General features: G+C 52.4%; 2 protein-coding genes and 3 pseudogenes across 5 annotated transcripts; 3 read left to right on the top strand and 2 right to left on the bottom strand.

Moving 5' to 3' along the window:
• The first annotated feature begins 17,017 nt into the window (after positions 1-17,017).
• On the top strand, positions 17,018-17,948 carry LOC309601313 (olfactory receptor 14C36-like; annotated as a pseudogene). The gene has a single exon. The product of its transcript is annotated as an olfactory receptor 14C36-like (transcript).
• An 8,326-nt stretch (positions 17,949-26,274) lies between these two features.
• LOC309601311 (olfactory receptor 14A16-like) lies at positions 26,275-27,266 on the bottom strand (annotated as a pseudogene). Its single transcript has one exon. The product of its transcript is annotated as an olfactory receptor 14A16-like (transcript).
• A 9,859-nt stretch (positions 27,267-37,125) lies between these two features.
• LOC309601310 (olfactory receptor 14C36-like) lies at positions 37,126-38,082 on the top strand (the record flags this gene model as incomplete). The annotated part of the gene is made up of 1 exon (XM_082334255.1): positions 37,126-38,082. One exon carries the CDS (start codon positions 37,126-37,128, stop codon positions 38,080-38,082), a length of 957 nt encoding a protein of 318 aa, XP_082190381.1.
• A 6,586-nt stretch (positions 38,083-44,668) lies between these two features.
• Positions 44,669-45,598, bottom strand: LOC309601309 (olfactory receptor 14C36-like; the record flags this gene model as incomplete). Its single annotated transcript, XM_082334254.1, has 1 exon — positions 44,669-45,598. The coding sequence occupies one exon, from the start codon at positions 45,596-45,598 to the stop codon at positions 44,669-44,671; it is 930 nt and encodes a 309-aa protein (XP_082190380.1).
• An 11,508-nt stretch (positions 45,599-57,106) lies between these two features.
• LOC309601308 (olfactory receptor 14A16-like) lies at positions 57,107-58,095 on the top strand (annotated as a pseudogene). Its single transcript has one exon. The product of its transcript is annotated as an olfactory receptor 14A16-like (transcript).
• Positions 58,096-70,463: the final 12,368 nt, after the last annotated feature.

Below are 70,463 nucleotides of genomic sequence, written 5' to 3'. Positions count from 1 at the left end.
CGCCGCAAGCGAGCTGTTGAGGTGAACATAGGTGGAACACAAAAATGGGGGGAAAATGAGTGGCCTCCTGAAAAAATAATCCAACATTACGGGCCTGCCACCTGGAACCCCAGTGAACCGATATCAGGGGCAAGGGAACCAATCTATAATTTGAACCGTATAATCCGATTACAAGCGGTTTTAGAAATTGTTACCAATAAAACCGCCAATGCTATAGATCTTTTAACTCAACAGTCTCAACAAATGCGCACGGCAATCCTTCAACACTGTATGGTTTTAGATTATTTACTGGCTGAAGAAGGAGGGGTATGTGGGAAATTAAATGTCTCTAACTGTTCAGAAATAGACGATGTAGGCAAAGTAGTCCTCCAATTAACCAAAGACGACAGAAAAATAGCCCACGTCCCCGTCCAGACCTGGAACGGTTGGAATGGTAATTTATGGTCCTGGCTGCCGGGGGCGCCCTGGGTGAAGCAGTTGCTGTTATATTTGCTATTTGCGTTTGCCACTTTAATGTTTTTACCCTGTATAATACCCTGTTTTGTTCAGCTAATACGACATGTGGTATCTAATATGCAGTTCGTACCTACCACCTCACCCGAGGGCATAAAACAAATCCGTGCCGTTCACCGGGTAGAACCCACCACAATAACCATTGTTTAGACCTCAAAAAAAAAAAAAAAAAAAAAAAAAAATTGCATATTCCTACCCATGTCATACTCACCAGTTCTTCTGTACTTCTTATAATGGTGAACTACCTTGCGCAATGGATTTCTCAGGCTTGTTCTATAAAGTTGAACATTGTTAAACTTAGAAAGATTAAGGAAAAAGAATGTTTACATTGGACAATGTTCCTGTTTGTTTGCAATTGAACACTCTCTTACCATGTCCCATGTCACCTTTCTCCTCTACACCTCCCCGTTTTCTCTGCTTCTGTCTCCACCTCTGCTCTGTCCTCTCTCTCTCTCTCTGTCTCTCCCTTCCCACGTCTCCTACCACTGTGAAGACCGCAATGTCGAGCCACAGGGTGGTGTCGAGGACTGTTATGGAACCAGAATTGTCTCGACATTGCCGTTCTACCGCCATCTTCTGGGTTCAACATCCAGCCCCCCGACAAAACCACCACAGGATGGATGCCCATGCAGAGACCAGGACAGGAAAGGCGGGACCATGAACTTGCACGCACGCCTGCGCAGAGACCAGGGCGCAAAAGGCAGAGGCTGGGACGCGAAAGGCGGGGCCATGGACTGCATGCACGCTTGCGCAGACACCAGGGCGCGAAAAGCGGAGGCCAGGACGTGGAAGGCGGGGCCATGGACTGCACGCACGCCTGCGCAGAGACCAGGGCGCGAAAAGCAGAAGCGTAAACTGCACGTACGCAGACCTGTTCTGCACATGTGCGTGGCTCTATAAAAGGACCACGTGCGCCTTTTGAGGTTCTCTCTCTTTTTCTCTTCTCATCCTTCCCCGCGCACCTCCTTGGAAGCTGCTCCTGCGGACACAGAGACTGGACCGACTGGACCTTTGATCGACGGGACAACGCCGGACTCGGAGTGGCGGTAGCTAGCTCCCCTATGTGGCTCTTTTCTCACCCGCCTGAGCACGCTCTTTCTCTTTTTCTCTCTTTTTCTCTCTCTCTTTTTTTCTTCTTTTTCTTTCCCCCCCTCCCCCCATCTCCCTACCCGGTCCTCACCTCTTCGTTCACCAAAATGAAGTCAAAAGGTTGTATGGCATTTGACCTCGTTTGCGTCTTAATCTCGTCCTTGGGATCGTATTGAAACCTCTCCCGACATTGGATCGGGACAAAGGGGATCCTCAGCACAGCCCTGAAGATCTGCACATAGGACAGCACAATGAAAACAAAACAAGCAAAGTCCACACAAAAACTAACCACAAGAAGTCCTGCTTCCCTGAGGTAGGAGTGTGAGCAGGAGAGCTTGAGGATGTGGGGGATTTCACAGAAGAACTGGTCCACAGCATTGCCATGGCAGATGGGTATGGAAAAGCCCTTCGGCTGGGGCTGCACGGCTAGAAGGCGCGTCCCCTGGGTGGTGGATAGGGGATTCCTCTCTGGAGGGTGCACCGGATAAAATTGAAGAAGGTGCCGTGAACCAACGCAGTCTAAGGGAAGACCACCCTGACAGAAAAACCACTGGCCCTCCAAGTCATGGCGGTTGGGCAGGAGGCCAACTACCTCCTCCTGGAAAAAAAAAAAATAAAAAGTTGCAGAAACGACGAGCATCCAGAGGGAAGAAGAAAGCGGGGTCGACCAAAAACGACCTGACGTCGGATGGTGGAGGTTGAGAGGAATGGTGCAAGCTGGAACTCTTGGGAAGCGGCACGGCAAGCAGCTGCAGACCAATCGAAGTGGAAGAACAATGTTCGCGCCTTGTGTGCCTCCTGGCACTGAGAGAATTCAGATCAGACTGCTCCACAGCATTGCCTTGGCAGAGGGGGAGTGAAAATGTACTGGCCGTGTGCAGCACAGCATTGAGAAAAGCATAGCCCCAGGCAGCTGCTGCCATGTGGACACAAGCTCTGCTGCCCAGGAGGGTCCCGTAGTGCAGGGGTCTGCGGATGGCAATGTAGCGGTCATAGGCCATGATGATAAGGAGACAATACTCTGCTGACATCAAAAAGACAAACAAAGGGCTGTGCAACACATCCTGCATAGGAAATAGCCCTGGTGTCCCAGAGGGAATTGGCCATGGATTTGGGGAGAGTGGTGGAGATGGAACCCAGGTCGAGAAGGGAGAGGTTGAGGAGGAAGAAGTACATGGGAGTTTGGAGGCGGAGGTCACAGGCTACGGTGGTGATGATGAGGCTGTTGCGCTGGAGGGCAGCCAGGTAGATGCCCAGGAAGAGCCAGAAGTGCAAGAGCTGCAGCTCCCACATGTCTGCAAACACCAGGAGGAGGAACTGGGTGATGGAGCTGCTGTTGGACATTTGCTGTCTATGGGCATGGGGCACTGTGCAAAGGAAAAGACAGTGACAAATTAGGGGAGATTTCTCTGAGCAAAATCAAAGCCATTTCTCATACACCGTGCCCTGTACCCACAGACATGCTTTTCAAGTTCTAGGAGACCTTCCTTCAGCTCTGTGGCTGCAGCCCTGGTTGGTGCTGGCTGAACGTGCCATGAGGAGCAGGGGCTCTGCCCGCTGGCTGCCGAGAGGTCAGCCCTGCTCTGCAGCAGTGGGTTCATGGGAACAGTGGGTTCAGGGGCCAGTCCTGGTGTTTGACCTTGTCTCATGAAACTGCTCCTAGTGCAGAAGGGGCTGTCAGCATCTGCAGTCCCAGTGATAAGGAACTGAGGTGGCAGAAGGCAGGTTGAGAGGTTTGGGTTTTTGACAGCTCCTGCTCCCCTCCCACCCTGGGGAGTGTTCTTGGATGTCAGAAAGCCTCAGCATTTGTGCTGCACTCAGGGAGAGCAGAGGGAGTCCTGCGAGGCAAGAGGAGTGCCTGTGACTCAGTGCAGAGTGAGGGGAGCTGGTCTGTCCCTCCGTCTGGCTCCCAGCTGCCCTGGGCTTGCACCTTTCTGAGCTGGAGGGTGATCACACTCCCATATTACCCTGAAAAGCCACCAAGCACTGCTGTGAACAGAGGGATCCACTCCAGACCACTAAATGTCGCACCCATTCCTAAGGTCACAGCACCCCACTTCTAGCCCAGGACACACATGGCTCATGTCACAAACCCATCAGCATGTTCTCTGTCGTAGCATCTCTGATCTTCTCCATGGTGCCTTCAGATAACACAAAAGTTCTATACAGCAGGTTTGCATGCTGGAGGGAAGCTCACACCTTGGAAGGAATCCTCAAGGCAATAGCCAAGTGTCCTAATGATGGCATTTGAGTGAGGGAGATTGAGCTCATTCCCCAGCCCCACAGACTGCATTGCCCACAGCCCCACAGTTGAGATGAAAGCTGGGACACTTGTTCCCATGGACACAAATGCATGAAAGGACCCACAAGATCCACCTGTGACTTTGCAGCTAAAAATTCCCATCCCCGGAAAGCTTGGCAGCAAGAAGATAACAATAGCAAGAACACAGACCAGTGGAGAAACAAGGCAAAACACAATGGCCAAGAGAGGCCAGGGCAGAGGCATGGGGGCACTCGGACAGTGTTCCCCTTCCCCAGCTGTGCACGCCACCTCCCAGACACCACCATTGCCGGGCAGCTGCTCTCAGCCTCTGCGCTCTGCAGAGGGAACTGGGCCCGTGGCTGGAGAGCTGCACCACGGCTCTGCTGGAGCTCTGGCTGCAGAGGAGGTGGTTCATGCCTTGGAGCCCCCGGCCCAGAGGGCAGAGGCTTTGGTGGGTGGGAGAGGAGGCAAGGGGGCTTGCTCAGAGGAAAGGGTCTGCATTGGAGGGGATCATACGGAGGTTTCTGAATTCTCCCTCCCACAACATTTCTGGTTTTAGTTTCCTCTGATTCCCTGATCACATCTCTGCTGCCTGAAGATCCTCACCCTGGGAGGTGTTTCCCTGTCCCATGGCTTTTCCCTGTCAGCAATCACAGACCCCATCCCAACCTCTGTGCACTCCCCTTGGCCCTCCAGAAACCTGCCTGTTTGCAGGGCACTGGCTGGGCACATGTTCCTGTTTGCAGGTGGAAAAGGGCAGGTGAGAAGAACCCTGATGGGTCCAGCAGAGGTGATGCTGGTGCTGTCCATAGCCAGAGCAGTGGCTGAGGGCACTTTAGGAGTCTCCTATCAAGCTTACTGATAACTCGGTCAGCAGTCTCAGCGGCTTCTTCAAAGCTGACTGCTCCTTTTCCATTTATTCTTTTCCACTACACCACCACCCAAAATAGGAAACTGAAAACAGAAATTCAGGAAATCTTCATTATCTTTATGGCAATCCCTGCCAGGACCTTCTCCTTGAGACATCCCTTAGGAAATATTCTGGGGGGGAACTGGAGCTGTGAGCAGCCCTGACCCATGCAGCAGTCTCTTGACAGCAGCAGGACCCTGCCCTACCAGGGGTCCCTTCTTCCACCCACAGATGCTCCCCACAGCGCCGTTGGGAGCTCCCCGGGCAGGCTGAGCACTGACCCTCGCACACAGACCGCTGGGGCACAGGGACCCTGCTCTGAAGGACAGCCCTGGGCATCCCTGGCTGTGCCTCTGGCTTTAACACCCTTGCAGTCATCCCCGGAGGAAGGCAGCCATCATGCCCTGTTCCCCTGATGGTGCAGCAGGGAAAACCTGCTCTGGAATGTGCCTTCCTCCTCTGCAGTAGAGAAGCTGTGAGAATCCTCCTTGAAGATCCCACAGACTGTGGGATGTAGCAGCTTTTGGAGATCCCTCCAGCAACTGCAGCTTCACTGCCCTGCTTCTAGGGACTTCCTTTGTCAAAGGCTGTGGAGATTTCTCCCACAATGAGCTCTCAGCATTCCAATGCTTACTGCCTTTACCCTCTCTCTTCCTGACTTCTCTCCCCTCGGTGCCTGCAGGCAGTGCCCTCAGCCCTGCTGCCCTTTGCAGAGGAGCTGCTCCTGGGCAGAGCTGTCTCTCTGCAGTGCTGCTCACTTGCCATCAGCTCCCTCCATCCCAGGAGCCCAGCCCAGCTCAGCAGCAGAGGCCCAGCCAAGGCAGCACTTTCTCTGCCCCTCTGGGCTCCCTCCAGGTGTCCCTGGGGCTCCAGGGGAACCTGCTGTGAAACAGGCTGAAGGCATCACTGATCTTCCCTCCCTCAGCTGTGGGCAGAGAGAGTTGATCTCCAGCAGAGTCATTACTCCTATTAGAAAAATAGTTGGGCATGAGAATCCCTTTTTTGTCCCATCATTTTGTTTAACATTTTTGTCGGCGACTTGGACAGTGGGATTGAGTGCACCCTCAGCAAGTTTGCACCCAGAGAAGTTGTGGATGCCCCCTCCCTGGCAGTGTTCAAGGACAGCTTGGATGGGGCTTTGAGCAACCTGGTCTAGTGGAAGGTGTCCCTGCCCATGGCAAGGGGGTTGGAACCAGATCATCTTTAAGGTCCTTTCCAACCCAAACCATTCTGTGAATCTATGATGGTTCTATTTACCAACATGAAAGTAATTCCCATTCAGGGTGGGTGTGTGACAGACACCCCAGAAGGCATTGCAAGCAGTGCGATTTGGTGCCTGTGTGCCATTGACTGATGCCATCAGTCAGAGGCATCAGTCATCAGATGCCATCAGAGAGGCAAGGTCTGTCCCTTCTCTTCCCAAGAGCTGCAGGCGTTGCCTGAACACAAAGCACATCACACTGGGGTCTTTACTCACACCCTGGATGGTACAGCCAAGGAACAGACGAACCATTTTCACTGTGTGCCTGGATACACCTTGTCTTCAAAGAAAGTATCCCCCAAGCACAGCAATGGGTCCTACCAAAACTCAACTGAAACTGAAAAGGGCATGCAAGGGCACCAAGATGAGCTGTTTCTACTTCAGGAACAGAAGCTACAGAAGAATCAGAAATACTGTGGGACCACTGCTAAAGGTAGTAAGAGTAGGTGTAGGTAGGCTGAGATACTCTACGTCCTCTTTGCCTCAGTTGCCACTAGCAAGGTTTCCCAGGCCTTTGTGCTCTGAGGCAGAACTCTGGAGGAGAACAACGAGCAGTGGATGAGGACCAAGGCAGGGGTTACTTGAGCAAACTACACCCTTACCAGTCCATGGGACCAGAGGGGCTGCACACAAGGGTGCAGAGAGAGTGTTTCTCACCAGGAGGCACTGGTTCCTTCTAATTCCAGTAAGAAAGGCACCTGGACGCTGTGAGGGATCTTTTAAAATGCTGTTCATTAGCACTAACCCTGTAAGGAGAGAATCATGCAGATAGGCTTAGGCGTCTTTAGATGGTGGGACCCCCAAGTGGTGTAGCATTGAACAGGCCTCTGACCCCCACACAGCATGCCATGCAGACCCTGCCCATAGAAGACAATCTCCTGGTTTGGTCATTCAAGCTGCTCTTTGCCTTGTTTGCAAGAAACCACCTCTTTTCCTCATCTCTACAGTCAAAGAGCAAGGATGTTCTCATGAGAACTCCTTGCTGCACTGTTAGGTACAGGCAAGGCCATGCAGGAGGCGTAAGGGCTGGTCCTGAGTGGGAGCTGCCTGCAGGCCCCTTGGGACAACGAGCTGCTGAGGTTGTCCTGCGGCCAAGGGATCTGTGCAGCACAGCACAGGCGTGAAGGCCAGGCTGTACGTGCAGCGCAGCCCAGCTGGCTGTACCGTGGTCTTCTGGTCAGGATCACTGCTCAGGTTTCCCTGTGAGAAGTCTGCGCTCCACCCTGGTGCAACAGCTGAGCTGCTGTGGCCAAACCGTGCACAGCCAGGAGGAGGTGGATCGCAGGCAGGAGGAGCTGGAGCCCTGTGGTTTGTCACGCAACTGTGGTGGTTTAGGATGAAATGAGATGTGGGTTCTGCAGTGGAGGAAAACAGGCTCTGCTGGAGAGACTGGCAGAGAGGATGAGTCTGGGTGAGGCCCTCTGTTTTGAGCAGATGCCCCCTGTGTTCTCCTCCTGTCCAGGAGGACAGCCAGCAGTGGATGGGGATTGACTCAAGGGTTCCTTGAGCAAACTCGAGCACCGTTACAGACATGGAGATGGGTCATGTGATCAGATCCCTGAACACAAGTATTGGTATGCCATGTCCCCTGAGATTCCACTTTTTGGTCCAGAAGAGTATGATGCCCCTTGGGTTGTCCTGGAATATCTCCTGACCCATGTGGTGTTTTAGCCTCTGAGGAGAATCCAAACAGCACCTCTGACTGGAGTAATTTCACCTTCAATTCTGACGCACAGGGCAGATGGAGGGACTTCAGACCTTCCAGGCACTCTGTAGAAGGGTTAGGTCTTCAGAGATCCAAAATGAAGATAATGGTGTTGTGTCAGTGTCCATCACAGAAAAATTTGGCCCACCTTGTGCTTTTCACCTGTTTAGGATCTGTCCTGTGACAATTTTTTGTAAAACAATGAATTCCTTGCACACACACACACACACACACTTGAAATAAGAATGAAAGATAGAAAGCAGAAATGAATTAGGGGCAACATTGTCTGGGAGATGGTACTGTGAAATGGTAAGAAAGGGTTAGCAATGAGAGAAAAAGCACTGTTCTAAAATCTTCATGCCAGAATCTAAATACTCTTAGGTTACAACTATCTTCTCAATTAAGAAGGAACAAGAAGAATAAACTTCAAGAAATTAAATTTATCATCAAGAAGAAGAAGAAATTTTAGAGCATGGTACTGTTACTGCTTTTAGTTTAAAGAGAAATAAGTCCATAATGCAGCTGCTAAGACCCCACCCAAGCGCTCGTTCACTCTCCTCTCCTGAGGGATGGGGAGACAATCAGAATGGCAAAGTGAGGAAGAACTCATGGGTCAAGATGAGGACACCAGAATAGGTAAAACCAAAGCTGTGCCCACCAGCGAAGCAAAATCAGGAAGACATTCGCTACTTCCCATCGGCAGGCAGGTGTTTAGTCACTTCCAGGAAAGCAGGGCTCCATCATGAGTAACAATTACCTGGGAAGAGAAATGCCAAAACTCCAAACATCTTCCTCCTTCTTCCCCCAGCTTTTATTGCTGAGCATGATGTCATATGGCGTGGGACATCCCTTTGATCAGTTGGAGTCAGCTGTCCTGGCTGATTCCCCTCCCAGCTTCTTGCCCACCCCCAGCCTATTCGTTGGCGGTGCAGCAGGAGAAACAGCAAAAGCCTTGGCACGGTGCAGCTACTGTTCACCAATAGCTAAACCATCAGTGGTTTATCAACACTGGTTTGGTCACAAACCCAAAACATAGCACCGTAGGGGCTGCTATGGAGAAAATTAACTCCACTCCAGCCCCACCCAGGACACTGAGTCTCCCCTCCCACGACATTCCTGACACCAGTTCTGTCTCATTCCTGGTGCATTGCAGACCAACCATTTGCAATACAAATGTGGGCACCAGATAAACTCGTCCTGAGGACTTGCACAAGCATTTAGACCTCAAAGAGTTCCGAGGTGCCTCAGGGAGGCCCTCCCCTCACACATCTTGATGTGCTTCCTCAACTGGTGTTTCCAGGATCCATGAATGGTGACTGGAGAAGCATGGCCATCCCCAGAGAACAAGATGGGAAGCTTTGAGAGCTCCTTAACTTTCCGGTTGGCAATTAGGCAGTGACTGGCAGTGTGTAGGGATGGCAGAGAGGGTGGAGGGAAGTCAGCAAGAAGCAAGGTGATGGTTCAGGGCTTTAGCAAATCCTTCCAACCATGTATGAGCCCAGAAATGGAAAGCCATTGATGTCTGTGGGTGGAGGAGGAGTAGGTGTGCCCTGGGAGTGTGGCTGAAGGTCCCTGCACAAAGCAGGGGTTACACGAGAAGTTTCCATCATGGGAGCATGCCTCAACCTGGCAGATGGGGAGTGCGCGTTGCTGGGGGTGGCTGAACACTGCTCATCATGCCCCACGAGCCGACCTTTCTGTCTTCCTCTCCTTCACTACCCAAACTTGCCTGGAATTCAGGAAACATCCATGAGCCTGGAGAATGCGTGAACCTCCTGGAGTGAGGTCCCATTACTGCAGGGGAGGTGGGAAGGCTTTGTGAGACAAATGGGACTGGAGGGAGAGAGTGGTGTGTGCGTAGAAGAAAGTGTGTGACAGGCCAGAAGAAGACGTGAAAGAGCAAGGGGAAGTCATGCTAATGTGGAATCGTTCAGTGTTTGATTTGAGGGCAGCAGAATAAGGAGGGTGTGCAGTGCAGTGCTGGGATATGGATCCAAATTGAGGAGGCAAGCAAGTCTGGGGCAGGGACAGCTTAGGCGATTGAGGGCCATTAGCAGGCCTATGAAGCCAGATGGTTTTTGTGGAACTCACATGCGTTGGCACATCCCCAGAAAACCACAGCTTTGTCATTAAAGGAACAGAATCTGCCACCAACCTGCCTCCTGCCCATGCCACAACCCCCCATTCACACTGACCCTAGGCAGAGTCCTGAGCAAGGCATGAAGGACCTCCTTTACCAGGTCCTGGGGGTCAGGGCGTGGCCACTCTGATCATAAACAAACACCAAGGGCTTACATGGCATCAGAGCCACCAGCACATGGCCTTTGCCACCTGCAACCAGTGTCTCCCAGTTTTTGCTTAATGAGCCCCCAGGGATGGACACATTGACTGGTCATTGTCTTTATGGCCCTGTCAGTGTTGGCCCTCAGTGGGGACTCCAAGGCCCTCAGAAACTTGGTGCTTGCTTGTGCCTTCCACTTCTTTAGAGGCTTGTTCATCCTTTCAGTCTTTGCAGTTCAGGAACTTGGCACCAGAGGGCTCATTAACATGCAAAACACCCTAACAAGCCACATCTCTCTGCATCTTTTTCCCAAATTCTTCAAGTCTTCTGTGTCTACTTTGAAAACTTTCAGGAGAGTAGCCAAGGAGAGAAGATTTAAATAAGAAGGAACAATAAATCAGTTTTTCTTCTTTTTTCCAGTTTTCTTTATTTTTTTGTTTACAGAACAAGTGAGACCAGCCTTCTCCAATTCAGATTGACCCAGAGCATCTCCTGATGAAGTCTGCAGATGTAGGAAAGCTAGGATCATTTCTGTCAGACACTGTACAGGCCATCTTTGTCCTGTGTCCCATCGTCATCCTTGGTCCCCCTGTGACCCCCTCTACTGGTCATTTCTCTCAGTGGCCACCTGGGACTTGCATCAGGATTTCTCAACTCTAAGCTCTTTCCACTAAAGACTGTAGCTCAATGCTTCAGCTCATCTACACACATTCTCACCTGCTTTCTTTGGAGAACCAGCTGCACACACTCACAGAAGAATGTTTCTTACCTCCCAATTTCAAAAAAAAAAAAAAAAAAAAAAAAAAAAAAAGAAAAGAATAGCTCAGTAAAAAATAATAGATGCCGTACAAGTTTCCTCCACTGAAGTTCACTTCCCACTGTTGGTAACCTTAGTGGAACGCTTTCAGTGAGATACATGGAAAAACAGGTAGAAACACAAGTGAGGAGATGGCTCAAGAGGCCATCAGGCAGCCTGTTGAAAGACAAGGCAAGCTTCAAACTGCCTGAAGCTCAGGGCAGCACCTGGGGAGCTGAGAGGTGTGGGAATGGGTAGAGACCAATGGGAGGAGGAAAGCTGGATGGACAGTGGGAAATGAGTACGCCCAGGCAGCCTGCTGAAAAGATGCCTTTAGAAGTGGTCAGTTCAAGCAGGATGTGTGGAAAGATGTGAAAGAGTGAGGAGAGGCAATACACAGTACACTGGGCAGAGCAGGGTCAGGGGTGTAACAGGGCAGATGAGTATTTCTTCTCCCGAGTGTAGTACATGGGCTGGAAATGTCCATGTTGGCATCATGGGAAAGCATTGTCTATGGATGAAAACTGTTCAAGGCATTTCAGCTGATAGAAAATGTGCTCACAGTTTCTTTAAATGTTAATGATCATTCCTCATCTGTCCAGGGAGCGGTGCTCAGAAGGTGCTCTGCAATAGAAATATCGGCACCAAAGGAGCTCCACCCCGAGCCTTGCACAAGCCCACAGAACTCAAGGACAGATGTGCCTCAGGGAGGTCTCCCTCTTAACAAAATGTGCTTTCTCAACTAGTAGGTAGGAGTCCACGAATGTTGGAGACACATGGTCATTTCTAGAAGTGGAAATGGAAAGCCCTGCTGAGAAACCCGGCTGCTGCGTGGTGCAGGTCCAGAGAATCAGCCTCCAGGGAAGCTGTCCGAACTGCGTACCTTACCCCCAGAGCATGGGGTAGCTTTCACCCAGACCCAGCCTTCCTTTTAGCTCTTTCCAGCAAGCTCTTGATTTAGTTCTTCATTGGCTTACCTCACTGCTCTCCAATAGCATTTAATTTTCTTCATTGACAGCAACAGCCAGCCTGACAGATGCCTCATTTAGGTGGCCTCACTCATCCTGTGTCATGTGGATCTATGCCATCCATACCAGCATGTAGGTGCCTCCCAACTTCTTGCCCAACCCCAGCACACTCATTGGAAGGGCAGTGTGAGAAACAGCATGAGAAGGCTTTCCTGTTGTTTAAGCACTGTTCAACAATAGCTAAAAGAGTTTTGGTCACAAATCCAAAACTTGGATCCTTATGGATTGCTATGAAGACAATGAACTCCATCCCAGCAAAATTATTTCCACAGTCAGAGGGAACCTGAGGGCTTTCCCTAATGTTGAGGACACAGAGCTGTGAGGAATGAGAGTGTCATTCAGGCTGGAAGGGACCTTGCTAGATATCTGTAGAAAACATCCTGCTCAAAGCAGGGTCACACTAAGTTGCTCATGGTTTTATCCAGATGGGTCCGAGAAACTTCCAGGAATGGAGGCAGCGCACATGCTCTGGGAAGCAGCTTCCCATGTCTGGCTGTCCTCACCTTGCAAAACCTTCTCCCTATATTGAGCCTGCCCCCCTCGTGTTTCAGCTCATTGCCTCCTGTGCTCCTGCCTTGCACCACAGTGTCTTCTTGGGAACCTCACCATAGGCAATGCAAGTGTCTTCCATCCTCCCCACAAAGCCCTCCATTCTCCAGGGTGAACAAGCCCAGCTCCCTCAGCCTCTCCTAACAGGACCTGTGATCCAACCTTGACCATCTCTGTGGCCCTCCACTGAAATTTGCGGATCCTCCAGCTTGCCAATGTCTCTCTGCCATTGCGGGGAAAGAAAACCTGGGCAAGTATTCTGGATGTGGTGCCACAAGTGCTGATCAGAGGGAGAGAATCACTTGCCCTGGCTGTGCTCCTGCTCACACAGCCCAGGATGTTGTTGGCCATCTTTGCTGATGGCTCATCTTTTGCCTAATGGAACCCAAAGACCAGCAGATCCTTTCCTGTGGAGCTGCTACCCGCCTAGACACTCCCTGTCCTAGGACATTTCACAGCCTACATCCTTTTCAGGAGCAGGACTTTGGTGGAATCTTTACTGGATACCATGAGGTTTCTATGTCCTTTGGGCAGCCCTGCCCTCCAGCCCTGCCCTGCTCTCCTCAATGGGATGTCTTCTACAAATGTTATGAAAAAGTCCTCTCTCCAATCCTCCAGGTCTACTCAAAAGATGTGAAACAGGGCAGGTTGCAAGCTACACCCCTGCAGGACCCTACTACCTAGATGGCTCCAGGCAGAGCACCATGCATGTACCACACTCCTCCAAGCCCAGCTACTCTCCAGCTGGTTTTTCACTCAACGACTTATCCACCCATGCAGCCCATACTGTCCTAACATGGACACCAGAACTTTCTGGAGGGATGATGCTGAAAGCCTTGATGACTTCCAGGTAAAAGACCATCTCTGCTCTCCCCGCATTTCCTGTCCAGAAAGCAAAGAGGATGGCCAGGAACAAGCTCCCCTGGGTAAATCCAGTCGCCTTCTCTTTCAGACGCCCAGAAAGGGGATCTGAGTGGACATGCACTAGTGCACAGCCTTTCATTCCCCTGCTCATCATTTGGGCATTTTTGGAAGGTGCATGCAATGTGTGGGTGCTGCCAGTGATCAGGGAGTCCCCAGAGTCTCCATGACCTTTCAAAGATAATGATGGAGAGTGGCCTCCCTGTGCCATTGGCCTGCTCACTCAGCTCCCTGCAATGCTGCCCCTCCTGTCCCATACACTGGGAAGGCTGGAGTTTGCTCAAGTGATTCCTGACTTGATCCCCATTCACCGCTGGCTGTTCATCTCCAGAGTCCTGCTCTGAGTCACAGAGGCCTGGGAGACCTTGCTGGGGAAGACTGAGGCAAAGAGGACACAGAGAATCTCACATCTATCTACACCTGCTCTTCCTAAATTCAGCAGTGGCCACACAGGATCTTTGTTTCTTCTTTAATTGTTCCTGAAGCAGTAAACCCTCCTTATGGTGCCCTTCAATTGCCTTTCAGGTTTAGACTGAGTTTCAATTTGGACTATTGCTAGTCTTTTAGGATGCTGTCCTTGAAGACCAGCTGTCCTGAGCTCTGCCACCATGCCTTGGCAGCTCATTCCATCAGTGTCACAGGTCTCTCTACGACATTAACTGCTCCCACTCATCCTGTCTGTGCCACTGGCTGAGGACATTGCTTCACATTTGGGTTGAAGCAAGACAGCTGTGGAACCAGGCCAGCTCATATTTGCCATAAGGAATCCAGCTACCAAGTTTGCAATTTAACGAGGCCTGTAGTGATCCTGTGTGTACAAAGGCAGAGACAAGACATGGACAAAATAGAGCCGCATGTCTTTCTAGCCCCAGGTCTAAGGACCCAGGATGAAATGCATAAATTCACTCAACAAAACATGTCCTCCCAGCTTGGAGAAATTAGATCATTTCACCTTCCTGGGTGTACTCCTTAATGATGAGACAAAAAAAAAGGAGGATTCTCATGCCCAAGTCTTTTTCTGATAAGAGAAATGACACTGCAGGAAGTAAGTGTCTCCCCCCAGCTGAGGGAGGGAGCATCAGTGATGCCTTCAGGCTGTTTCACAGCAGGTTCCCCTGGAGCCCCAGGGACACCTGGAGGGAGCCCAGAGGGGCAGAGAAAGTGCTGCCTTGGGCTGGGCCTCTGCTGCTGAGCTGGGCTGGGCTCCTGGGATGGAGGGAGCTGATGGCAAGTGGGCAGCACTGCAGAGAGACAGCTCTGCCCAGGAGCAGCTCCTCTGCAAAGCGCAGCAGGGCTAAGGGCACTGCCTGAAGGCAGCGAGGGGAGATAAGAGAAGTAAGAGTGATCTTAAGGGCTGTGTGGATTGGGAGGATGCTGAGAGCTCACTGGAGGAGGAATCTTCACAGCCTTGAACACAGTAAGTCTCTAGCAGCAGGGCAATGCACACGAGAGCCTTTGAGATGTCTCATAGACATGGAACATCATGCTGCAGATAGGAAACAGCAGGATGGCGCTCAGGTTCTCTTTACTGTGGAGAAGGACGTGCTCTATCCTGCCACACTGTCAGAGAACAGGACATCATGGCTGTCTTCTCCAAAGGATTGCTGCAGGTGTGTGCAGCCAGGGCTGTCCTTCAGAGCAGGATCCCTGCGCCACAGGGGGCTGAGTGCTGACCCTGGCAGACGGCAGACTCCCTGCCCCAGCACTCAGCCATCCCAGGCAGACCCCCACAGCTCTACGAGAAGAAGCTGTGGGTGGAAGGCGGGACCGCTGACAGGGCAGTGCAGGGTCCTTATGATCCTGAGAGGTTGCTGCATGGGACAATGCGGCTCACAGATTGAGCTCGTGCCCAAGTCATTTCCGAGGGCACTTTTCATGAGTCCATTCAGGGCAGGGCTTTCCTGCTTCTGTCTGTGCTTTCCTCAATTTGTGCTTCCACTTCTCCCTGGCTCGGCTTGGTAGGAATGGAAACACAGTTGTGTGCGTTAGAGAAAGGGCTGAGACTCCTAAGCCATCACACTGAGGTTTACTGGGAACTTCAGCAAGTGCCTTCACCCCCACCAGCCCGCACATAACACCAGCATCACCTTTCCAGGTTCATCAGGGTTTGCGTGACCTGTTCTTTAGCACCTGCACACACAGAGCAGTGCAGTGCAGCGCTGCGCACAGGGGCTGGGCTGGGGTCTGTGAGCACTGGCAGGGAAGAGACGCGGGGCCAGAGAAACAGCTCCCGGCTGGGACAGCTCCAGGCAGTAGAGACAAGGGCACGGAGGGAGGGAAATGCTAAGGGAAACCCTGTTGCAGGGGAGATAGGGGCACCTCCCAGCCACCCCTGCAGTGCCAATGCCTTCCCTGAGCAACACCCCTCTTGTCTCCTCTCCCGCCTAGCAAAGCCCCCAGCCAGCGCGTGGGCTCTAGGGTGTTAGTCACCTCCTCGTCCGTCTGCCAGCAGGAGAGACAAAGTGCATCTCTCCTGCCATGTGCCCCTTTCCCGCTGACCAGGGGCTGAGGGTGACTGCCCTGCACTGTCACCGTCCGGGAGGTGGTGTGCAGTGCTGGGTAAGCGAAAGGCTTTCCTGAGTGCCCCCTGTCTCTCTCCTTGCCTCCCTCCGCTGCTCTTGGTGTTGATGTCAGGCTCTCTGGGAATGGGAGTTTCAGCTGCAGAGTCAGGCACTGATCTTGTGGGTCCTCCCATTCAGGTCTGTTTATGGCAATGAGGTGTCCCAGCTTTCCTCTAACCTGTGACGCTCTGGGCAATGCAGTCTGTGAGGCTCGGGAATGAGCTGACCCTCCCTTAACCAGGTGCCATCATTAGCACAGCTGGCTACCTCCTTGGGGTGTCCTTCCAAGCTGTGAGCTGCCTTCCAGGATGCAAACCTGCCCTATAGCACCTTTATGCTATCTGAAGGCACCATGGAGAAGTGCAGAGATGCTACAACAGAGAAAATGCTGATGGGTTTGTGAAATGAGCCATGTGTGTCCTAGGCTAAATGTGGGATGCTGAGACCTTGAGAAAGGGTGAGACATTTAGTGGTCTGCAGTGGATCCCTCTGCTCTCAGCAGTGTCTGGTGGCTTTTCAGGGTAAAGTGGGAGTGCGATCACCCTCCATCTCAGAAAGATGCAAGCCCAGGGTAGCTGGGAACAAGATGGATAAAAAGACTGGCTCTCCTCACTCTACACTAAGCCACAGGCAACCCTCTTGCCTTTCAGGACTGCCTGTGTTCTCCCTGAGTGCAGCAGAAATGCTGAGGCTTTCTGACATCCAAACACACTCCCCATTGGAGATGGAGGGAAGCTGTAAAACTAACCTCTCAAACTGCCTTCTGCCATCCCCGTTCCTTAGCACTGGGAGCTGCAGATGCTGACAGGCCCTTCTGGGGTGGGAGCAGTTTCATTTGACAAAGTCAAACACCAGCACTGGACCCTGCACCCACTGTCCTCATGAACTCTGCTGTAGAGCAGGGCTGACACCTCGGCAGCCAGCAGGCAGAGCCCCTGCTCCTCATGGCACACTCAGCCAGCACCAACCAGAGCTCCAGGCACAGAGCTGAAGGAAGTTCTCTTAGAAAAGGAAGAGGGTGGGTGCGTGTGTCAGGGAGAGGGTCCAGGGAATATCGCTTTGATTTTGCTCAGAGAAGTTCATCCTAACTTGTTGCTGCCTTTTCCCCCTTGGACAGTGTCCCATGCCCAGAGGAAGGACATGTGCAACAGCAGCTCCATCACCCAGTTCCTCCTCCTGGCATTCGCAGACACACGGGAGCTGCAGCTCTTGCACTTCTGGCTCTTCCTGGGCATCTACCTGGCTGCCCTCCTGGGCAACAGCCTCATCATCACTGCCATAGCCTGCAACCACCACCTCCATACCCCCATGTACTTCTTTCTCCTCAACATCTCTCTCCTTGACCTGGGCTCCATCTCCACCACTGTCCCCAAATCCATGGCCAATTCCCTCTGGGACACCAGGGACATCTCCTACGCAGGATGTGCTGTCCAGATCTTTGTGTTTGCATTTTTTATTTCAGCAGAATTGTGTCTCCTCACCATCATGGCCTATGACCGCTACGTGGCCATCTGCAAACCCCTGCACTACGGGACCCTCCTGGGCAGCGGAGCTTGTGTCCACATGGCAGCAGCTGCCTGGGGCGGTTGCTTCTTCTATGCTGTGCTGCACACTGCCAATACATTGTCACTCCCCCTCTGCCAAGGCAATGGTGTGGACCAGTTCTTCTGTGAAATCCCCCACATCCTCAAGCTCTCCTGCTCAGATGCCTGCCTCAGGGAGGTTGCGCTTATTGTGGTTAGTCTTTTAGTAGTATTCAGCTGTTTTGTTTTCATTGTGCTGTCTTATGTGCAGATCTTCAGGGCCATGCTGAGGATCCCCTCTGAGCAGGGACGCCACAAAGCCTTTTCCACGTGCCTCCCTCACCTGGCCGTGGTCTCCCTGTTCATCAGTCAGCACCGCCATGTTTGCCTACCTGAAGCCCCCCTCCATCTCTTCCCCATCCCTGGACTTTGTGATGGCAGTTCTGTACTCGGTGGTGCCTCCAGCAGTGAACCCCCTCATCTACAGCCTGAGGAACCAGCAGCTCAAGGGTGCAGTGTGGAAAACGATAACTGAATGTTTTTTCTGAAGCAATAAAGTGTCCATTTTCTTATGCATATCACTTATAATGTATCTCATTACAGGGTCAGCCTGTCTTCTGGAGGTTTGGTGGTCATGGTGGCTGTCTTTTTGCTCGGTTTTACTTGTGATAATGTTGTGCACAAAGAACTGTCATTATTCATACCATGTCTAATTCACTATCTGCCTTTCCAGTGTTACTCAGAGGCTTGAAAGGAGAGCCATGTTCTCTGTGCATTTAAAAAAATAAAGGACCTTGCAGGGACTTTGTATCTGAGACTTTCCCTTTCCTGAGACTTTCTCTGGAGCTTCACGGCAGTGCCTGTGTGCGGAGGTGGAGGGGGAAAGAGTCTCAGCACAGCAGCACGGCCAGGCAGCACCAGCGCTTGGTCTTTCCCGAGCTGCTCTCTTTTAAATTCCACACTCTCTTTCTGAGCCCCTCTCTTGGTGTAAGGAAGGATTGCTCTGGCAGCTTGGTCACAGTCCTTTTGTGTGGCAGTCCTGTGACTGCAGGCAGGGACAGGCAACGGGCACTTCTGTGACAGAGCTGACCTCCAGAACAGAGTTTCCATCATACAAGGGGATCTCCTGATGGCAGTGCCTGAAAGCTAAGGTCTTCTATCTTTTCTCTCAAGAGCAAGCCCATGAAAGTGCCCTCAAGGGGAAAACACAGCTAAACTGTTTGAGTATTCAGTGTGGGAGCACGTGGCAGCGTCCTCGCACAGCCAGGCCTCCTGGGGGAGACAGGAAGGACCAGCAGAGCAGGCTTTGGGCTGAGCCTGTGGTCGCTGGACACCACAGGGAAGCTGCCCCAAGGCAACTGTCACAGAGCAGCCCATAACAATCACCGTTTCCAGCACTGGACTGTCACCCCACCTTGTACAGGTTGTTTATCCCTACACACTGGCTCACCAAATGACTAGGTCAGAAGTCCATGTTTGTGTTGTACAGAGGTGAGATCACGGAGGAGATATTCCTGGAAGACATGTCAAAGAGTATTGAAGAGAGGGAGGTGATTAGAGAAAGCCAACATGGCTTCACAAAGGGCAACTTGTGCCTGACTACTCTAGTGGCCTTCTACCATGGAGTAACTGCATTAATGGACAACAGAAGAGCTACAGATGTCACTTGTCTAGCCTTCTGTAAGTCCTCTGATATGGTCCCCCACAACGTTCTTGCTGCTGCTAAGTTGGAGAGATACAGATTTGACAAATGGACTCTTAGATGGATAAGGAACTGGCTGGATGGGTGCATCCAAAGAGTTACAGGCAATGGATCCATGTCTGAGTACTAGTACTAGTGCTAGTACTCACCAAGTGGTGCCCCTCAAGGGTCCGTACTGGGACCAGTACTGTTTAATATCTTCATCAGTGACATAGTCAGTGGGATTGAGTGCACCCTCAGCAAGTTTGCAGATGACACCAAGCTGAGTGGGGCGGTTGATTCACTTGAGGGGAGGGACGACATCCCGAGGGACCGTGACAGGCTTGAGTAGTAGGTCCGTGCAAACCTCATGAAGTTCAACAAGGCCAAGTGCAAGGTCCTGCACCTGGGTCAGGGCAATCCCCACTGTCAGTAGCGACTGGGAGATGAATGGATTGAGAGCAGCCCTGCAGAGAAATGCTTGGGGATATTGGTGGGTAAACACTTGGACATGGGCCGGCAATGTGTGCTTGCAGCCCAGAAAGCCAACCATATCCTGGGCTGCCAAAAAAAATGACATCCAGCAGGTTGAGGGAAGTGATTCTCCCCTCTACCAAGTAACAAGGGGAGACAATCACTTCAGCTCACTCTTTTGGCAAGGCTCCTCTTTATATGTTCTAGGACACTGCTGGCCACCTTTGCTACCAGGTCTCACTGCTGGGTCATGTTTTGCCTTCTGTCCCCCAGCACCACCAGGGCCTTTTCCGCAGAGCTGCTCCCCAGCCAGGCAGTCCCCAGCCCCTGCAACTGCAGGCTGTTAGGCTATCCCAGGTGCAAGACCTGGTGTCCTGGTTTAACCCCAGCTGGCAACTAATCACCACGCAGCTGCTCACTCACTCCCTGCCTCCAGTGGGATGGGAGAAGAACTGGAAGGGTAAAAGTGAGAAAGAAACTCATGGGCTGAGATTTAACCAGTTTAATAACTAAAAAGAAATAATAATAATAATAATAATAACAACAACAACAACAACAACAACAACAACAACAACAACAAAGAAATGTAAGGAAAAGAGGAAAAAAAAAAAGGAAAGTGAGAGGAAAATAAAACCCAAGAAAAACAAGTGATTCAAATGAAAACAGTTGGTCAAATACAACTGACTGATGTGTAGCCAGTCCTCAGTCAAAGGCCCCCCTGCCAACCTCCCCTCCCCGCCATGTTTTATTGCTGAGCATTACATCATACGGTCTGGAAGATCCCTTTGGTCAGTTGGGGTCAGCTGTCCCAATTGTGTCCCCTCCCAACTTCTTGTGCACCTCCACCCTACTCACTGATGGGGTGGAGTGAGAAGCAGAAAAGGCCTTGATGCTGTGTAAGCACTGCTCAGCAGTAACCAAAACATCTGTTTGTTTTCAACACTATTTTCATCACAAATCCAAAACATAGCTGCATGCAAGCTACTATGAAGAAGTTAAACTCTATCCCAGCCAAAACCAGTACATCTGGCCTTTGTCCTTCATCTATCTCGTGAAGTTCCTGACAGGACAGTCCTTCTGCCTGCACGTTTGCCCTGAATGGCATCCCTAGGGCACAGGAATGGTCCTCGCAATTTTGTTCCATCAACAAATGTGGTGACAGTTGCCTCCTCCGGGTCATGGATACAGGTGTTAAACTGCACAGGGCTCAGGAGAGGCCCCTGTGCTGCCCCACAATGCCCCACTATGGCCCACTGGCCTCCAGGTAGGGTATGACCCCTTCTCCACTGCTCTCTCAGCCTCACCCTCCAACTGGGGTTTCACCCATCTCTTTGTCGACCCATCCAGTCTGTAATGGCCTAATGTGGGTACGAGGTTATCGAGGGAGACCATGCCAAAAGTCTTGCTGGAGTGGAGGTAAATGACACCCACTGTTGTCCCCTCGTGCATAAAAGCAGTTCCTTCATCAGGAAGGCCATCAGGTTGGTGAGGCAGGATTTACCCTTGGCTAATCCATGCTGACTGCATTTGGACACCTTCTGCTCTTTGAGGTGCCCAGCAATGTCCCCCAAGAGCACTCATGGGAAGGCTCACTCCTCCCCCAAGTGAGCTTGTACAGCCTGGGGTTCCCGGGGCTGCACTTTTGGCCTCTTCAAAGATGGGTGCAGCATTGGCTTGTCCTCACTCCCAAGAGACCTCTACCAGTCCCATGACCTTTCAAAAGGGATATTCCAAAGAAATATCAATCTTCCAGTGTCACTTCATTACCACTATTCTGCCAGTTATACCATGTATGGAACTGAAATTTAAATTACAATTAAATTTAAATTATTAAAAGAAATTAAAATGATTTGTATAAATTTAATTTTTATCTTTCATATCTTTTCACCTCTCTTGATAGAAGAACCATTTCTAACGTCATCTTTTCAGATGCAGACTGCCTAGACAAAGGTCCTTTCCCTTAATCTCCAGTGTTCTGCTCCCCTTACTCTTTGTTCATTCAGATTCCTCGCACCCATCCAGTTGCTGCTTTGACATCAGGGACTTAAAAGTTTGCCTCTCTTTCAGCAGTCTAATTGTCTCCTTAGCCAACTCTTTAATTATGTTTATATCTCTCTTCTATGGATCTACCTACCTGAAATAGTTCTCCTAAGATTATCCCCTGTAGAAAGGCAACCTCATTAGAGGCAGCTTGGACTTAGCAGATGCTTGCAGAGTCGGTTTTCTTTATGGAACTTGACCATGCTTGACTTTTCCCTTGCTTGCAAATAGGAAAAACCCTCCTGTGCCTGTGTGCAGCCAGGTCTCTAAGGAGAGCAGGGGGGAGATGGTGCAAAGGAGCTGTACCATCCAGCTGCAGAGATCAGTGGAGAAGTCTGCTGTAAGGAAAAGTCCCAGGTGGGCAAGGAGAGAAATGGTGGGGTTGGGGAGGTGAGGTGGGAGGTTGTCAGAGCTCAAGGGACAGCTTCTCCTACCAGTCCAGACCTCCAGAGGAGACACCCTGCAGCAATATCTATTGGAGAATGCTGCAGTCACCTCTTCTCTAAACTGAAAAGTAATAAAATACACCCTTTAAAAGAAAACTTCATTTTTATTACAAGCTCTTTGAAATCTTTCCCCATGACTACGCTAGGAAACAGGTCCCATTATTTGTACAAGTCTTGAAGACTTGAAGAAAATTACAGGAAGAGAAATACATTATTAGGGCTTTTTGTATTTTAACGAGCCCCATGGTGTATTTGGTGCTGAGTCCTTCAGCTTCAGGCACTGAGAGGAGATTGCACAAACCTCTGAAAGAGTCAATGTCAAAAGCAAAACCCAAAGTACCTTGAAGCATGAATGAGTCCCATTACTGGCAAAGTCTCCCCAGGGACTTGTTAGAGCAGATAATTGGAGGCCATGATTGCAGGTAGGCAAAGGGAATGTGCAGACAGCTCAGATGCTGAGGAAAATTTTTTTGTTTGTTTGTTTTAAATGAAGCAGCAAGGCCAAACCCTCACCCCCAGGCAATGGGAGGGCAGATCCTGTCCCTCATGTGTGGGTCAGGACTCTTCCTGGGGGGCAGTGGGATGTGAAGGTGAGCAATGCCAAGTCAGGACAACCCCAAGAAGGGGTGAGGGGCAAACCAAGTCCAGAGCCTCAAAATCAAGTTTTGCCTAGTCCAGATGTGGCCGCACCAGTGCTGAGCTGAGGGGGATGATAGCCCCCTTGTCTGGGTGGCCACAGTCCTCCTACTGCAGCCCTGTATGCAGTTGGCCTTACTCGCTCTTTCTGTGTAGTGTTTGCTCTAGGAAATGGCACTTGTAAATGATACTTCATAGGGTCTGCGTGCCTTTCTTTGTGGGGACATAACAAACCAGAACCTCCAGGTACAACAGAACACCCAAGTCAGGTGCCTGCTGCTGGCTATCAGGTTCTCAGGCAGAAGTGATGTCATAGTCAACATCCGAGCCATGTGTCTGCTGATGGGCAATCACCCAAAGAGACTGGAGACTACAGTGACCTCACACTCACCTTTGTTCTATGTGCTTCCTCATGGTCTGTGAGCTTCTCAGACACAACTGATGTCATAATGACATCCCAACCCATCAGCCCTCTTGTGGCCTATCAACTGACCAGACAAAAGGAACCTCACCATCATCTTCCAAGCCACGTGCCTGCTGCTGGCCTTTCAGCTTCTCTGGTAGACACAACCAAGCCATGTAGCTGCTGCTGTCCCATCAGGTCCTCAGGTGGAAGGGGTGCGACAACCCATACCCAAGGCCTCTTCCTGCATGGACCTACCAGGTCCTTAGGGAAAGGGATTCCCACAACCAGCGTGCCAACCAGGTGCCTTCTGCTGGCCCATCAGGGTTGCTGGCAGATGTGAACCAAAAAGCACATAACCCAGCCACCAGTCAAGGGCTGACCTATCAGCTACTTCCGAAAGAAGTGACCTCACAGTCCCTTTTCCCAGACACGTTCCTGCTGCTGGCCTATCACCTCCAAAGACAGAATTGACCTCACAGCCCCCTTCACAGCCTTGTGCCTCCTGCTGGCCCATGAGATCCTGAGGCACAGCTGACCACACCATAACATTCCCACCCATCTCCTCCCTGTGGCCTGTGGGCTGACCAGATCCAGGTCACCTCACATTCCTTCTCAAACACCTTGAGACTGCTCCAGGGCCTCATGATCCCTGGCCTGCCTTCAAGGGGCCAAACAGCTTAAGTTCAGGTTAAGAAGGGGTTGAAGGTGAGGGAGTCAGAGCACAGGAATGAAGGCTTTGGGAGTTAGGTGTTCAGGGCAGGGCTTAGGGCTTAGAGCTCGACTTTCAGTGCTGGGATTAGGCAAAGTCTTAGGGGGAGGGTTTGGTGTCCTTCTGAGGGTGCCTGGTTAGTATTAAGGCTGTGGGCTAGCTTCGTGGCTGAGGGTGTTGTTTAGGGCTGGGGTGAGGGCAAGGATTTAGGCTAGCATTTTAATGCTAAGGATAAAGGCTAGGGGCTGGCGTAAGCAATAGGGTAAGAGTAAGGGTAAGGAGTTAAGGGTCTGGGATTTGTCTTAGATGGAAGGTTTGAGGTGAGGGATAGGCTAAGCTCAATTAGGTCAGTAAGAGTGGATTACTGCCAGGGTGGGGAGTGGCATTTAGGGGTAGGGTTAGGGCTTAAGGTTACTGGTTAGAGATAGTGTAAGGGCCAAACATGAATGTTTTCACAGTCTGTGTTTTCACAGCAACATCATCATAACCCCTTTTACTTCTTCTTTAGTGTTTGTTGGCCAAGCCTCTCTTCCTTCCCCCAAATCTCCCATCTCTCTTGCCCAGGCTCCTCCTGACCTCCCCAAATGTGTCATCTTGCTGGGGGCAGCTTTCTGATGACCTTTGTGGCCTCAGAGTAGCTCTCTCCCTGCAGCTGATCAGTCAGAAGTGACCTCAGAGCCAGGATGCCACGGGACACATTGTGCTGCTGTGCTTGAGAGGCCTCTTCACAGCCTACCCAGCAGCACTGGAGGAAGGTGATGCCCTGCACCATCCCAGAGGTAGCCTGCTTGCAAACCAGCTCAGGCACCAGAAGGGTTGCTGGATTACCTTTCCCACATGGGTGCCTCAGTTACCCCAGAGTACCCTGGATGCAGTGGCAACCTCTGTACGGACAACTGAATCAAGCCCAGAATGTAAATTTTAGAAACATTTGAAACCTATGCAGAAAACATCTCTGTAATAGCTGAAAAAATTCTTCCTTTCCAGCATTGCTAGACTTTTAATGACTTTTTATGAAATTTTGCTGATCACTGAGGGATGCTGCTAGTATCTGGCTCCTCGGAGGACTTGGTACCAGTGATGGCATTTGGTCCTGAGTCTCCAGCCAACTTCCCACCCCACCGCATCATCCACTTCTTCAGTCCAGATCAGGACACCCAGGTCAAATGCAGTCAAATGCACCCAGGTCAAATGCAAAAGAAGGCTTTGGGGACACCATTGGAACAGCCTTCCCACACCTACCAGGAGGTGATCCGGAAGAGTCAGGCTCTTCACTGTTGTGCATGATGGGATGATGAGGGCCAATGATCAAGGAGGTTTCCCAGAGAGGAGGTGCCATCTCCATCTTTGGTGGGTTTGAAGCCCAACGTGAATAAAGTCCTGTGCAACCTGGTGTGACCCCGTGGGTGACCCTGCTGTCAGCAGGAGGTTGGACTGGAAACCTCCGGAGGTCACTTGCATCCTGAACGATTCTGTGTTTCCAGCCACCACGGCTTTTCTCTTGAGGATTTGAAGGAAAGCACTCAGGTTCCCCATGACCATGGAAGACAGTCAGGCATAACTATGGTCAGAGCAAGTGCAGCTTTCTTGTCCCACTCCAATCAGTCTGTTGCAGGTAAAGGGCTGCTTGGCAGGTACCCCTGAACAGCCCTGGCCATGTCCTTGCCTTCACCTTGTATTTTCTTTTTCCCTCTTTTGCCCCTCCCAAGTTCTTCCCTTTGATCATGCTCAAGTCCTCCCATACAAATAGTCCACCTCTGGTTACCCTTCCCTCATCAGCTATGGTTTGTCTTGCTTTGTGCCCTCATGTGGTGTTTCTGGGATGCTCACCGCAGTAATACCTATTTCGGCCAGCAATTTCATTTAATTAGTATGTTGTCATCAAGGCAGGCTCAGACTGGGCTGGATGAGGAGCAACCTCAAAGAAAAGGGCCTGGGCATTACAAGGGATGCCATAGCAGCCAGTGGTGGTGCTAAACAGTGCAGGCCCTGAGCCCAGCAGGAGGAGGCAAAAATGGCCATGCAGCAAAAGTCACCCATAAACCTGTGGTGAGTGGAGAGTGCTGCAAGTGGCCAAATAGGGAGGCTCACTCCAGTGACTGAAAGCTCCCTCCAGTCCCATTCCCTAACACATTGCCCTGAGCCCTACTGCCCTCAGCCCATGGAGAACAGCACAGCAGCACAGACTCACGGGGGCAATGGTTTATCCTGTTCCTGACCTCAGCTTTGAAAGAAGAGCCCAACCTCCAGACACCAGCACTGAGGAAATCCCCTTTTATTACAGAGATGTGATATGGGAGGCCAGCTGTGCCATCGGGCCAGACACACGTGCTTTGGGTCAGACAGACTGGGTTCATGCCTCTGGAGAAGCGGACTGCATGCAGACATTCCTGGAGAAACACAGTTATCACAAATAAAATGCCCAAAGCACAGGAGGTTCCCCAGATACATTGGAAATCACTTGGAAAGAGACACGGGCAGCTTATTGCTGCTGAAAGACTACGGATTGAATGAGCTTCTTCACTGCGTCTTTGAGCTCCTGGTTCCTCATGCCGTAGATGAGGGGGTTCACTGCTGGAGGTACCACAGAATACAAAACAGCCACCATCAGATCCAAGCATGGGGAGGAGATGGAGGGGGGCTTCAGGTAGGCAAACATGGCAGTGCTGATAAACAGGAGACCACGGCCAGGTGAGGGAGGCACATGGAAAAGGTTTTGTGGCGTCCCTGCTCAGAGGGGATCCTCAGCACAGCCCTGAAGATCTGCACATAGGACAGCACAATGAAAACAAAGCACATGAAGACCATAAAGACAGCAAGAACAAGAAGCCCAATCTCCCTGCGGTAGGAGTGTGAGCAGGAGAGCTTGAGGATCTGGGGAATTTCACAGAAGAACTGGTCCACAGCATTGCCATGGCAGATGGGTATGGAAAAGGTATTGGCCGTGTGCAGGAGAGCATTGAGAGACGCACTGCCCCAGGCAGCTGCTGCCATGTGGACACAAGCTCTGCTGCTCAAGAGGGTCCCGTAGTGCAGGGGTTTGCAGATGGCAACATAGCGGTCATAGGCCATGCTGGTGAGAAGGTAACACTCTGCTACTACCAACAAGGCAAACAGAAAGATCTGGGCAGCACATCCCGTGTAGGAGATGTCCCTGGTGTTCCAGAGGGAATTGGCCATGGTTTTGGGGACAGTGGTGGAGATGAAGCCCAGGTCAAGAACAGAGAGGTTGAGGAGGAAGAAGTACATGGGCGTGTGGAGGTGGTGGTCACAGGCTACAGTGGTGATGATGAGGCCATTGCCCAGGAGGGCAGCCAGGTAGATGCCCAGGAAGAGCCAGAAGTGCAAGAGCTGCAGCTCCCGCCTGTCTGTGAATGCCAGGAGGAGGAACTGGGTGATGGAGCTTTTGTTGGATGGTTGCTGCCTCTGGGCATGGGGTCCTGTTCGTACAGGAACAGTCAATGAAGGGGACATTTCTCTGAGCAAAATCAAAGCTTTCTTTTAGACCCTCACTCTGACACACTGCCCCATCACACACCCACCCCATTCCTTTTCCAGGAGACCTTCCTTCAGCTCTGTGGCTGCAGCCCTGGCTGATTGTGCTGTGAGGAGCAGGGCCTCTGCCCACTGGCTGCTGAGGACTCAGCCCTGCTCTGCAGCAGTGAGATCGTGGGAATGGTGGGGCAGGGGCCAGTCCTGGTGTTCAACTTTCTCAGACGAAACTGCTCCTAATGCAGAAGGGCCTGTCAGCATCTGCATTCCCATGCTAAGGAACGGGGATGGCAGGAGGCACTTTGGGAGGTTTGGGGTTTTTAATGCTCCACCCCCATCTCACCTGGGCAGTTTTCTTGGATTTCAGAAAACGTCAGCATTTCTGCTGCACTCAGGGAGAGCAGAGCAAGTCCTGGGAAGCAAAAGGACAAGGACTGCCAAGTGTCCTAACGATACCATCTGATTAAGGGAAAAACAGCTTATTCTCCAGCCCCATAGACCGTATTGCTCAAAGCCCCACAGTTGAGATGAAAACTGGGACACTTGTTCCCATGGACACAAATGCATGAAAGGACCCACAAGATCAGTGTGTGACTCTGCAGCTGAAACTCCACCTCCTCAGAGAGCCTGGCAGCAAGAACAAGATAACAATAGCAATAACACAGACCAGTGGAGAAACAAGGCAAAACACAGTGAGGATGTGGCTGAGAGAGGCCAGAGCAGAGGCATTGGGGCACTCAGACGGCGTTCCCCTTCCCCAGCTGTGCACGCCACCTCCCAGACACCACCATTGCCGGGCAGCTGCTCTCAGCCCCTGTGCTCTGCAGAGGGAACTGGGCCCGTGGCTGGAGAGCTGCACCACGGCTCTGCTGGAGCTCTGGCTGCAGAGGAGGTGGTTCACGCATTGGAGCCCCCAGCCCTGAGGGCAGAGGCTTTGGTGGGTGGGAGGGGAGGCAAAGGGGGCTTGCTCAGAGGAAGGGGTCTGCATTGGAGGGGATCATACGGAGGTTTCTGAATTCTCCCTCCCACAACATTTCTGGTTTTAGTTTCCTCTGATTCCCTGATCACATCTCTGCTGCCTGAAGATCCTCACCCTGGGAGGTGTTTCCCTGTCCCATGGCTTTTCCCTGTCAGCAATCACAGACCCCATCCCAACCTCTGTGCACTCCCCTTGGCCCTCCAGAAACCTGCCTGTTTGCAGGGCACTGGCTGGGCACATGTTCCTGTTTGCAGGTGGAAAAGGGCAGGTGAGAAGAACCCTGATGGGTCCAGCAGAGGTGATGCTGGTGCTGTCCATAGCCAGAGCAGTGGCTGAGGGCACTTTAGGAGTCTCCTATCAAGCTTACTGATAACTCGGTCAGCAGTCTCAGCGGCTTCTTCAAAGCTGACTGCTCCTTTTCCATTTATTCTTTTCCACTACACCACCACCCAAAATAGGAAACTGAAAACAGAAATTCAGGAAATCTTCATTATCTTTATGGCAATCCCTGCCAGGACCTTCTCCTTGAGACATCCCTTAGGAAATATTCTGGGGGGGAACTGGAGCTGTGAGCAGCCCTGACCCATGCAGCAGTCTCTTGACAGCAGCAGGACCCTGCCCTACCAGGGGTCCCTTCTTCCACCCACAGATGCTCCCCACAGCGCCGTTGGGAGCTCCCCGGGCAGGCTGAGCACTGACCCTCGCACACAGACCGCTGGGGCACAGGGACCCTGCTCTGAAGGACAGCCCTGGGCATCCCTGGCTGTGCCTCTGGCTTTAACACCCTTGCAGTCATCCCCGGAGGAAGGCAGCCATCATGCCCTGTTCCCCTGATGGTGCAGCAGGGAAAACCTGCTCTGGAATGTGCCTTCCTCCTCTGCAGTAGAGAAGCTGTGAGAATCCTCCTTGAAGATCCCACAGACTGTGGGATGTAGCAGCTTTTGGAGATCCCTCCAGCAATTGCAGCTTCACTCCCCTGCTTCTAGGGACTTACCATGTCAAGGGCTGTGAAGATTCCTCCCACAGTGAGCTCTCAGTGTCCTCGCACCCCAGGCTGCATTTAACCTCTCTCTTCCTGGCTTCTCTCCCCTCGGTGCCTGCAGGCAGTGCCCTCAGCCCTGCTGCCCTTTGCAGAGGAGCTGCTCCTGGGCAGAGCTGTCTCTCTGCAGTGCTGCCCACTTGCCATCAGCTCCCTCCATCCCAGGAGCCCAGCCCAGCTCAGCAGCAGAGGCCCAGCCCAAGGCAGCACTTTCTCTGCCCCTCTGGGCTCCCTCCAGGTGTCCCTGGGGCTCCAGGGGAACCTGCTGGGAAACAGGCTGAAGGCATCACTCATGTTCCCTCCCTCAGCTGAGGGGAGACAATTATTCCCAGCACTGCCATTTCTCCTATCAGGAAAAGATTTGGGCATGGGAATCACCTTTCCTTGTCCCATCATTAGACAAGACACCTAGACAGTGACATCAAAATTTACACTTTCTGAAAGAAGGGATTCACAGAGTCAATCGAGGCATCTCAATCAGGATCTGTAGTCCTGGTGGTGGAAAGGGACTCAGCTCCCACCCATAACTGCCACAAACCCAGCGGAGGTGGTATTCCTCTTGCCTCATTTCAGCTGTGCAGAACATAGGTACCTGTATGTGAGCGGCCTGTCTCAGCTCCCATGCTCATCATTGGAGAGGGATGCAAGGAGTGAGATGCAAATGTCTGGTGACATTTGAGGTGCCAGGGGTGGTCCAAGACATGGGCAGGGAACTGTAAACTGAAATGGAGCAGCTCATACAGACAGGGCAGGATCTGGGGGCATCCTCTTGGAGGTTGTTGAGAATTTTCTTTGGCCTTCTGAAATGAGAGCTGATGCCCAGAAGAAGGGCAGTTGAACTTATTATGTTCAGGGCAGCTTACAGAGTTATTCGTCTGAACAATTGGAGTGATGTGCCATAGGGAGAGCTCAGTCTCCCTCTTCTCCTTCCGCTGTAGTTACTAGATCTCCACTAACGACATTGCCAGTTGTCTCAGGTTCAGCCCCACATTGCCTAACAGAATTTAGGGCAGCGACGCAATTTCCTGTTCAAATCCAGGCCCACAGAGCTACAGGAGATGCCAGGGCTTGCAGGAAGAGCAGAGGACCTCCAGGAAAGCAATTCCCATTCAGGGCGTGTGTGTGACAGACACCCCATATGGCATCGCAGGGAGTGCGATTTGGTGTCTGTGTGCCAGTGACCGATGCCATCCGTCAGAGGTATCAGCCATCAGATGCCATCAGAGAGGCAAAGTCTGCTCCTCCTCTACCCAGCAGCTGCAGGCATTGTGTGAACACAAAGCACATCACACTGGGATCTTTTCTCACACCCATGATGACAGAGTCAAAGAACAGACCGCTCATTTGCACAATGTGCCTGGATACGTCTTGTCTTCAAGGACAGCATCCTTCAAGCACAGCAATGATCCGTACAAAAACTCTATTGAACCTGGAAAGGGAATGCAACAGGAACCAAGATGAGCTGTTGCTACATCAGCAACGCTTAAAGAGGAAACAGAGAGAATGGGGGACCACTGCTGAATTTAGTAAGAGTAGGTGTAGATAGATCTATGTCCTCCTTGCCTCAGTTTCCACCAGCAAGGTCTCCCAGGCCTTTGAGCTTTGAGGCAGGACTCTGGAAAGGAACAGCCACTGGTAGATGGGGATCAAGCCAGGGTTCCTTTGGCAAACCACACCCTTACCAGTCCGTGGGACTGGAGAGGTTGTACCCAAGGGTGCTGGTCAGCAAGGTCAGCTCATGTGGATGACTGAGCACGGCCACCCCCAGCAGTGGGCATTCCCCATCTGCCAGCCTGAGGCATGCACACAAGATGGAAATGTCCGTATCATCCCTGACTGGCACAGGAGGGACCTTCCTTCCTGCTGTATTCCCAGGACAATCCTCCTCCTCTTCCTCTTTCACCTGCAGACATCCACTGCTTTCCATTTCTGGTTTCAGACACGGTTGTAAGGATTTGCTAACACCATCAGCCATCAGCCTGTTTCTCCCTGACATTCCCCTGACCCCCTGTCCCAGACCTACACATGGCCAATCACTGCTGCTCAGGGCCACTCACTCTTCAGAAGAGGCCTTGAGCTTCCTGGATCTTCCTGGTGAATATTACAATCCTCCTAGCTCCCTCCAGAGCTCATGGTGAGCTTTCTTGGCAATAACTGGGCCTTTATGACCATCACTTATGAAACTGTTGTCTTGTTATGACCTTCTGGGCAGAGAGTGTAGTCACAGAAAAGCACAAAATCAATTAAAATGGACGCTGAGTGAATTTCCAGTAAGCTCCCCCCATGGCTGTGGCTTCCTGGCAAGGAATCTGGCCTGAGAAGGGGATCCAGCCTCTGCCACTCTCTGGAGAGGGAAACCAACAGTGTCCATGCCAGCAGGGGACACAAACAATGACTTTTGCAAAACCACCCTTCATCTGAACCGCTTCAAACCTGTGGACTGGGGATCATGCTGTCTATTGCAAATACCGATCCCACTGGAATTGCCCAGAGATGTATGCAAGATTTGCTTTTGCCTTTCTCCAGTCCTGATGACCTTCCAAAACGTATCAAAGTAGTACTGCTATGACATTGGCCTGGTCCCTCAACAGCCTTGGATTCATCCCATCTGGTCCAGTGGACTACTAAGGGTTGAGGTTACCGAAGTAACTCCTGACTTGGTCCCCATCCATGGCTGGGTTTCTGGGGTTCTGCCTCTTAGGCACATGGAACTGGGAGACCTTGCTGGTGAAGACAAAGGCCAAGAGTACCTCACACCTATCTACACCTACTCTTAGCAAATTCAGCAGTGGCCACACATAAGCTTCATTTCTTCTTTCACTGTTCCTGAACTAGTACCAGCTCATCATTGTGCCCTTCAACTCCCTTGCAAATGTCAGCTCTATGGGAACTCTGGCTTTTCTCAAACCAACCGTATTTCTGAATTCCTCCTTTGTTTTCATCCTAGCATCCACCTCTTGGACGCTTCCTTTTTTCTGTGGGGCTTCCCCAGGAGTTTCCTGTTTCCCCAAGCTTCTCTCCTGATAGCTGCTTTTTTTCCTGACTATTGGTATGCACAGCCTGGTACTTGAAAGACACTGTCCTTGAAGACCAGCTGTACTGAGCTCTGCTGCCCTTCTGACCAACCTGGCAGCTGTGCTATAAAGCCCTGTGTCGCAAGCTGTGTCCCAAGACCCTCCAGAAACCTCCAGGACTGTTTGTGTGCTGGTGTGGTCCCACTCCAGTGAATGCCAGGGTAATTAAAGTCCACAAGGGGATTTTCATGGGTTCTTTATCTCCCACAACAATGACACCCTTACCAGCCTCTCCTCTGACCCTCACCCACAAGGGCTCACCCAACTTGTTTGTCCCATAGAGGAGCTCCACACACCTAAGCAGCTCCTTCACAACTAAGGGCAACCCCCTCCTGACCTTTCTGGCGTCCTGATCATCCTGTACCCACCCATCACAGCACCCCAGTGGTGTGAGCTGTCCCAACAGGCCTCAGTTGTTAGCCCCTTCAAGTGGAATGAAGAGATTGCACACACAGCTCCAGTTCCTCCTGTCTGTGCCCCAGACGGAGGGCATTGGTGCACGTCTGGGCTGCAGTAGCTCAGCTTTGGCACATTTGGCTTGAGAGCAGACTTGCAACAGGAAGATTTGCTGCCAAGCACCCAAGACCTTGTATGTGCAAAGGCTTTGCTTCAGAGCAGAGACATGCAGGAGGGGATGGCAGATGGCAATGTAAAGAAGATATGAGGTGCCAACAAAGAAGGCAATCCCTGCTCTCCCCACGGCCAGAGAGAAACAGAGCTGGGCTGTGCAGTGTGAGCAGGAGAGGGGTTTGCTATCATCTGTTGTGTCTGTGCAGCCCTGAGGGCCTGTAGTGGAGCTGAAGCTGATCTCAGGAAGGAAGAGGTGATGTTGAGAGTGTCCTTGGCTGTAGATATCCTGTGATACCGGCACAATGAAAATCATTGGCCTGATCCATGATTGTGACATCGAGGGGATGGTTAAAGGATGGGGGAGTGAAGAAGAAGCAGAGTTTGGGAGGGAATGCCCATGAGTGGAGACCCTGGTGTGATGTGCTTGGTATTCATGCACTGCCAGGCATCTCCTGGAACGAGAAGGGAACAACCTTGCGTCAGAGCAGCGGTGCGCTTCAGTCATTGACCCAAAGGCACTGAATCTGCCTGAGATGCCCTGGGGGATGCCTGTCCCACAACTAGTCTGAATGGGGGTGGGGTTCCTGTACAGGACCGGTGCTGTCCATCTCAGCTGCAGAGCCCTGGCATCTCCCGTAGCACTACAGGCATGTATTTGTAAATTAAATTAAGATTCAGCTTCCTTGAATTAGCTTAGACAATTGGAGTGCAAGGGAGGCACTTGACAAAACTGACATTATACTCGAAGGACACGTAGAAAATGCAGTTGATGGTGAAGAGAAACAGAGCTCTCCCTATGCTGCATGACTCCATTTGGTCAGCTGAACACCTCTAGAGGCTGCCCTGTACGTAAGAAATATCTACAGGTTGAGTTGTCCTAAATATGGGCACCTGCTGTCATTCCACCTGGCCAATTTAATTTCCCATTGGCCTCCAAGAAGATGCCCCCAGATGCTGCCCTGTCTCTGGGAACTGCTCCCTTGGAGCTTGCAGTCTCCTGCACACATCTTGGACAACCTCCTGAACCCCAGATGTCACCAGGTGTTTGTGTCTGAACAGCTCACTCCTTGCCTCCATCTCCATTAGCCCCATGGGAGCTGAGACAAGGAGCTCACATGCAGGTGCCCATTTTGTGCCCACCGGAACTGAGGCAAGAGGAATCCCAGCTTCTGTGGGTCTGTGGTCTGCATAGGAGTGAGCTGAGAGCCCTTCCAGCCCCAGGACTACAGCCCCAGGATGAGATACCTCACTTGACCCTGGTGAATCCCTTCCCTCAGCAGGGGTAAAGGAAATCCCTCCCTGTGACTGTCTGGGTGTCCTGTCTAATGCTGAGACAAGGCAAGGTGATTATAGGACCTAAACCTGACTCTGGAAAGAGTAGAAAGAAGTTTCTCTCCCCGGCTGAGGGAGGGAACATGAGTGATGACTTCAGCCTGTTTCACAGCAGGTTCCCCTGCAGCCCCAGGGACACCTGGAGGGAGCCCAGAGGGGCAGAGAAAGTGCTGCCTTGGGCTGGGCCTCTGCTGCTGAGCTGGGCTGGGCTCCTGGGATGGAGGGAGCTGCTGGCAAGTGGGCAGCGCTGCAGAGAAACAGCTCTGCCCAGGAGCAGCTCCTCTGCAAAGGGCAGCAGGCTGAGGGCACTGCCTGCAGGCACCGAGAGGAGAGGAGCGAGGCAGAGAGAGTTTAAAGGCAGCCCGGAGTGGAAGGATGCTGAGAACTCACCGGGAGAGAAATCTTCACAGACAGTAAGTCTCTGGCTGTGGGGCACTGTGTCTGCAGATCCTGGTGGGATCTCCTAAAGCTGGCGTGTGGCACAGGCTGCGAGATACATAAGTACAACTCTCAGAGATTCTCTGGTGTACAGGAGGAGGATGTGCTCGAGAGCAGAGATTCCCTGCTGCACCATCAGAGGGACAGAACAGGACAGCTGTCTTCTCCCAGGGATGGCTGCAGGGGTGTGAAGGTGGGTATGCAGCCAGGGGTGCCCAGGGCTGTCCTTCCGAGCAGGGTCCCTGCACCCCAGGGGGCTGTGTGCTGGGGCAGGGAGACTTTGCCGCCTGCCAGGGTCAGCACTCAGCCTGTCCGAAGAATTCACCATGGTGCTGCAGGGAGAATCTGTGGGCGGAAGGAGCAGCCCCCAGCAGGGCAGGGCCCTTCTGCTGTTGAGAGGGTGCTGCATGGGTCAGGGCGGCTCACAGGTCCACATCACCCCCAGAATATTTCCAAGGGGATATCTCAAAGGAGAAGATCAAGGCAGGGATTACTAGAAAGATAAGGAGCTTTCCTGAGTGTGTCTTTAGAGTTTCCTGTTCCAGGGGGATTGGGAGAGGGAGAGAAAACGATAAATGGAGAAGGAACTCTGAAGTTTCAATAAGTCACTGAGACTCCTGAACTGTGATTTTGAGTGATCAGTAGGTCTGTCAGAAGCCACGTAACGTGCCCTCAGCCACTGCTCTGCCTATGGACAGCACCAGCATCACCTCTGCTGGACCCATCAGGGTTCTTCTCACCTGCCCTTTTCCACCTGCAAACAGGAACATGCACCCAGCCAGTGCCCTGCAAACAGGCAGGTTTCTGGAGGGTCAGGGTGAGTGCACAGAGGTTGGGATGGGGTCTGTGAGCACTGACAGGGAAAAGCCATGGGACAGGGAAACACCTCCCAGGGTGAGGATCTCCAGGCAGCAGGGAGATGATCTGGGAATGAGACAAAATTAAAACCAGAAATGCTGTGGGAGGGAGAATTCAGAAACCTCCGTTTGATCCCCTCCAATGCAGACCCCTTCCTCTGAGCAAGTCCCCTTGCCTCCTCTCCCACCCACCAAAGCCTCTGCCCTCTGGGCTGGGGGCTCCAAGGCGTGAACCACCTCCTCTGCAGCCAGAGCTCCAGCAGAGCCGTGGTGCAGCTCTGCAGCCACGGGCCCAGTTCCCTCTGCAGAGCACAGGGGCTGAGAGCAGCTGCCCGGCAATGGTGGTGTCTGGGAGGTGGCGTGCACAGCTGGGGAAGGGGAACACTGTCTGAGTGCCCCAATGCCTCTGCCCTGGCCTCTCTAAGCTCACTGTATTTTCCCTTGTTTCTCCACTTGTCTGTGTGAGTGCTATTGTTATCTTGTTCTTGCTTCCAGGCTCTCTGAGGAGGTGGAGTTTCAGCTGCAAAGTTACACACTGATCTTGTGGGTCCTTACATGCAGGTGTGTCCATGGGAACACATGTCCCAGCTTTCATCTCACCTGTGAGGCTGTGGGCAGTGCAGTCTGTGGGGCTGGGGTATGAGCTGAATCTCCCTTAATCAGATGCCATCATTAGGACACTTGGCCATCTCCTCAAGGATTCCTTCCAAGCTGTGAGCTTCCCTCCAGGATTCAAACCTGTCCTATAACAACTTTGTGTTATCTGGAAGCCCAATGGGGAACCGCAGAGATGCTACGACAGCAAAAATGCTGATGGTTTGTGCAAAGAGCCATGTGCGTCCTCGGCTAAAAGTGGGGTGCTGAGACCTGAAGAAAGGGTGAGATATTTAGTGGTCTGCAGTGGATTCCTCTGCTCACAGCAGTGCTTGGTGGCTTTTTAGGGTAATATGGGAGTGTGATCACCCTCCAGCTCAGAAAGGTGCAAGCCCAGGGCAGCTGGGAGCCAGACGGAGGGACAGACCAGCTCCCCTCACTCTGCACTAAGCCACAGGCACTCCTCTTGCCTCGCAGGACTCCCTCTGCTCTCTCTGAGTGCAGCACAAATGCTGAGGCTTTCTGACATCCAAGAACACTCCCCAGGGTGGGAGGGGAGCAGGAGCTGTCAAAAACCCAAACCTCTCAACCTGCCTTCTGCAATCTCAGTTCCTTATCACTGGGAGTGCAGATGCTGACAGCCCCTTGTGCACTAGGAGCCCTTTCATGAGACAAGGTTGAACACCAGGACTGGCCCCTGCCCCCACTCTTCCCATGAACCCACTGCTGCAGAGCAGGGCTGACCTCTCGGCAGCCAGCAGGCAGAGGCCCTGCTCCTCACAGCGCATTCAGCCAGCACCAACCAGGGCTGCAGCCACAGAGCTGAAGGAAGGTCTCCTAGAAAAGGAAAAGGGTGTCTGTGTGTATGAGAAATGGCTTTTATTTTGCTCAGAGAAATCTCCCCTGTCTTGTCACTTTCTTTTCCTCCTATGACAGTGCTCATGCCCAGAGGCAGCAGATGCCCAACCGCAGCTCCATCACCCAGTTCCTCCTCCTGGCATTTGCAGACAAGCGGGAGCTGCAGCTCTTGCACTTCTGGCTCTTCCTGGGCATCTACCTGGCTGCCCTCCTGGGCAACGGACTCATCATCACCACCGTAGCCTGCAACCACCACCTCCACACGCCCATGTACTTCTTCCTCCTCAACCTCTCCCTCCTCGACCTGGGCTCCATCTCTACCACTGTCCCCAAATCCATGGCCAATTCCCTCTGGGACACCAGGGCCATTTCCTACGCAGGATGTGCTGCACAGCTCTTCCTGTTTTTCTTTTTGATTTCAGCAGAGTTTTGTCTCCTCACCATCATGGCCTATGACCGCTACGTGGCCATCTGCAAACCCCTGCACTACGGGACCCTCCTGGGCAGCAGAGCTTGTGTCCACATGGCAGCAGCTGCCTGGGGCACTGGGTTCCTCTATGCTCTCCTGCACACTGTGAATACATTGACAATCCCCCTCTGCCGAGGCAACGTTGTGGACCAGTTCTTCTGTGAAATTCCCCACATCCTCAAGCTCTCCTGCTCAGATGCCTACCTCAGGGAGGTTGGGCTTATTGTGGTCAGTATCTTAGTAATATTCAGCTGTTTCGTTTTTATTGTGCTGTCCTATGTGCAGATCTTCAGGGCCGTGCTGAGGATTCCCTCACAGCAGGGACGCCACAAAGCCTTTTCCACGTGCCTCCCTCACCTGGCCGTGGTCTCCCTGTTTGTCAGCACTGGCATGTTTGCCTACCTGAAGCCCCCCTCCATCTCTTCCCCATCCCTGGACTTTGTGGTGGCAGTTCTGTACTCGGTGGTGCCTCCAGCAGTGAACCCCCTCATCTACAGCATGAGGAACCAGCAGCTCAGGGGTGCAGTGTGGAAACTGATAAGTCGATGTTTTTCTGGAGCAATAAACTTCCCATCATCTTCTGCCTAGCAGCTGGTCATGGTTTAATTGTGATAATTTTGTTATCCCCTTCCTACTTCACTGGTTCCTTTTGTTTTCTGACAAAGTGGTTGTGTAAATGAGAAGCTCTGCTCTCTGTGTATTTAAACATAATAAAGGGCTATTCAATGACTTTTTTTTTTTTTTTTTTCCTGATATCCTTCCCCCAAGGCTTTTTTGGAGCTGCAGGGACAGTTCCTGTGTGCATGGGTGGAGCAGAAAAGAGTCCCGTTATGGCAGCAGTGCCAGGGAGCAGCAGCGCTTAGTCTTTCAGAGCTGGTCTCTTGCCACTTCCACACTCTCTTCCTGATCCCTTGCGTTGGTGTAAGGCTGGAGTACTCTGGCAGCTTGGTCACAGTCGTGCTGTGTGGTCGTCCTGTGACCGCAGGCAGGGACAGGAAATGGGCACTTCTGTGACAGAGCTGGCCTCCATAACAGCATTTCCATAAAGCAGGGTGACCTCCTCAAGGCAGTGCCTGAAGGCTTAGGTCTTCTTTCAGAGTTGCTGTCAAGAACAAGCTCAAGACAGTGCCCTGAAAACACCAGTGAACAAGTGAAGCGTGTGAGTGTGCAGAGCTGGGGCACACAGCAGTGTCCCTCGCACAGCCAGGCCTCCAGGGACAGACTGGAAGGACCAGCAGAGCAGGGTCTGGTCTGTGCCTGTGTTTGCCTGACACCCTGGGCAAGGTGCCCCAGGGCAATGGCCACAGACCAGCCCCTTGCAACCACCATTCCCAGCAGTGGCCTCTCACTCCAGCTCAGAGAGGTTCTTTTTTCCCTCCATGGAAGGACACCAAAGGAGTAGGTCAGCAGTCCATGTTTGCATTGTACAGAGGAGACTTCAGCATGCACACCGTGTGTGTGTGTGGAGATGAATCCGAGTGAGCCCAAATGCCATCAGCTGTTCCCAGAGGTGCCATGAAGGCCAGTGGGACAGACAGTGCCTCGAGGTCACTTCACTTTGAGAGTAATGTCCCCTGGGAAACTTCCTGAATGCAGCACTGGGATGTGCTTCCGTGAACTGAGGTCCCTGTGTCCATTCCTCATGCCGAGGGGCATCTCAGAGAGGTGCAGAGCAGGGCGATATACAGCGCAGGGCTGAGGTGCCTCCCAGCCCCTGGCAGTGGCAACAGGAGGCCAGAGAGCCATTATTCCTGCTGCAGTGCCCTGCCTCCGCACGTGCAAGGGAAGGACTCGTGCCTCTGAACACCCCTGTGTGTAGGAGGAGTGCATGAGGCCAGCTGAGATATGGGCACCTCACAGGGCCCTGCCATTTCTGTCTGTGACTCCAGCAACAAACCCCACTGGCCCACTGAGACTCATCTCCCCCACCTCGGACAGGCTCATTGCAAATGCTCCTGTCTGGTCTCGTCACCCTTTCTGGATTGTGCCCTCAAAGGTGCCAGAGCCATCAGAGAGGTTCTGGGGTCCTTGGAAAAGGCAGACACCAAACCTTTCTTCAAGAAGTGCAAGAAGGAGGAGTGGGAGAATTACAGGCTGGTCAACGTCACCTCAGTCCCTGGGAAGGGGATGGGCCAAATACTGCTGCATCCATTTCCAGGTACTTGAAGGACAAGAAAGGCATTGCCGAACCTGTGTGAGTAGGGGAAAGAAGGGGATGTTTTGTTCCTGGACCTTAGCAAGGGTTTTGACATGGTTTCCCATAGTCTCTTTATAGCCGGATTGGTGATATCTGGACTGAAGAAGGGGGTGATGTAGTGGGTAGGAAGGTGGCTGGTGGATCCAGCCCAAATGTCAGCAGTGGTAGAGTCCTGCTGGTGGCCACTTCCTAGTGGCATCCCTCAGTGCAAGCACTGGGGCCAACACTCTGGAGTGTCTTCATTAAAAACCTGGATAATGTGCCAGAGTGCCTTTTCAGCTCCTTTGTGGATGATGCCAAACTGGGCAGAGCCCTTGAGCAACCTTATCTGGTTCACCGTGCCTTGAGTAGGATAGCTGAATAAGGTGATGTTCAGGGGTCTCTTCCAAGCTGAGTTATTCTAGGATTCAATGACTCTTTTCCTTGGAGAGCTTTTTGAAGACAGAAAAGACAGAGGACGAAGGAAAAAAGAGAGAAGCTGAAGTAGAGGTATAAAATGCACCAGTATAAATGCAGCAGTTCCTCCGAGGAACATTTCTCTACTCAAATTGTTTATAGGAAAGCCATTAGATAAATTTGGTGAAACAAGCTTACTTCTGTCTGCTCACATACTGAGCCACAAGGAGGATGATGGCTAGTATCATGAGGTCAATTGTGTCTCAGGACCTCATAATCCAGTAGGAAGCCAATGGCTGTGAAGGGGGCTGTAAGGTCATTTCTGCTTCTGGAGGTGAGAGGCCAACAGCAGGAATGTGTCTGGGAAAGGCACTGTGAGGTCACTTCTTCCTGAAACCGCCGATAGGTCAGCCCTTGACTCATGGCTGGGATGTGTGCTTCTAAATTCACCTCTGCCAGTGTCTCTGACAGGCCAGCAGAAGGCACCTGGTTGACACACTGGCTGGGAGACCCCCTCTGCTGAAGGACCTAGGCTCAGTGCAGGAAGGGGGCTTGTATTTTGGCTGTCCTGTCTCTTCTGCCTGAGTACAGGTTGGGACAGCAGCAAGCACGCAGCTCCGTGATGTCTATCCAAGAAGCAGAAAGGCTCGCAGCCTTGGAAGATCATGGTGAGGTTACTTCTGTCTGGTCAGATGAAGGACTACAAGAAGGCTTATGGTTTTCAATGCCTGTTTGAAGGGTTATTGGTTATTTCCCAGATGGTGGAGCTTTCCTTGGAGGTAAGAAAGAGCAGGAGAGAGAAACACTGCCGCACAGTGCAGCTTGGATGGTGGAGATTGGACATGAGGAGGAAAAAATGTCACTCAGAGGGTAGTGCTGTGGTACATGAAGTCCTCCAGAAGGAGTATGTGGTCAGCCCATCTCCTCGTGTTTCAAGGAACAGAGTGTGAGGGTGGACAGCTGTCAGTGAATGTATGGAAATGCCAGGGTGAGAGCAAGGTGAAGAAGCGAGATGGGTGTCTGCAGCCTGCAGGGCAAAAGAAGCAGCTGTGGCACAGCGTAGGACAAGCTGTGGTGGAGATGGCAAAGAGTGGTGGCAAGGCTGGAAGTGGCCAAGAGAACCCAAGGCTGTTCCCTTTAACTATGGCAATCATCTCTGCCACCAAGGCCTATGAGGAGACATGTTGTCCTAAGGCACTGGGGGGGCCTCATTGCCTCCTTGCACACCCCCAGTAAGGCTGGGAGCTGTCGTAGCCTTGTCCTGCACTCAGCATCACCCCCCCACATCCCACTGCCCTCAGAGCCCTGAGCAATGCGTGAGGGACAGGACCTGCCTTCCCCGGGCCTGGGAGTCAGAGCTTGGCCTTTCTGCTTCATAAAACAAAGCCAGGGTTTGCTCAGCATCTGAGCTGCCTGCACATTCCCTTTGCCTGCCTGCAATCATGACCTCCAATTCTCTGCTCTAACGAGTCCCTGGGGAGGCTTTGTCAGTAATGGCCCTCAGTGGGGCTTATTAATACTTGAAGGTACTTTGGGTTTTGCTTTTGATGCTGACTCATGGAGAGGTCTGTGCAATCTCTTTTCAGTACCTGAAGTTCAAGGACTCAGCACCAAATACACTATGGGGCTCGTTAAAATACAAAAAGCCCTAATAATGTATTTCTCTTCCTGTAATTTTCTTCAAGTCTTCAAGACTTGTACAAATAATGGGACCTGTTTCCTAGCGTAGTCATGGGGAAAGATTTCAAAGAGCTTGTAATAAAAATGAAGTTTGCTTTTAAAGGGTGTATTTTATTACTTTTCAGTTTAGAGAAGAGGTGACTGCAGCATTCTCCAATAGATATTGCTGCAGGGTGTCTCCTCTGGAGGTCTGGACTGGTAGGAGAAGCTGTCCCTTGAGCTCTGACAACCTCCCACCTCACCTCCCCAACCCCACCATTTCTCTCCTTGCCCACCTGGGACTTTTCCTTACAGCAGACTTCTCCACTGATCTCTGCAGCTGGATGGTACAGCTCCTTTGCACCATCTCCCCCCTGCTCTCCTTAGAGACCTGGCTGCACACAGGCACAGGAGGGTTTTTCCTATTTGCAAGCAAGGGAAAAGTCAAGCATGGTCAAGTTCCATAAAGAAAACCGACTCTGCAAGCATCTGCTAAGTCCAAGCTGCCTCTAATGAGGTTGCCTTTCTACAGGGGATAATCTTAGGAGAACTATTTCAGGTAGGTAGATCCATAGAAGAGAGATATAAACATAATTAAAGAGTTGGCTAAGGAGACAATTAGACTGCTGAAAGAGAGGCAAACTTTTAAGTCCCTGATGTCAAAGCAGCAACTGGATGGGTGCGAGGAATCTGAATGAACAAAGAGTAAGGGGAGCAGAACACTGGAGATTAAGGGAAAGGACCTTTGTCTAGGCAGTCTGCATCTGAAAAGATGACGTTAGAAATGGTTCTTCTATCAAGAGAGGTGAAAAGATATGAAAGATAAAAATTAAATTTATACAAATCATTTTAATTTCTTTTAATAATTTAAATTTAATTGTAATTTAAATTTCAGTTCCATACATGGTATAACTGGCAGAATAGTGGTAATGAAGTGACACTGGAAGATTGATATTTCTTTGGAATATCCCTTTTCAAAGGTCATGGGATTGGTAGAGGTCTCTTGGGAGTGAGGACAAGCCAATGCTGCACCCATCTTTGAAGAGGCCAAAAGTGCAGCCCCGGGAACCCCAGGCTGTACAAGCTCACTTGGGGGAGGAGTGAGCCTTCCCATGAGTGCTCTTGGGGGACATTGCTGGGCACCTCAAAGAGCAGAAGGTGTCCAAATGCAGTCAGCATGGATTAGCCAAGGGTAAATCCTGCCTCACCAACCTGATGGCCTTCCTGATGAAGGAACTGCTTTTATGCACGAGGGGACAACAGTGGATGTCCTTTACCTCCACTTCAGCAAGACTTTTGGCATGGTCTCCCTCAATATCCTGGTACCCACGTTAGGCTATTATAGCCTGGCACAACCTGGTAGCAAAGGCAGCCAGCAGAGTCCTGGAGTCTCACCAAAAGAGCAACGGCAGTGATTTTCTCCCCCTGCTCATCGCTCCGTAGACCCCCTGCACACAACCGTGTCCATTTTTGGGCCCCCACAGGGGAAGGGGAGGAGGGAGGGAGTGCCTGTGGGGCTGCTGGGCTCTTGGCCAGAGATCACCACCACAGCGAGGGAGGTGTTGATAACTGGCAGCAAGTTGAGTGGACAGTCATCGAGCTGCTCAAGGGCTGGAGCAGTTGCCTGGGAGGAGAAAGTGGAGGAAAGGGCCTTGTTGAACCTGCAGAAGGGAAGGCCTTGGGAACCTCATCGTGACCTGCCAGTCCCCATGGGGAGGTTTTCAGGAACATGAAACCGGTCTTGTACCCATATTGCTTGGCAGGAGAATAATAGGCAATAGTCAGATGTTGAAATGAGGAAGTTTCTGGCCAGAGATAAGGCAATGAGATATCTGCAGAGCATGGGGTGCTTTGAGCCATAAACAGAATGTAAACCAATCCTCTGACTTGGGATCTCATTCAATGGAAATTTTCAATATTTTTCATGACAAGGCGATAAGCAGCTGATCTAGCTGGAGCTGTCTGGGAACGGGCTTGCCTGAGAGTCCAGCTGCGGCAAGAGCTGTGGATTTTGGTGTGAAATGAGTGTCAGTAGGAAATGAGTTTCCATTGTATTAATAATGGCAATGGGGTTAAGTATGACTGAGCCCCAGAGGAGGATGGGGGTGACCATGCAGCAAAGGTCCCTCCTGAGGGCTGGGCTGTATGGCCAGAGATGGAAATGGCCAGTGTGTGGGACTGGTCTGCGACAATTTTCCAGCGTCCTGGCCCTGGGGGTCCTCAAGCAGCTTCTGCAGCTCTCCACTCTCCCTTCCCTGTGCCTGCTGAGTCCCCACTGACTCCCACGGCACTGCAGAGTCCTTCTTCGTGGATACATCAATTTAGAGCTTTACTTTTGGAGGACTTTTTACCCTTGATGACATTTCACCTTCTGAGTCTGCATTCATTCCAGCCCCACCTGAGTTATGTGATGAATCCCCATCGTCTCCTGACCCCTCCAAATTCATTTCCAGAGAGTCTGGTACATGCCATCAGTCCTGTCAGACATGAAGCAACCTGAGGTAATAATGAGGAGCTGATGGACCATCTCCACTGCCATTGAACACCAAGAAGAGAGCCTTTAAATCAGAACTTTTGATCCAATGGAACCCAGTGTTACCATGCGCTTAACCCCAAAACCAGTGAGAACACAAGGAGAACAGAAATTTTAAAAGGCCAATTCCTTGGACATTTTCTTGGAAGCAACCTTGGAGGAAGAGCCCAGCCTTCAGTCACTGCACCCAGGAGATCACCTTTAACAGAAGAGCTGCAATCTGACAGGCCACATTTGACACAGTATTGTGCAAGGGTCAGACACAACAGGATCAAACCTCCACAAAAGGAGGATAAACCCAGAAAATTATCTCTCCATAGAATTATCACGAGTGAAAAAAACAGACTCTTTGTCTGGGAAACATGTAGAGGAGCAGAGGCAGGTTATTGTCATTGAAACAGTACCCATTGGATCAGTTTCCATAAGGCGCCCTTGAGCTCCCGGTTCCTCATGCTGTAGGTGAGGGGGTTCACTGCTGGAGGCACCACCGAGTATAGCACTGCCACCACCAGATCCAAGGATGGGGAGGAGATGGAGTGGGGCTTCAGGTAGGCAAACGTGCCAGAAGTGACATACAGAGAGACCACAGCCAAGTGAGGGAGGCACGTGGAAAAGGCTATGTGCCTTTTCTGCTCAGAGGGAAACCTCAGTACAGCCTTGAAGATCTGCACATAAGATAGCACAATGAACACAAAACATCCAAAGTCCACAAAGTCACTAACCGCAAGAAGCCCAATCTCCCTGAGGTAGGCATCTGAGCAGGAGAGCTTGAGGATGTGGGGGATTTCACAGAAGAACTGGTCCACAGCATTACCATGGCAGAGGGGTAGTGAAAATGTATTGGCAGTGTGCAGCACAGCATAGAGGAACCCAGTGCCCCAGGCAGCTGCTGCCATGTGGACACAAGCTCTGCTGCCCAGGAGGGTCCCGTAGTGCAGGGGTTTGCAGATGGCCACGTAGCGGTCATAGGCCATGATGGTGAGGAGACAGAACTCTGCTGAAATCAAAAATACAAACAGAAAGATTTGGAAAGCACATCCTGCGTAGGAGATGTCCCTGGTGTCCCAGAGGGAATTGGCCATGGATTTGGGGACAGTGGTGGAGATGGAGCCTAAGTCAAGAACAGAGAGGTTGAGGAGGAAGAAGTACATGGGGGTGTGGAGGCGGTGGTTGCAGGCTACGGTGGTGATGATGAGTCTGTTGCCCAGGAGGGCAGCCAGGTAGATGCCCAGGAAGAGCCAGAAGTGCAAGAGCTGCAGCTCCTGCTTGTCTGCAAATGCCAGGAGGAGGAACTCAGTGATGGAGCTGCGGTTGGGCATGTGCTGCCTCTGGGCATGGAGGACTATACTAGAGGAAAAAGACAGCGAAAAGTTAGGAGAGATTTCTCTGAGCAAAATAAAAGACATTTCTCATAGAACCCCTCCTCCCAAAATGTCTCTCTCTCCATTCAGGAAGGTCTTTGGCAGGTCCCTTTCATAAGCTCTGGTTGGTGCTGGCTGAGGGTGCCCCAGGGAGCAGGAGGCTCTGCTGTGGGCTCTGCAGGGGTCAGTCCTGCCCTACAGCAACAGGTAAATAGGAACTCAGGGCGACTGCACATTAAATCCACTCGTGATATCACAGATGTTTTCAGCATTGTCACTTCAAAATCACTCTACTGCAGAGCAGAAAAAATGCGAATTTTGTTTTCATAGAATCATAGAATCGTTAAGGTTGGAAAAGACCCTTTAGATCATTGAGTCTAACCGTTAACCTAGTGCTGTCAAGTCCACCACTAAACCATGTCCCGAAGCACCACATCTACCCATCTTTTAAATACCTCCAGGGATGGAGACTAAACCACTTCCCTGGGCAGCCTGTTCCAAAGCCTGACTACCCTTTCGGTGAAAAAGTTTTTCCTAATACCCAACCTAAATCTGCTGTGGCACAGCTTGAGGCCGTTTCCTATCATCCTACCACTTGTTACTTGGGAGAAGAGACCGACCCCCACCTCGCTACAACCTCCTTTCAGGTAGTTGTAGAGAGCAAGGTCTCCCCTCAGCCTCCTCTTCTCCAGGCTGAGCACCCCCAGCTCCCTCAGCCACTCCTCATAAGACTTGTGCTCCAGACCCTTCACCAACTTCGTTGCCCTTCTTTGGACACGCTCCAGCACCTCGATGTCCTTCTTGTAGTGAGGGGCCCAACACTGCACACAGGGTTTGAGATGCGACCTCACCAGTGCCGAGTACAGGGCACTACCATCTCCCTGGTCCTGCTGGCCACACTATTCCTGAAACAAGCCAGGATGCCATTGGCCCTCTTGGCCATGTGAGCACACTGCTGCCTCATATTCAGGCAGCTGTTGACCAACACCCCCAGGTCCTTTTCTGCCAGGCAGCTCTCCAGCCACTCTTCCCCAAGCCTGTAGCATTGCATGGTGTTGTTGTGACCCAAGTGCAAGACCCAAGTGCAGAGCGAGGACAGCCGCTCTGTCCATCAGCCCTGCTCTCAGCTGCCCTGTGCTGGCAGCTCTTCCACCTGACGGACTATCGCACATGAGACTTCCCCCAAAAGAAAGAGGCCAGTGCTGGGAGCAGGGGAATCCAGTTTCCAAGTGCAGACTCCCAAAGCCCTCACCCCATCTCATCGTACCTTAGGAGGGTCTCAGCTCTGCCCTCCCAGCCAGGGACACAGAGGGCTCATGACAGCTGCCCACATGCAGCCACCCAGCAGCATTTCAATGGCCTTAGCACCAAGGTGTCTTCTCCAGGGGGCTCCTGCAAAACACAGAGATGCCCTGGGAGAGCTGTGCCCTACGGGAGGGCAGCCTGCAGCCCAGCAGGACCTCCCAAGGACAGAGTCAACTCTCCTGAATTTGTTACGTCCTGAAGGGAGAGTGAGATCAGTGCCAGCCGCACACACTGCAGTACCCAGAGCCCCACAGGTGAACAGGGTGCGACCTGGATGCTTCTCCTCCATGGCCATATGTGCATGGCAGCACACGCAGCGTTGGTGTCTGAGCTGCACTTGAATCCTCACCCCCCATACCAGTGAGTGTAACAGTAAGATCAAGGGTGGCAGGGAGAAGAGAACATGCCAAAGGAGCCCTGCCAAGGGAGGCAGGAGAGGGAGACAGTGTCGGACACATGAATTTTAACTCTCTTTGATGGTCAGGCTGCTGGGAAGGCAAGTCATGGCCAAGTCTCCATGACATTAAGGGCAGGGGCTCTGCTGTGTGAGTGAGGAGACCAGAGGGTTATTCCAGGTATAGAACCTGCACCGGAGGGATGGCAGGGAGATGCCTGAATCCCGACTCCCACAGCATTTCTGGCAGCAGTTCTCTCTTCCTTCCTGCCCATGGCTCTGCTCCCTGGAGCTCTTCTTGGCCACAACCTCTTTCTCTGTCCCCACATCTCCTCCCTCTCCTTGTTCACAGAGTCCATCCCACCCACTGTGTGCTCAGCTCTGCCCTGCAGACATCTCCTGGCACCAGGGCATTGCCCAGGGGCATCTCTTTGTGTGCAGGGGCTAAGGAGCAGCTCAGACAAGTCCTAGCGAGAACTGGGGTGTCATTGCCTATTCCAGAGCAGAGACATAAATTCTGATCTCCCACTGCCCACCCAGCCAACCAAGAGTGAAAAACATCAAAGCAAAGCCTTCTTCCCTTTCAGGCATTCCCCTATCTTGACATCCATCTTTAAAAGAAAATCTCTGCAAATGTTCTCCAGGTCAAGTAGAAGTCTGAACAGCCCTGACCCACGCTGCACCCTCTGGACAGCAGAAGGATCCTGCCCTGACAGGGATCACTGCTTCCACCCACAGCACCTTGAGGAGCTTCCTGGGCAGGCTGAGTGCTGACCCTGGCAGGTTGCAGAGTCCCTGCCCCAGCACTCAGCCCCCTTGAATGCAGGGGCTCTGCTCTGAAGGACAGCCCTGGGCACCCCTGCATGCACGCCCCTGCAGCCATCCCTGGGAGAAGGCAGCCGTCATGTTCTGACCTCTGACAGTGTTGCAGGGTATCCCTGCTTTGGAGCATGTCCTTCTCCACAGTAAAGAAACCTTGAGAGCCACCCTGCCAGTTCCTATCTGCACCATGATGTGCCATGTCTAGGAGACCCTTCCAAGACACTCATGTGCATGGCCCTGCTGCCAGAGACTTACTGTGTTCAAGGTGGTGAAGATTTCTCCTCCAGTGAGCTCTCAGCATCATCCCACCCCACATAGCTAGTAACAACGCTCTTACTTCCCTCATCTCCCCTTGGTGCCTGCAGGCAGTGCCCTCAGCCTTGCTGCCCTTTGCAGAGGAGCTGCTCCTGGGCAGAGCTGTCTCTCTGCAGTGCTGCTCACTTGCCATCAGCTCCCTCCATCCCAGGAGCCCAGCCCAGCTCAGCAGCAGAGGCCCAGCCCAAGGCAGCACTTTCTCTGCCCCTCTGGGCTCCCTCCAGGTGTCCCTGGGGCTGCAGGGGAACCTGCTGGGAAACAGGCTGAAGGCATCACTGATGTTCCCTCCCTCAGCTGGGGAGAGGCACTTACTTCCAGTGGAGTCACTTTCAGCAGTGTCATTTCTCTTGGCATGCACATCCCCTTCTTTTTGTCCCATCATTAGACAGGCACACAAGAAGGTGACAAGGAAAGATCTAATTTCTTCAAGATGGGGACTTATCCTCTGTTCAATGACACAGGCATTTTATGCTGGGTCTTTAGACCTGGGGCTAGAAAGACATGCAGCTCTGTTTTGTCCATGCCATCTCTCTGCTCTGAAGAAAAGCCTTTGCACACAGGGGGTCTTGGAACCTTGGTACCAGGATTCCTTACAGCAAATCAGATCTGGCCTGGTTGCACAGCTTTGTTGCTTCAGCCCAAATGTGCAGCAGTGCCCTCAGCCAGGGGCACAGGCAGGAGGAGCTGGAGCTGTTCCTGAGCAGACAGAGCTGTGACATTGTGGCAGAGCTCAGGACAGCTGCTCTTCAAGGACAGCATCCTCCAAGCTCTGCAAGGGTCCAGATGGAAACTCAGTCTAAACTTGAAAGGCAATTGAAGGGCACCATAAGGAGTGTTTACTGCTTCAGGAACAGTTAAAGGAAAAATCCAGTTACTGTGTGGCCGCTGCTGAATTCAGTAAGAGCAGGTGTAGATAGATGTGAGATTCTGTGTGTCCTCTTTGCCTCAGTCTTCCCCAGCAAGGTCTCCCAGGCCTCTGTGACTCAGGGCAGGACTCTGGAGGAGATCAACCAGCAGCAGATGGGAAATCAAGTCAGGGATCACTTGAGCAAATGCTTCCCAGTCTATGGGACAGGAGGGGCAGCATCACAGGGAGCTGAGTGAGCAGGCCAATGGCACAGCCAGGCCACTCTCCAGCATCTTCAAACTCCATGGAGTCTGTGCAAACTCCCTGACAATGGGGAAAATGCAAACGTTGCAGGCACCTTTCCAAAATGCCCAAATGATGCAAAGAGGAGCGGAAGGCTGTGCCCCAGATCGTGTTCACTTGGATCCCATTTCTGGGTGTCTGAAAGAGAAGGGACTGGATTCACCCAGGGGAGCTTGTCTCTCACTATCTTCCTTGCTTTCTGTGCTAAAAGGACAGGATTGCTGGACCCAGGGAGAGCAGTGGTTGTCTTTTGACGTGGAAGTCAGTGAAGTTCTCAACATCACCCCCCTCCAATATTCTTGTGCCCAAGTGTCGTGGTTTAACCCCAGCCAGCAACTAAGCAGCACGCAGCCGCTCGCTCACTCCCCACCGGTGGGATGGGGGAGAGAATCAGAAGGGTAAAAGGGAGGAAACTCATGGGTCAAAGAACAGTTTAATAACTGAAGTAAAATGAAATAGAGCAGTTAAATAGGCAAAGCAAAAACCGTGCACGCAAACAAAACAGAACAAGGAATTCATTCACTACTTCCCATCGTCAGGCGGGTGTTCAGCCATCTCCAGGAAAGCAGGGCTCCATCACGCGTAATGGTTACTTGGGAAGACAAACGCCATCATGCCCAATGTCCCCCCCTTCCTTCTTCTTCCCCCAGCTTATATACTGAGCATGATGTCATATGGTATGGAACAGCCCTTGGGCCAGTCTGGGTCAGCACTCCCCCTGGCTGTGCCCCCTCCCAGCTTCTTGTGCACCTGGCAGAGCAGGGGAAGCTGAAAAGTCCTTGACCAGTGTGAGCTCCACTTGGCACCTATTTAGAGACAGCTTAGCACTACTTAGCAAGAACCAAAGCATCAGTGTATCATCGACATTGTTCTCATCCTAAACCCAAAACACAGCCCCATACCGGCTACCAAGATGAAAATTAACTCTATCCCAGCTGAAACCAGGACACCAAGTTAGGATATTCTGGTCTGCCTGGGTGGATAAGGAGATGGGTAAATAAGCAGACAGATTGTCGGGCTCAGAAGGCCTTTATCTATGTGTGGTACTCTGCCTGGAGGCACCTAGCTAGTAGGGTCCTGCAGGGGTCCGTCCTGCCACCTGCCCTGTTTAATGTGTGTTTAATGACCTGGAGGGGATGAGAGGGTGTTTTTTCATAACATTTGTAGAAGACACCATATTGAGGAGAGCAGACCTGCCACTGCAAAGGACAAAGATAGGCCAGAGGGATGGGCAAAATGTAACATCGTGATTTCCTATAAAGACAAATTTGAAGTCCTGCCTTGAGGTGCACTAATCCTGGGCAATGACAGAGGCCAGCGGCTGTGTCGCTGGGTAGCAGCTCTGTGGGAAAGGCTCTGGTGGTCCTTGGATTTCATTAGGCAAAACGGGAGCCATCAGCAAAGAAGCGTCTTCATGGGGGCTTCAGACTGGGGCTCAGGAAAAACTGACTAGGAGGGTGATGCTGCACTGCAGCAGGACACCCAGAGCCTCTCTGTGATCTCCATCTTTGGAGCTTTTCAGCTTTCAGCTCTACAAAGTCACAGCCAACCTGACCCGCATTTGGTCGTTCCCAACCCTTTGGTGGGAGCCTGGACCGGACGCCCCCAGTAGTCCCTTTTCCCACCATCTGTTCCACGCACTTGCGCCTTGCAGTGTGCCCCAGGAGAAAGGATTCAGCTGGAAGTGAGGGTCTCTCCAGCACTGGCTCCTGGAACAATTCAGGCTGGAACTGTTCCGTACTCAGGAGGTCTCTAGTCCTGCCTTTGGTTCCAAGCAGGGCCAGCTCTGAGGTCCAAGCAGGTTGCTCAGTGAATGTCAGCATCCCTGTACGCAGTCTGCAGATGAGCCAGGCATCAATGCCACCATTGCAGCAATGGAGACGAGGCATTGGACCAGCTCCCTGAACCCAGGAATCGGTGTGCCATGCCTCCTGAGGTTCCTGGGAACACCTCAGCATTTTGTCCAGAGAAGCGTACCTTTTCTTTAGATGTCCTGTGAGAGATGTCCCATGAGCTCACCTTGCTCTCCATCCCTCCTTCACTCCTCACACTTGCCTGGACTTCAGGAAACATCCATGAGCCTGAAGGATGGATAAGCCTCTTGGGCTGAGGTGAAAGAAGTTGAGTTTTGATTCTGAGGCAGCAGGAGAAGGAGGATGTGCAGTTCAGTGCTGGGATATGGCGATAAAGAGAGGATTCAAGTGAGTCTGTGGGCTGGGACATCTTGGGTGATTGAGGAGCATTAGCAGGGCTTTGGAAGAAGCTGCTCAGGTTATGGGGAACTCAGAGCCATTGGCAAAATCTCAGAAAACCACAGCACGGAGAACAACGGTGTGATGTTCCTCCTAGTCATGGACTGCCCTACATCCACTGGATAGAGAAGGGACAGGCCTTGCCACACTGCAGAGCTGGCAATCAGTTCCTTGCACCAAGGCACCGAATCTGCCTGTGATGCTGCCAGGTGTCTGACACGGACTCACTCTGAATGGGGATGACGTTCCTGTACAGGACCATCGCTGTCCCTGCCAAATGCCTGTGGCTGCGTGTGAGAGCCTTGGCACCTCACATGACATTATGGGCCTGGAATTGGCATTACACAGAATAACTGCCCTGAATTTGATCAGACAATGTGAGAATGTTCTTGACGCCACCATCATTAGAGTCAATGGAGATCTAGTAAACCTGGCTGATGAAAAGACAGGGAAACTTAGCTCTGCCTATGGTACATGACTCCATTTCAGCAGATGAATCCCTGCATAGGCTGCCCAGAACGTAACAAATAGAGACAGGTTCTATCGTCCTGAAAGGGGGCATCTGATGTCATTTCATTTGGCCAAAGATTCCCCACCAGCCTCCAAGAAGATGTCCCCAGATGCTGCCCTGTCTCTCAGCATTGCTCCACGAGGGCTTGCAGCTGGCTCCATCTACCTTGGAGCACCTCTGGAACTTCAGGGGTCACCAGGTCTTTGCATCTGAACACCTCAGTCCTGGCCTCCATCTCCATTAATGAGCATGGGAGCTGAGCCAAGGAGCTCACATGCAGGTGCCTCTTGTGTGCGCACCTGAACTGAGGCAAGAGGAATCCACCTCCTGTGGGTTTGTGCTGTGCATGGGGGAAGCTGAGGACTACAGACATGGAATGGGGGCTGAATCCCTTCCCTCAGCAATGGTAAATGAGATCATTCCCTGTCCTTGCCTGGGTGTCCTGCCTAAAGATGGGACAATGATAAGGTGATTCTTGGACCTAACTCTTCTTCAGATGGGAGAAATGACACTGGTGGAAAGCAGTGTCACTCCCCAGCTGAGGGAGGGAACATCAGTGATGCCTTCAGCCTGTTTCACAGCAGGTTCCCCTGGAGCCCCAGGGACACCTGGAGGGAGCCCAGAGGGAGAAAAGAAAGTGCTGCCTTGGGCTGGGCCTCTGCTGCTGAGCTGGGCTGGGCTCCTGGGATGGAGGGAGCTGATGGCAAGTGGGCACGAGAGACAGCTGTGCCCAGGAGCAGGGCTGAGGGCACTGCCTGCAGGCACCGAGAGGAGATCTGCAAGGCTGAGAGAGCTTAAAGGCAGTTGGGAGTAGGAGGAGAGCTCATTGGAGGAGAAATCTTCACAGCCCTTTATGTGGAAAGTCTCTGGGTGTAGGGCAATGCAGCTTCAGTTCCTGGAGGGACCATCAAAAGCTGGCACATCTCACAGCCTATGGGATCTGTCAGTATTACTCTATTAGTTTCTCTAATGCAAAGGAGAAGGATGTGCTCCAGAGCACAGCTTCCCTGCTGCACCATCGGAGGGACAGAACATGATGGCTGCCTTCTCCTGGGGATGGTTGTGGAGGTGTGCATATGGGTGTTCAGCCAGGGGTGCCCAGGGCCGTCCTTCCGAGCAGGGTCCCTGCACCGCATGGGGCTGTGTGCTGGGGCAGGGACTCTGCCGCCTGCCAGGGTCAGCACTCAGCCTGCCCGGGGAGCTCCCCACTGAGCTGCGGGGAGAAGCTGTGGGTGGAAGGAGCGACCCCTGGCAGGGCAGGGTCCTGCTCTCGAGTGGGTGCTGCATAGGTCAGGGCTGCTCACAGCAGCAGATCGCTACAGGGCATTCCCAGGAGAAGACTTTCCAAGAAGCAGAGCAAGGCAGGGGCTACCCAAAAGGGAAGGATCCTGTTCCTTCAATCTTCTACTCTGGGTTGTCTGGGTGGGCAATGGGACACAGAAATTCATCTCTCCGTTCTGGAGGAGGCACTGAAATTGCAACTCTTTTACTCTTCGAAGTGAATAAACCAGGCAGTATCACAAGTCAACATGCCGTGGCTTACAGACAGCATCAGTATCACTTTTCCAGCCTCATCAGGTTTGCTCTGAGGTTCCCATCAGAGCCTGCACACACAGAGATGCCCCTGGGCAGTGCCCTGCTGCTGGGAGGTGCCTGCAGGGCAGAGCTGAGCACACAGCGGGTGGGATGGGCTCTGTGAGCACTGACAGGGAGGAGGCTTGGGGCCAGACAAACAGCTCCTGGCAGGGAGAGCTCCAGGCAGCAGAGACAGGGGCAAGGGGTGGGGGGAAACTGCAAACAAGCAGTGGGGGAAGGTGCTCTCTGGCAGCTCTCTTGTTGTCTTTCACTGTAGATGTCTTCTGGGCACTGTCTGCTGGGCAGTGCTCGGGCTCTCTCTTTGGAACGTCATCTTTGGGACCCCTGACTCTCTGCTTTGCCTGTCCTGCTGGGCTTGCGAGCTGCCCCCAGAAAGGCACAGCTTGCCTGTAGGATCCTAGGGAGTGCTGAGCCTTTCGTTGGGGGTTGGCACTCTCCTCTCAGGGTCCTTTGCTTCGCTCCGTGAGGGGTCCTGTCCTGCTCTCTTCAAGGCAACTCCGTCTCTGGGCTGGGACAGAGATTGCAGATCTGCCCATTGAACCAGTGCTTCCCTGCTGCCATATTAGTTCAGTTGTTTGGGGTTTTTAAAGAGAAATTTGTGTGTGAAGTCATCTTCAAGGCAGCACAAGCGAAAGGGCAGCACAGATGGGAAAAAGACGGGTGGGCAGAGAGAGCTCGGAGCTCAGAGAGGTTTGGCTGGGACTCAGGAATAAAAGGAGAGTTATGATCTGTGGAAGAAGGGGCAGGCAACTCAGGAGGACTACAAGGATGTTGTGAGGTTACACAGGCAGAAAATTAGAAGGGCCAAAGCCCAAATAGAACTTAATCTGGCTACTGCCGTAAAAGGCAGTAAAAAAATGTTCCTATAAATACATTAGCAACAAAAGGAGGGCCTTTATTGGATAGTGACAAAGGATGAGGAAAAGGCTGAGGTACTTAATGCCTTCTTTGCCTCCATCTTTAATAGTCAGACCAGTTGTTCTCGGGGTACCCAGCCCCCCGAGCTGGAAGACAGGGACGGGGAGCAGAATGAAGCCTCCATAATGGAAGGGGAAATGGTCAGCGACCTGCTACACCATGTAGACACACACAAAGTCTATGGGGCCAGATGGGATCTACCCGAGGGTACTGAGGGAGCTGGCAGAAGTGCTCACCAAGCCACTTCCAATCATTTATGAGCAGTCCTGGCTAACTGGGGAGGTGCCAGTCGACTGGAGGTTAGCAAATATGACGCCCATCTACAAGAAGGGCCAGAAGGAGGATCTGGGGAACTACAGGCCTGTCAGCCTGACTGCGGGGCCAGGGAAGGTTATGGACCAGATCATCCTGAGTGCCATCACGCGGCACGTACAGGACAACCAGGGGATTGGGCCCAGTCAGCAAGGGTTTATGAAAGGCAGGTCCTGCTTGACTAACCTGATCTCCGTCTATGACAAGATGACCTGCCTAGTGGATGAGGGAAAGGCTGTGGATGTTGTCTACTTGGACTTCAGTAAAGCCTTTGACACCTTTTCCCACAGCCTTCTCCTGGAGAAACTAGCTGCTCATGGCTTGGGCCCACTGCGTAAAAAAATGGCTGGATGATGAGGCCGAAAGAGTGGTGGTGAATGGAGTTCAATCCAGTTGATGGCCGGTCACAAGTGGTGTTCCCCAGGGCTCAGTATTGGGCCTACTTCTGCTTAATATCTTTATCAATAATCTGGATGAGGGGATTGAGCGCACCCTCAGTAAATTTGCCGACTACACCAAGTTGGGCAGGAGCATTGATCTGCTGGAGGGCAGGAAGGGTCTACAGAGGGATCTGGACAGGCTGGATTGATGCGCTGAGACCAACTGTATGAGGTTCAACAAGGTTCAGTGCCGGGTCCTGCACTTGGGTCACAACAACCCCATGCAACGCTACAGGCTGGGGGAAGAGTGGCTAGAGAGCTGCCTGGCGGAAAAGGACCTGGGGGCGTTGGTTGACAGCTGGCTGAATATGAGCTGGCAGTGTGCCCAGGTGGCCAAGAGGGCCAGTGGCATCCTGGCTTGCATCAGGAATAGTGTGGCCAGCAGGACTAGGGAAATGATGGTTCCCCTGTACTCGGCACTGGTGAGGCCACACCTCAAGTACTGTGTTCAGTTTTGGGTCCCTCACTCCAAGAAGGACACTGAGGTGCTGGAGCATGGCCAGAGAAGGGCAACAAAGCTGGTGAAGGGTCTGGAGCACAAGGCTGGTGAAGAGCGGCTGAGGGAGCTGGGGTTGTTTAGCCTGGAGAAAAGGAGGCTGAGGAGAGACCTTATTGCTCTCTACAACTGCCTGAAAGGAGGCTGTAGTGAGGTGGGAGTTGGTCTCTTCACCCAAGTAACAAGCAATAGGACAAGAGGAAATGGTTTAGATTGGATATTAGGAAAGATTTCTTCACCAAAAGGGTTGTCAAGCAGTGGAACAGGCTGCCCAGGGAAGTGGTTGAGTCCCCATCCCTGGAAGTATTTAAATGACGTGTGGACGTGGTGCTTAGGAACATGGTTTAGTGGTGGACTTGGCAGTGATAGGTTAACGGACTTGATGATCTTAAAGATCTTTTCCAACTTCTGTGATTCCATGATTCTGTAACACTGCAGCTCTCCTGACTCTGCACTAAGCTACAAATATCTGAGCCCTTTTGTATTGTCCTGTCTCAAGAATCTTCACATTTTCAGTCATAAAAATGAGGATTTCTATCCCTAAATAGGATACCCACCGGTTGTGATGGTGGAAAATAAAATCCACAAACAAAATTATTATAAAGACTTGCTGAGCCTCTTTTCTGCAGCCCACACTCTTCGGAGTAATGAGTGCAGATATTGAACTTTTCCGTTACAGGTGGATTACGTCTGACATCCCTTGAGAGCAATGGAGCTGTCACAAATCAGCTCCCATGTAGCCACTGCAGCAGAGCAAAGCTGCCTCCTCAGCAGCACATGAGCAGAGGTCCTGCTCGGTACAGCACACTCAGCCAGCGCAGACCAGAGGAAGGAAATGCACTTCACTTGGAGGGTATTGCGATGAAAAATGGAGTGGTTTGCTCAAAGGATTCTATCCTCATTTTAACCTGTCCTTTCATTTTTTGAGTAGTGCCCCCATGTCAAGAAACAGCAAATGTCCAACAGCAGCTCTGTCACCCAGTTCCTCCTCCTGGCATTCGCGGACACACGGGAGCTGCAGCTCTTGCACTTCTGGCTCTTCCTGGGCATCTACCTGGCTGCCCTCCTGGGCAATGGCCTCATCATCACTGCTGTAGCCTGCGACCACTGCCTCCACACCCCCATGTACTTCTTCCTCCTTAACCTCTCTGTTCTTGACCTGGGCTCCATCTCCACCACTGTCCCCAAAACCATGGCCAATTCCCTCTGGGACACCAGGGACATCTCCTACGCAGGATGTGCTGCCCAAGTCTTTCTGTTTTTCTTCTTCCTTGGAGCAGAGTGTGCCCTTCTCACCATCATGGCCTATGACCACTACGTGGCCATCTGCAATCCCCTGCACTACGGGACCCTCTGGGCAGCAGAGCTTGTGTCCACATGGCAGCAGCTGCCTGGGGCAGTGCTTTTCTCAATGCTCTCCTGCACACTGTCAATACATTTTCACTCCCCCTCTGCCAAGGCAATGATGTGGACCGGTTCTTCTGTGAACCTCCACAGATCGTCAAGCTCTCCTGCTCACACTCCTACCTCAGGGAAGCCGGGCTCCTTATTTTAAGTTCTTTGTTAGCATTTGGCTGTTTTGTTTTCATTGTGCTGTCCTATGTGCAGAGCTTCAGGGCCGTGCTGGGGATTCCCTCACAGCAGGGACGCCACAAAGCCTTTTCCACGTGCCTCCCTCACCTGGCCGTGGTCTCCCTGTTTGTCAGCACTGGCATGTTTGCCTACCTGAAGCCCCCTTCCATCTCCTCCCCATCCCTGGACTTTGTGGTGGCAGTTCTGTACTCGGTGGTGCCTCCAGCTGTGAACCCCCTCATCTACAGCATGAGGAACAAGGAAATGAAGGATGCAGTGTGGAAACTATTCGATTACAAGCTACTTCATATTAAGAAGGTGCCCATTGTCCCACTCGGGCTCTCACGATATCACAGGAATAGCCTGCACTAACTGTTCTTCATACGTGTCTTTATTTTTCCTTTGTGGGATATTTGGGGGGTTGTTTTTTTGTTTATGCCTGTGACAATATTATTCTTGGCCTCCTACCTGCCTTTTCTTGACGCAAAGTCCTCATGTACATATGGATCTGGGCTCCCCATTTAGATAAACTCAATAAAGAAACCAGTAGAAAATTATTTGTCTTAGCTCGCATCTCTTCACATCTCCTCTGGAGCTGGGGGAGGAGCCCCAGCCTGCAGGAGGGGTTCAGGGGACAAATGCCCAGCTGCCTGACAGAGGAGCAGCCCTGGTGGGCACTATCCCACTACTGCCTGCGCGTTGGGGCTGCTGCTTTCCTGGAGCCATGGCCAAGGACAGCAGCAGGACATGGCTTTTTCAGTGCTGGTCTCTCCTCAATTCCACGCTGTTCTGCTGTGCCCTTTTATTTGTGCTGCCCCTAAGGTCTCGTGCAACTTGTGACAGTCCTGTTATCTGTACGGTGGCATCCCTGTGGCTGAGGGCAGGAGCAGGCCACGTGAACCACTCTATCAGAGCTGGTCTCCATGCAAGCACCATCATAACCAAAGGGGCTCCTCAGGACAGGGCCAGAAGGCTGGATGCCTCTTCCAAAGCTGGTGTCAGGAATACACCCAATAGGGTTCTCCCTTCAAAAGGACTTTTGCTCTTCTGGGGTTCTTGATGGATTCAGGGTGACAGTCGCAGAGTCTCACGGTGATGTGTTAGGGACCAAGGCATGGATGAAGACCTCCCTTCTTGGTTACATATGTCCACTGAAAGAGCAACTGGTCTTTGACTTATCTGCCTGGTGCTGTCCCACCTGCAGTGGGGCTGATGGCAGATGCCATCCTGAAAAGGAACTGAGAGCTGTCAGGAGAGCTCAGGGGATCTCCAGGGACAGTGTGTGAGTCTGGGTGGGCAGTGAGTGGCACCTCATAAAATGAGTGACCATCCAAGGAGGAGTGTCCCAGAGGAAAAGGTGAACATGAGGAGCCCAGAGGCTAACAAGGGCCCTGCAATGCCAGGGGAGGCTGTGAGGAGACAGCAGGGAAAGGGCCATAAGACTTGGAAACCCCATGGGCTGGATCCAGTGCAGCCATCCCCTGCCCTGTGTGCCATTAGAGACACCCCATGGTCCTGCCCAGCCCTGTCCTTGGATCCTGAACAATCAGGGATGATGGAAAAGGGCTCAGCAGCAGTGATCCTGCTCCAGCTGGGTCTGCTTCTGACCCTGACCGGCATGGCCAGTGCAGGGTTGTGGCAATTAATCACGGACTCTGCGTATGAGTTTAGGCGAAGACAAGTGAAGACAAGCGAAGAAGACGATGACGACGCTTATTTTTACAATCTATCCCTTTTATAATATGATCTAGTGTTCACGAGCAAGCAAAACCCATCTCATTGGCTACTGTCTTGCGTCCACACGTCTCTTCAGCGTTACTTCTTGGTTCTTCAAGCTGGTGCACGCGAATTCCTCTTTCAGGGATGTATCCAATCTCATCCTTATTTTTCTGCCTCTAAGTTTCACCAACTTGTTTGTAGCAAGCCTCAAGGCCACAGCTGCATCTCGTCAAAGTAAAACACTATCTCATTTATTCCCACACAGACCCACAGTCCAGCTGCTTACAAACCACTGCCGCATCGTTCATGCTCCAGTAGTCACCACACACGGTCCCCCACTGGCCCCCATGTTTCACCTCCACTCTCCCAGCACAGCGCCTGCTGCCATTCACCAGCCTCACCTCCGCAGCACTTTCAAACACAAGCATGGAACCAGTCAGGCACAGCACCAAGCCCCAGCACTGTGGGTCTGGGGGAAGCCCCTGCCCAGGCCATGTCAGTGGTGCCAGGGTGGGAGCCCTCTCCCCTCCAGGCTGTCCCCAAGACAGTACAGGGGTCCCTTCTATCCCCATGGGCTGCGCAAGCCTGGTTGTGTGCAGTTCTGGCCCTGCTGGGTCATTCACCATCCCACCGCACAAGGCACCTTTTCCCACCCCAACGGCCACCTGCCCCCTGCCCACACACACCTGCACACTGTGCCCAGCCCTGCACAGGGCACCCTCTCTTCCCCAGCCCAGCACCCCCTGGACAGCCCCGTGTACCCAGGCCTGCAGCTTCCCATGTAAACTGCCTGCCCCGGCACCATCCATAACCACCCCACCCCCAGGGCTTTCTGTGTTCCCACCAAGACGATTCTGATGATGCCCCCACCCACATCCCCTCCTCGCCTCTGGTGTCAGGGCCACTGCACTGGGCCAGGCCGCCCAGGAAGGATGTCTCTCTACGCAGATGCGCCCATCACCTTCTCTCTGTGGGGCACAAACTGCCCTCATGGGGTCAGGGCTCCCCTGGAACAAGGGGGCAGTCAGCAGCACACAAACCCTCCGGGGTACCCCAGAGGCTGGCAGTGCCCTGGGGATCTCTGGGTGCTGCCATCACCAGCTAGGCCACCACTGCCTCCAGAGGCACAGTGCTGGACAACAGGGGGTCCCAAAAGGGTGCCCCAGGACAGGGTGTCTATGAATCCAGGCAGGCACAGGCTGCCTTCAACACCGGAGCCCTGGAAAAGGAGGTACTCTCCCACCCAGGCAGGCAGGCACAGGGTCCATGGACTTGAGCACCTTCTGACCCTCATCTCAGTAGCACCTGTAAAGCAACCCCATTCCCAGACAGATCCCGATGACCATGCGGGTACCGACTGGCCCTGGGCTGTGGGACCATGGAACTGGCACTTACCTCTGCACAGCTGTACCCAGAGGAGCAGCCACAGCATCTGAGGGGACAGGAGTCCCTCTGTGCCCACCCAGAGCCTCCTGCCCTGCCAGCACATCCCTGCCGCGCCACACTCCCTGCCACAGCTCCTGGGGACTCATGGGGACAGTGACGACAGGAGGGCAATATATCTCTGCAGATCCCAGCCCAGCTACAGGACGAGCCAATCAAAGCAGCAGGACCTTTTTAGACATTATCGGGAGCTATGTCCCCTCTGACACAGCCCAGCCCTCCAGTGAACTTCTCCAGTGCCATTCATGACCATATATGAGAGACGGCTCTGCTGCAGGTGTCACGTCACTGTGGTGGGGGGCTGTCACAGGACAGGGCTGGTTGTGGGGGAGGAAAATGGGGTTTTCATCCCTTGAACCCTGCTGTGTTGACCAGGAGCACTGAGCATCTCTTATGCCAGGCACATCCAAGAGCCCAAGGTGAGAGTGTCCGGCCACGCCCGTGCCATGGGAACCACAGGGCTGGGACTGCACTGGAGGCTGTGTCAGGAAGGGAAGGAAGGAGCCCCTGACCCTGCTACAGACCCCGCTGTGCTGGGAGCAGCAGCTGGGAAAGGGCCTTAGCCCAGGCCAGAGCCCCATCCCAGGAGTGCTGGTTCACCCATCCTTCCCTGGAGAGCCCCAAGGAAGGTCCCTCATGTCCCTGCCCTGGCAGCAGACCCACAGCCCAGAGGCTCAGACATGTCCCTGACTCTCAGCCTGTCACCAAGGGGCCGTTATTCCCTGCAGGCGGATCAGGAGCTCCAGCCTGCAGGTGCACAAACCACAGCCCCCGTGGCCTCGCAGTGCTCCCCGCGCTCCCACCGCAGCGCCCAGGCAGGAAGTCTGTGGTTTCCTCCTGGCACCGTGCCCAGGCACATCCCGGCGGTGCCCCCGAGCCACCCCACCCCGACTGCTCCAGCCAGGACTGCAGGGGCTGCTCCTTCGGCCTCACAGACACGGGGCCTGGCAGCTCCCATCCCCCGTGATGCCCTTGGGACAGCACACGGCTGCTCTGCACCGAGCCCCACAGCCATGGGGTGCCATTGGTGATGTGACCACTGCCACCCTCCTACTGCCACCCTCCTACTGCCACCTGCGTGCGCTCATGGGTTATACCGACGGTGACCTCACACCCTCCTACTGCCAACGCTGCGTGCGCATGAGTTACACTGTCACACATGTGTGCGGTGTATGGACTTCTGCTGATGTTTCTTTCAAAAAGTCGTATTTGGGCGTGGTCTAAACATTATTTTGGTGCCATCAGAAGCACTTACACGAGCTATGTGCCAGCTCCTGACCTATCAGCTACTCAGGCACCAGTGACATCACAAGCTCATACACAGCCCCTGGCCTATCTGCTACTCAGCCACAGATGATGTCATAGCATCTACCTCTGATGTTGGCCTGCTCCTGGCCTATCGGCTATTTGGGCACCAATGACCTCAAAACCACCTACAGAAACTGTGGGCCTGCTCCCGCCCTATCAGCTACTCAGGCACCAGTGACATTAGAAGCACCTACACATGCCATGGGCCTCCTCCAGGCCTGTGAGCTGCTCAGTCATGAGGGGTTTCATAAGCACAGACACAAGCCATGGGCCTGCTCCTGCCCTATCAGCTACTCAGGCACCAGTGACCTGACCGCCACATATCCAACTACTTGCTATCTACTCGCCTATGAGATGCAAAGGCACAAGTGACCTCACAAGCTCCAACACAAGCCACGTGCATGCTTTTGGCCTATCAGCTACTCAGGCATCAGTAATCTCACAACCACTTACACAAGCCACGTGCCAGCTCTCAGCCTATCAATCATCTACTCAAGCACATACCAACCTATTTGCTATGTGTTGACATGGCGGGGTGACCTCATGTGGCAGCCCCCACCAGTCACTTGCTCACTCCCCATCAATGGGATGGAGGAGGGAACGGGAAGGGCAAAAGCAAGAAAACACATCTCATGGGTCGAGATAAAGACAGTTTAATATGTGGAGGAGTAAGCACTCACAGCAGGAGATCGATGCCCAGACAGTCTCTGAGTAAAGGATACTTTGGAGAACACACCCTCCTCCCTAGTTTTATTGCTGACCATGACATCATATGGCATGGAATATCGACTTGGTCAGTTGGCGTCAGCTATCCTGGCTTTGTCCCCTCCCAGCCTCTTGCCACAGCCAGCCTCCTCGCTGTCGGGGCAGAGTGAGAAACAGAGAAGGCCTTGATGCTGTGCAAGCACTGCTCAGCAATAGCTACAATGTCGGCTTGCTGTCAAAGCTATTTTGGCCACCAAGGCAAAGCACAGCACCACAGGGGCTGCTAAGCAGAAAATTAACTTCATCCCAGCCAGACCCAGTACAATCTCCACCCCTTATTCCCTACCGTGTGCATCCCACTCAGCTCCTACAGTATTCAATACATTTCCATCCACCACCACCACTCCCTTTCTCCATCCTTTGACATGACATAGACACAGTGTACTGGGTTTGCCGGGTCTGTCTCAGGTGGACCTGGACAAGTCCCAGCACACTCCTGACTTCTCCCCTCACTCAGTCAGCCAGAGCTTTTTGAAACATTCAATCAGGTTATCAACCTCAGGACAAGGAAACGCACATATCACCAGCCCACACCCTACACTGGTCTTACAGGTAGCTGTCAGATCCCCCACAACCCTGGGGAAAGGGAGTTCCCCACCAGCACCCTTCCCCTCTCTTTGGCACCTCAAAATCCAGTTTGCTGTTCATGGGCTCATTGGCTAGTTCCTCTTGTTCACATGGTCTTTTCTCAGATCCTCTGTGAGTCTTTTCCATATGGTCCCCATGCACATATTCTTCTGAAGTTGGCATTTTGTCCTGTTTTTTTCATGTTCACAGACAGCTTTGCCCATGTCTTGCAGCAGAGAGAAAATCTGAGAGTCTTCCCCAGTTCACCCTGCGTGGCCATCCTGCTGGGCCGGGCTGGGATGCGGGAGCCTCCTAGGCTGGTTCACAGCACTGGGCTTTTCTTTATATGCTGACAGGATTTGTGCCAAGGGCCCCTTGGTGGCCTCCTGGGAGGGGGCCATAGCCCTCAGGCATGTTCCAGCTTGTCTGTGTCCTCCCCACCCTCTTGAGGTTCCCCCCACCCCAGATATGTCTGGGCTGCTTCTGCAGCCTGGTAAAGTGGGAGACCTTGACCCACCCTTGTACTCTGCTTTCTATTCACATTTAAACTCTGATTATTCCTTCCAGTAGCTCTTATGAAAGCAGGTTTTATCCATTTGATACCTATGTTGTAATGGCTATATAGATTCAATTTCTCTGCCTTTATAAATGTTTACATACATATATAAAAAGGCATACACATGTATATGTTTATAGAAGTATATGTATTTAAAATATTGTACCTAATCATAAATAAATAAAAATATAGTTATACTTATTTGTACACTCAGTTTTAGATATCTTTCTCAAAATGTATCTATTGTACATCAACCTGCATATTTTTCTATCCCAGCACTTCCTTGTCCAAAGGAGGCAGGCAGCCAATCAAAGGGCTGCATGGGAACACATGGGTCTGACGGTGTCAAAGAAATGGCTGCCAGCCAACCACAGTGCAGTATGAGATCACATGGGGAATGAGGCTGTCACAAATGGCGGCCTCCCTGTACGTAATGACAGGGGCGGTGGTGCCTGTGCTCCTGGCGTGTTCCAGGTCCATGACTCAAATGAGCACAAGGAAGGCTCGTGGTGAGGTAAAAATGCTCCTTTGAACCGCTGTCAGAGAACGGGTCACTGTGGTGTCAGAGCTTCAGTGTCTGTGCCTGACGTGAGAACTTTCCCGCCTCCCTGTGCTTCCAGGCTGCACAACCCTTCTCCAAAAAACCGCTGCAGGACCCTCCTGGGTCTCGTGGGAAAATGTGCACAACTGTGCTGAGGATCCCCTGGGAGCAGGGACAGCATAAAGACTTTTCCGTGTGCCTCCTCCCCTGGCTGTGGTCTCCCTCTTTATCAGCACCTGAAGCCCCCCTCCATCTCCTCCCCATCCCTCGGTCTGGTGGTGGCAGCTCTGTACTCAGTGGTGCCTCCAGCAGTGACCCCCTCATCTACAGCATGAGGAACCAGGAGCTCAAGGGTGGAATTAGGAAAGGGCTTGCATAGAAGTTTCTGCAATAGTGATCAACTCTCCATCTCTCTCCACAAACGACTCCCAGGAGTGCTTTGGTGTATTATCATTATTTTTGTCATTATCATTTAACTTTACCATTATTGTTACTTGTGGTTATTGTGTTCCTAGAGAAATGTTTGGATTTGTCTCGCTTCTCCAGAGGCATGAACCTGCTCTGTCTCACCTGGAGCCTGGGTAAGAGTGTGTCTAACACAGGCGGAGCTGACTGCCCCATAGCCTCTCTGTAATAAAACGGGATCTCCCCCGTGCAGTGGGGAGATGAGCAGCAGCCATCCCCATCCAGCTGGAGCTGGTCCACACCCTGAGCAGCAAGGCCAGTGTGGAGTCGCTCTGTGACCCCAGGCACCACAGCCAAATCACTCCGCAGAGCAGCATCGCCAGCTCGGGGCCCTGCAGGGGTGGTGGGGAGGGGGCAAGGAACGGCCAGGTAGATGGGAGGAGGGTTAGGGAGAGCTCAGAGCAGAGATGACCTGGGCTGGAAATTGCCTCAGAGACAAAAACACCAGCATTCAACTAATCCAAGACAATGCCCAGGGTGTGGGTCCCCTAAAGCATGGTCATGGTGCAGAGCCAGAAGTCTTGCTGTCCGGGAGCTCCACCAGGCCTGGGAAGCGGATGAGGAAGGACTGGTGCTCACGACTGCGCATCCCTTCGTGCCATCGCCCCTCCTCAAGGGTGGCATCGAAAGGGAGGCTGGGACCCTGCATCAGGGCTTGCCCTGAAGGAAGCATGACTCAGCCCAGAGTTCCCCTCAGTCCCTAGCCAGCCAGGGCTGACACCCCAGTCAGTGCAATTGCTCTGGGGACCCTAGGATTGATCCCAGCACTCCCGGTAGCCTCTCTGTAGCCAGAGCAGCTCTCCACAGCTGGGAGGAGATGCGCTGCTGCTTTCTCCATGGTCAGGGCTCTTTGGGCGCTGTAGCCACTGGCACTGCAGGCTGGGAAGCCCAGACCTAGTTCTGAGCCCCGGTGCCCTGCACCACAGCTCTTAGTACCTCCCCTCCCATGCCACCATCCTCTCTCAGAAGCACCGCCAAGTGCATTACTCCCAAAGGTTGCAAATAATGCAAAGGAGCTGCTGGAGGTCTTCTCTGCTCCCCCATGCTGCCCCCAGCTCTGCTTCAGTGTCAGCCCACAGGCACTGCCACATTCCCTCTCTGTTCGGTGCTGGGTTTCTCCACATGCCCTCCTCCAAGCTCATGCAGGGATCCCCAGGGTGTCTCTCTCCTTGGAGCTGTCCACCAATGCCTGGCGGTGCAGCCGCAGGGGATCCCAGTGTTGCCACACTGAGAGAAGGTTGTGATTGTCCTTGGTCAGAGTAGGCATCAGGATCTGTCTAGCAGTCAGGAGGGAAAGAAGAGGACAAGACACAACGAGAACAAGAAGCAGGAGGGGGATTTTCAAATGAGGTTTAAGGAAAAAAGCCCACACCTTTATAGTTGCTTAGTGCTGGGTCTGGGGCCCAGAGATTTTCAAAACTCAAGTGGAGAAAACACTGACCAGCCTGATCTAAGGGACAAGCTCTCCCTGCTCAGAGCAGATTGTGGCACTAGAGACCTCCGTTGGTTCCTTCTGACTCTTCTTCGCGGTGTCTGTGGAGATTGCCTAGTCTAGTCTAGACTAGGGCACCTACTGGGGTTGCCCAATACAGGGTGCAGCTGGGTTTGGAATATCTCCATGGATGGAGACTCCACAACCTCTCTGGACAATCTGTTCCAGTGATCCACCCCCCTCACAGGAGAAAAGTGTTTTCTTGTGTTGAGATGGAAGCTCCTTTGCTTCCGTTTCTACCCGTTGTCTGTCACTGGGCACCATGGAGAAAAGTCTGGCTCCCTCTTCTTCATTCTCTCCCATCAGGTGTTGATACACATTGATAAGATCCCCATGAGCCTTCCCTTCTCCAGGCTAAAAAGTCCCAGCTCTCTCAGCCTCTCCTCCTGAGGGATTCTTGTGTGCCTTCATCATCTTTGTGGCCCTTTGCTGGACTCGCTCCAGTAAGTCGATGTCTCTCTTGTACGGGGCAGCCCAGCACTGGACGTAGCGCTCCAGATGTGGCCTCACCAGTGCTGACTAGAGGGGCAGGATCACCTCTCTCGACCTGCTGGCAAACCTCTCCTGAATGCGGCCCAGGAGGCTGTCGGCCTGCTTTGCCAAACAGCCACACTGCTGGCTTGTGGTCAGCTTGCTGTCCACCAGGACCCCCTGATCCTTCTGATCCCCTGATGCCTGTATTGGTGACGAGGTCTATAGCCCAACTGAAGTGCATTTACACCAATGCACGCAGCATGGGCAATAAACAGGAGGAGCTGGAAGCCACTGTGCGGCAGGAAAACTATGATGTGGTCGCCATCACAGAAACGTAGTGGGATGACTCACATAACTGGAGTGCTGCAATGGATGGCTACAAGCTCTTTAGAAGGGACAGGCTAGGAAAGAGAGGGGGAGGGGTAGCCCTGTATGTTAGGGAGTGTTTTGACTGTCTGGAGCTTAACGACAGTAATGATAAGGTTGAGTGCTTATGGGTAAAGATCAGGGGGAACGCTAACAAGGCAGATATCGTGGTGGGAGTCTGTTACAGACCACCCAACCAGGACGAGGAAACAGATGAAGTATTCTACAAGCGGTTGGCTGAAGTCTCACAATCTCTAGCCCTTGTTCTCGTGGGAGACTTCAGCTTACCAGATATCTGCTGGAAATACAACACAGCAGAGTGGAAGCAGTCTCGGAGGTTCCTGGAGTGTGTGGGAGATAACTTCCTGACGCAGCTGGTAAGTGAGCCAACCAGGGGAGGTGCCCCGCTGGACCTGCTGTTCACAAACGGAGAAGGCCTGGTGGGCGATGTGGTGGTCGGAGGCTGTCTTGGGCTCAGCGACCATGAAATGGTAGAGTTTTCAATTCTAGGAGAGGTAAGGAAGGGGGTCAGCAAGAGCGCTACCCTGAACTTTAGAAGGGCGGACTTTGGCCTGCTCAGGAGTCTGGTTAACAGAGTCCCTTGGGAGGCAGTCCAAGGGGAAAGGGCAAAGGAGTCCAGGAAGGCTGGACGTTATTCAAGGAGGAAATCTTAAAGGCGCAGGAGCAGGCCGTCCCCATGTGCCGCAAGTCGAGCAGGTGGGGGAGAAGACCGGCCTGGCTGGACAGAGAGCTTTGGCTAGAACTCAGGAAAAAAAGGAGAGCCTACAGCCTTTGGAAGAAGGGGCAGGTGACTCAGGGGCACTACAAGGATGTTGTGAGGATATGCAGGGAGAAGATCAGAAAGGCAAAGGCACAGCTGGAACTTAAACTGGCCACCGCCGTTAAAGACAACAAAAAAAGTTTTTATAAATATGTTAGGGACAAAAGGAGGGCCAGGGAGAATCTCCCTCCCTTGTTGGATACAGAAGGTAACCTTGCCACGAAGGATAAGGAGAAGGCAGAGGTACTTAATGCCTTCTTTGCCTCAGTCTTTAGTAGTCAAGCTAGTCATCCTCAGGTTTTTCAGGCCCCTGAGCTGGGAGATGGAGATAGGACGCAGAGTGAAGTCCCAGTTGTTGAAGAGGTGGCAGTCACTGACCTGCTCCTCCACCTGGATGCGCACAAGTCCATGGGCCCAGATGGGATCCACCCGAGGATAGTGAGGGAGCTGGCAGAGGAGCTGGCCAAGCCTCTCTCCATTATTTATCAGCAGTCCTGGTCAACTGGGGAGGTCCCAGATGACTGGAAGTCAGCAAATGTGACGCCCCTCTACAAGAAGGGTCGGAAGGAGGATCCCGGGAACTACAGGCCTGTCAGCTTGACCTCGGTGCCGGGGAAGGTCATGGAGCAGGTCATCCTGAGTGCCATTATGCAGCAAGTGCGGGACAACCGAGGGATCAGGCCCAGCCAGCATGGGTTTATGAAAGGGAGATCCTGTTTCACTAACCTGGTCTCCTTCTATGACAAGGTGACCCGCGTAGTGGATGAGGGGAAGGCTGTGGATGTTGTCTACTTGGACTTCAGTAAGGCCCTTGACACAGTCTCCCACAGCATTCTCCTGGAGAAGCTGGCTGCACATGGCTTGGATGGGTGCACTCTACGCTGGGTTAAAAACTGGCTGGACGGCCGAGCCCAGAGAGTGGCGGTGAATGGAGTCAAATCCAGTTGGCGGCCGGTCACGAGTGGTGTTCCCCAGGGCTCAGTGTTGGGGCCGGTCCTGTTCAACATCTTCATTGATGATCTGGATGAGGGGATTGAGTGCACCCTCAGTAAGTTTGCAGATGACACCAAGTTGGGTGGAAGTGTTGATCTGCTGGAGGGTAGGAAGGCCCTACAGAAGGACCTGGACAGGCTGGATCGATGGGCCGGGGCCAACTGCATGAGATTCAACAAGGCTAAGTGCTGGGTCCTGCACTTGGGTCACAACAACCCCATGAAATGCTACAGTCTGGGGGAGGAGTGGCTGGAGAGCTGCCTGGCGGAAAAGGACCTGGGGGCGTTGGTTGACAGCCGCCTGAACATGAGCCAGCACTGTGCCCAGGTGGCCAAGAGGGCCAATGGCATCCTGGCCTGTATCAAGAATAGTGTGGCCAGCAGGAGCAGGGAGGTGATGGTGCCCCTGTACTGGGCACTGGTGAGGCTGTACCTCGAGTACTGTGTTCAGTTTTGGGCCCCTCACTACAAGAAGGATGTTGAGGTGCTGGAGCATGGCCAGAGGAGGGCAAGGAAGTTGGTGAAGGGTCTAGAGAACAAGTCTTATGAGGAGCGGCTGAGGGAACTTGGGTTCTTTAGCCTGGAGAAGAGGAGGCTGAGGGGCGACCTTATTGCTCTCTACAACTACCTGAAAGGAGGTTGTAGCGAGGTTGGGCTCTGTCTCTTTTCCCTAGTAACAAGTGATAGAACGAGAGGAAACGGCCTCAAGATACGCCAGGGGAGGTTTAGGTTAGACATTAGTAAAAAATTCTTCACTGAGAGGGTGGTCAAGCATTGGAACAGGCTGCCCAGGGAAGTGGTTGAGTCTCCATCCCTGGAGGTATTTAAAGAACGGATAGATACGGTGCTCGAAGACATGGTATAGATGGACTTGGCAGTGTTAGGTTAACGGTTGGATTCGATGATCTTAAGGGTCTTTTCCAACCTTGACGATTCTATTATTCTATGATTCTATGATTCTCTAGAAACCTGCTTTCCAGCCAGCCGTCCCCCAGCCTGTCCTGGTCCATGGGGTCCTTCCTGCCCAGGGGTAGGGCTCTGTGTTTCCCTTTGTTGAACTTCATGAGGTTCTTCTCTGCCTGGTTCTCCAGCCTGCCCAGGTCCTTCTGAGCAGCAGTGCAACCAGCCAGTGTATCAGCCACTCCTCCCAATTTTAGATCATGCACAAACTTGCTCAGGATGCCCTTGGTCCCATCATCCAGGACTGTAATGAAAGGCTGAATAAAATGGGACCCAGTATCAACCCTTGGGCTACCCCACTGGTGATTATC

This window comes from Platalea leucorodia (assembly GCF_965183815.1).
Source record: "Platalea leucorodia genome assembly, chromosome: 31".
Lineage (NCBI taxonomy): Eukaryota > Metazoa > Chordata > Aves > Pelecaniformes > Threskiornithidae > Platalea > Platalea leucorodia.
This window is presented reverse-complemented; position numbering and strand designations above follow the sequence as displayed.